The sequence below is a fragment of the Nicotiana tabacum genome, chromosome 6 (assembly GCF_000715075.1).
Source record: "Nicotiana tabacum cultivar K326 chromosome 6, ASM71507v2, whole genome shotgun sequence".
In the NCBI taxonomy this organism is placed as follows: Eukaryota; Viridiplantae; Streptophyta; class Magnoliopsida; order Solanales; family Solanaceae; genus Nicotiana; species Nicotiana tabacum.
The window spans coordinates 38,882,224-38,954,312 of NC_134085.1; the positions used below are offsets into that span (position 1 = coordinate 38,882,224).

General features: G+C 40.0%; 2 protein-coding genes across 2 annotated transcripts; both read right to left on the minus strand.

Moving 5' to 3' along the window:
- Window positions 1-38,024: 38,024 nt before the first annotated feature.
- Window positions 38,025-38,530, minus strand: LOC142181774 (uncharacterized). The gene is made up of 2 exons (XM_075255292.1): window positions 38,473-38,530; window positions 38,025-38,371 (listed from the first exon to the last, which is right to left on the minus strand). The coding sequence occupies exons 1-2, from the start codon at window positions 38,528-38,530 to the stop codon at window positions 38,025-38,027; spliced, it is 405 nt and encodes a 134-aa protein (XP_075111393.1).
- Window positions 38,531-38,555: 25 nt separating this feature from the next.
- LOC142181775 (uncharacterized) lies at window positions 38,556-39,347 on the minus strand. Its single transcript, XM_075255293.1, has 2 exons — window positions 38,823-39,347; window positions 38,556-38,732 (listed from the first exon to the last, which is right to left on the minus strand). The coding sequence occupies exons 1-2, from the start codon at window positions 39,345-39,347 to the stop codon at window positions 38,556-38,558; spliced, it is 702 nt and encodes a 233-aa protein (XP_075111394.1).
- Between the last annotated feature and the right edge of the window lie 32,742 nt (window positions 39,348-72,089).

Genomic DNA, 72,089 nt, shown 5'->3' on the forward strand with positions numbered 1-72,089 from the left:
ATGAGGTTCATTTTTAAGAGTCATAAAACTTTAAGTTATAGATTTTCTTATACATGGGTGTGGCCCCACTTTCATAATGACTAAGCTCCAAAATTCTCTTAGTATGCCACCTTGAAATGTGACATATGTGTCACTTAATTGATCTTCATATGGCTGCCACGTTAGGGGGCAAATCTTGTCCAATAATTATCCACTCATTCTTTAATTAATTTGTTAATCCTCATTAACCAATAATTACTCAATTACTCACATAATTAAGAATTATCTTAAATTACTTATAATACCACTCAATTTTAACACACCTTATACACCTTACTATCATTGCCATGTGGTACCTTGTATGGTATTGATCCATAAATACCGGATATTTTAGCTCGGGCCGTATTTTATCTAAAAATATCAATGTTCGACGAAATTCACTTTTTTCGATTTGCTTACCCTCTTACCTTCACGGATTTACTCATTACCTGTTTGAAATTGCATAAAATGCTTATAATCTTAAAGTAATCTCATTCTCCAACTTACGTCGATTAACTTACGATGAAACTTAAACGTACGAAAAAATGCGGGATATAATATCTCATTCCATCAATTTACTTATGGCGTACTTTAACGTACGAAAACATGGGGTATAAATAAAATCCCAACCGCATGATAGAAATCTCGTGCATCACAATAACAACCACACTGCAGAAACCTCGTGCACCACAACACTGAGTTCCACAACCACAATGACAATAACACAAGAGTACGACAAGTAAATCAATTCAAAAGCTTTCGATCACAAAGAAACGTTAAAACTAGTTCACAAGGAATAACCATAATAAAGAATACTAGTCATAACAAGAATAGCTCAACAAGGGAGAAAATAATATGTACCAATGATCCCACAAAGTACAGTTAAACAACATGGGAGATAACACGAGCCAATAATTCCTAATAAGGATAAGTCAACTAAGATATAGGATATCTAAACTTCTTTTAAGGTTGAGTAATTACGAAAGAGATAAAACAATTCAAATAAGGGTAAATAGCGAAAGATAATAAAAACCTTAATTAAGGATGAACGACTTCAGGAGGGGTAATTATACTTTCAATTAAGGAGAAGCGACTAGGGAGGGATATCATGGCAATAAAAGAGGCAATAACTTCAGTTAAGTTACATAGCAGTTAAATAGGCAATAAGAGTGGATCATGAAGCAACTAATTCCAATTAAAACACGTAGAGGTGAAAACTAGTAAATAAGAACTCAATCATAGCAAAAAAAACTTCATATCTAGTGTACATAAAGACCTAAGAGCCCTAAAAGGTCAACTTTCCACAAATAAGCCCGAGCACGTACTCGTCACCTCCCGTACACAGACTTTACAACATACAATTAGTATAGAAAACTCAAATCCTAACGAGTAGTTCCCCCACACGAAGTTAGGCAAGATACTTACCTCAAACAGACAGACTGATACTCTAAAATAAACTTCTCGGGTAAAATAACCTTTGGACGGCTCAAATCTAGCCAAAATAACTTCAAAGCATAAATAAAACTCATAAGAAATTATTTAGGATCATAAAGACTCATTTTTTATCAAAAACTAAAAATCAACCCAAAAGTCGCCTTCCAGGCCCGCACCTCGGAACCTGACAAATTTCACAAAATACGAACAACCATTCCGATACGAGTTCAACCATACTAAAACTATCAAATTCCGACACCATTTGGTTCATCAAATCATCATTTTAAATTTGAAAGTTTTCATCAAAATTCCCATTTTTCTTCAACCCAAAACACTAATTAAATGATAAAAATAAAGATAAAATCATGGAATATAACAAAATCTAGGTGAAGAACACTCTAAAAATGTTGAAAATGGCTAACCCTCGGAATAGAGTACTATATATTCCACCCAGGAATTAATGCGTCGCGATCACGGAACAACACATATGATCACGAAGAAGAAAATGAAAGCTGCCCAGACAACCCTACGCGAACGCGAGCAAAGGGCCATGAATGCGAAGAATAAGAACATGAACCTACACGAATACACAAGGGGACACGTGAACGCTTAGGGTAAATGATCACCAGTGCCTAGTTTCTACTACGTGAACACGATAAGACAGCTGCGAACGCGAAGAAGGGAAATGCAGAAGTACGCGATCACGGAAAGAAGTATGCGAACACGAAGAGGAAATATTTCATCCTCCGCAATTATACTACGCGAATGTGGATACACTGTAACGACTCGACCGGTCATTTTGAGCTCTAGCACATCGTTCGGCAGTTTGAGGCCATGCGCAGCTTCCTTCAGGTATTATGACTTGTACGCGTGGTCGGAATTGAATTTCGGAAAGTTTGGAATTGATTTGGAAAGAAAATTCTCATTTCGGAAGCTTTAAGTTGAAAATTGAGTAAGGTTTGATTTCTGAGTAAAGGACCTCAGAATCAGGATTTGAAGGTTCCAATAGGTTTGTATGATGATATAGGACTTAGATGTATGTCCAGATCGGGTTTTGGATGACCCGGAGCGTTTCGACGCCTATTGTGGAATTTAGCATTTTTGGAAGAAATCCAGATCAGGATTCTCATTTCTATAAATCTGGGTTGAAGTGTATTTCAATGTTATCGATGTCCGTCTGGGATTCTGAGTCTAGAAATAACTCTGTATGGTGATTCTGGTATTGGGAGCGCGATCGGAAGTGGATTCGGAGGCCCATAGGTCATTTTGGAGTCGTTTGGCTAAAGTTAGAAATTTGAATGTTTTTTGAGAAGTTTGACCGGAAGTGGACCTTTTGATATTGGGGTCGGATTCTGATTCCGAAAGTTGGAGTAGGTCTGTAATATTGAATATGACTTTTCTGCAAAATTTGAGGTCAATTGGATGTGATTTGATAAGTTTCGACATCGAATGAAGAAGTTTGAAGTTCTAAAGTTCATCAAGTTTGAAATGGAGTGTGATTCATGATTTTAGTGTTGTTTGATGTGATTTGAGGCCTTGAGCAGGTCCGCGTTATGTTATGGGACTGGTTGGTGTGATTGGACGGGTCCCGGGTGCCTCCGGTGGATTCCAAGTGGTTAACGGAATGAATTGGAGTTGGGAGGAAGAGCTGAAGCATGTTGTCATCTGGTGTAACCGCACCTGCAAGGTCTTGGCCGCAGGTGTGAAGCCGCAAAAACGGCCAAAGGAGCGCAAATGCGGTTGAGAAAGGAGGCAAAATTTAGAGGGAAAGCAGTATTTGAGGCTTGAGTTTGGGCGTGGAATCCGAGGTAAGTGTTTGGTCTAACCTTGACTTGAGGGAATAGGCATCTCCAACTTATTTGCTATGTAAAATTCCATGTGTATGGCGTATAGGTGTGGTGACGAGTACCTATGTGCCACCAAAATTACCATGTTTAAATGTTTCCCTTCCCTGTTTCCTATTGGAATACCCGTTGTCTTAATTGCTACCTACTTATAGGTGTTTCCATGCCTAAATTGTTGCTTGCTCATAAATGCTTCCATGCCTTAATTGCTACTTGCTCATAAATGCTTCCATGTCTAATTGCTTCATATTAATCGTTGCTCTCCTTATTGAAGTATTCAATTGTTTCCTGGTTTCGTTTTATTATTCTGTTGGTCTTTATTGGTTTATGGGTGCCTCGTAGTGCACCTTGGTTGATCTCACTGAGAGGTTTACACTGGTGAAATTGTTTAATCGTAGTGATATTCTATTGCGTGAATTGAGGTATAAGTACATTGGAGGATTTGGCTTAATCTGTAAATACTTGTCTTTATTTTTGTGATTAGTGTTGATTTTTATATTGGGATCGGGTTGAACGCAGCAACAAGGAGTAATAAGGGTGGACAGGTGGGATCGAGTTGCGTGCCGCAACAGGAGGAATAAGGGTGATATGTGTTGAGGAGTAATAAGGGTGGACAGGTGGGATCGAGTTGCACGCCGCAACAAGAAGGAATAAAGGTGAATATTGATTCTGTTGTTGTGTATATGATGGGATCGGGATGCATGCCGCATCAGTTGTTGTTATGTGTTCATTATCTATTGAGGTCTGTTATTGTGATACTGGAACACCCTTAAGGATTGGTTATAACTAAAATTTAGTGGAACAGTTGGGTTCCGGATATACTTAATGCTAGTTATTGCTTTAATACACATCGTATTTCCTTTTGTTTAGTATAAACTGTTGCAGGTTGTATATGTTGTATGCCCCGCCGTTGCTTCGTCACTACTTCATAGAGGTTAGGCTCGGCACTTACCAGTACATGGGATCAGTTGTACTAATACTGTACTCTGCACTTTTTGTGTAGATTTTGGAGCTAGTGGCTGATCGTGAGGCTGGTTGCTATCACTGCGCACCGGAGACCCAAGGTAGTCCTGCAGGCGTCCGCAGGCCCTGGCGTCCCCTTATATCTCATTTTATTTTCTGTTCTATCTACTTCAGACAGATGTAAACTTTTCGTTCAGACCGTTACTTGTAGTAATCTTAGACAGTTCGTGAGTTGTGACACTAGTTCTGGGTGGATGTTACTTTGGTTTTCGTTATTGTATAAAGTTAAATCTTTAAATTGCTTTCATCCGCAATTATATCTACTGTTTTTTTATATTTTTAAGTAATAAATATTTGAAAGATAAAAGAAAAAGGTAGAATATCCTGAAACATTGGTTTGCCTAGCGGGTACAATGTTAGGAGCCATCACAGTCCCGACGGTGGGAAATTCGGGTCGTGACATCTTGCCACAGAAATGGGATCGCACCTGCAGGAGGAGAAACACCGAAGTGGAGTGAGGGAGTCTGGCGAAGAACCGCAGGTGTGATAGTGGGGCCTCACCTGCGGAACCGCATAAGCGGTCAAGTGACCGCAGGTGCGAAAAGGCTGGAGGCAGTGTGTTCTTTTAAAAATGGGATTTGGCCCATTTTCCTTCATTTTCTCTTGGTTTGAGCGATTCTTGGAGGGTTTTAAGAGGGGATTTTCATCATCAATGGAAAAGTAAGTCATCCCCACGTATTATGAGTTAAATATATTGATTATGTATATGTTTTAACATGGAAATTAGTAGAAACTTGGGGTTCGAGGAAAAAACCTAGAAAATTGGTATTCTTGGATTTTGACCACGATTTTGGATATGCAATTGAGAGTAAATTATATATTTAAGTTCGTAAGGTTGTGGGCAAACTTTATCTAAGAAAAATTTCGGAATTCGGGCATGTGGGCTCAATGGCGATTTTGTCAACCTTTTGATTCGGGTTTGAAATTGTTATAAATTGGATTATTAAGAGTAATCAAACATATATTAATGGGTTTACATAATTATTGGCTAGTTTTGGAGCCTCGTGCATCGATTTGAGTCTTCGGAAGGGCGTGGAATGTCGGTTATGGAACTTCAGAGCGAGGTAAGTCTCCTTTCTAACCTTATAAGAGGGAATTGTCCCTATATGTGAATTAACTGGATATGCGCTTCTATTTGTGAGGTCTACATACGCACGAGGTGACGAGAGTCCGTGCGTAGCTACTATTATGCTTAAGTCCGGGTAGTCTAGGACCCAAAAATATGTTTTACTTGCAATTTTTGAAATCTTGTTGTCAATTTAAAATGCTTAAAACATATCGAGCGTGTAAATGAATTTCTAAAAGACTATACATCGTTTCTTAAATTTTTAAAGAGAAATTTTCTTTTCTTGAATAATTGCTCCTTGATGAGTTCTTGATTGACTGTTTGAATGTGTATATCTATTGTGGAAAGGTCCGAACTCCTCGGTAGATTTAAATAGATGCATCTATGGTTCGCTTCATTCGACCCTCTAGCAGTGGACAATTTAAATATTATTAGACCGGGTCGTACGAACTCGGCATGATTTGCGTATGCTTGTATTGTTTGCCTTGAGATTCATAGATGTTGATATTTATTCTCTCTGGTCTAAGATAAGTGTATAAATGATGAAAATGAATTTAAAAATTTCCTATAAACGAAAGAATTGTTTACTTGCCTCATGCTATTGAGTTACAACCATTTTTATGAAAATTCTCGATTTACTATATTATTGGTATATTATTATTGGACCACTAGCAAGTGTCGAAGTCGACCTCTCGTATCTACTTCTTCGAGATTAGACGGGTTACTTACTAGGTACATGTTATTTTTGTATTCATATTACACTTGCTGTGTATTTTTGTTGTACATGCTCATGTATGTCTCGTGACCTAGTTTGGCGCAGCAGCATGGTTGACACGGGGACTTAGGTGAGCTACACTTCTCGAGACGACACGCAACCAGCAGAGTCTCCTTCAGAGTATTGTATTGTATTTTCTCTACTGTCCCACTTGTATTCCGTACGGTTATCGTATTATATTGTTTCCTAGAAATTGCTCATGCACTTGTGACACCGGGTTCTAGGATGATTATGAGATCATTCAACATTAAGTTTGTTAAGACATCATTATTTATTCAGTGAATTTCATTACTTATTGTTTAATGTATAAAAAATGATTTCAATAAATACTAAAATGGGAATCTAATTAACTTCTTGGTGTTTTATTGCCTGACAATGGTATCCGGCGCCATCACGACCCTTAGTGGATTTTGGGTCGTGACATACACGGACGCGAACGCGACGAAGGAAACCAGATGACAGAAAACAACAATCCAAAAATTTGAAGGAAATAGCCTGTAGCCCATCCGAAACACACCCGAAGCCCCCCGGACCCCGTCCAAACACACCAACAAGTTCCATAACCTAACATGGACTCGCTCGAGGTCTCAAATCACATCAAACAACGACGAATCTATGAATCGCACCATGAATCGAACTTATGAACTTTCAATCTTCCAACTTTCTAAAACTCGCACCGAAACCTATCAAACTAACCCGGAATGATGCTAAATTTTGCAGGGAAGTCCAAATGACACAACGGGCACATTCTGACCCCGATATTACCAAAGTCGAGTAATGGTCAAACCTCTCCACCTTCCAAACTTCAACTTTTTCAACTTCCATCGAAATGCTTCAAATTACCCTATGGACCTCCAAATCCAAATCCGGACGCATGCCTAAGTCCAAAATTACCATACGAAGCTGCTGAACATCCAAAGCTCATTTTGGAACCGTTTACATAAAAGTCAAATTCTGGTCAACTCTTATCGCTTAAGCTTCCAAAACTAGAATTCTTTTTCTAGTTTGACTCTGAATCATTCGGTAACTGAACTCGATCACACAAGCAAGTCATAACACATAATTCGAAGCTTCTAAAGACCTTATGCCACCGAACGGGACGTAAATTTTCAAAACGACCGAATGGATCGTTACAGTTGTATTTTACTGGTATCATAAGTGAAGGTAGATTGAGGAATATTGTCATATTCATAACTTGAGAGTGTTCGTGGTTCGATTTGGATTGATTTTTTCTTAAAAAGAAACAAACCAAATAAGTTGATTTTTTTAAATATTGCAGCCAAACAAAATTAATTAAGTCGATTTTATAGATTTAGTTTATGTCGTTTTTTATTTTTTCAACAATAGTCATATAGTATTTCTTATTGATTAATGAAATGGAATAATTTTCACTTTGCTCGCGAGAACAAAAAACTCGATCTTTTGTTAGTAAACTAACCTTATTTGTGTCTTTTGAGAATGTCCTTGAACATAGTTAAAATGTCTTAAATCTTCAAACGCTATGTATCCTTGCTAAAATTAACAAGAAAATATGATAACTTGTGAAAATTAAGTGATAAAACTATAGGATTGGAACTAAGTTTAAGTTAAATATGTTGATGATAATTGATTATTTTTAAGAGGCAGAGCTTTTTTCTTTTTTGAGATAGTTATATAGGACCAAAGTTCATTAATTTAAAAGCTTAAACTTTTTCAAACACAATTTTTTATATAATATTTATGTGATTTAAAAAAAATTAAATACACACGCATATACTGAGACTAGTTTAGGAAATATTGTTGTCTCATTATATTATCTTAGTCAATCTGTACTTCATAAATTCAATCTATTTTTCTTACAAAAATAATTAAGCTAGTTACGAAAAAGAGGAAAAAGCACATGGAATTGGGGATGAATGTCCGGTAGCAGGAATCTTCTTCAAGATATAAGGGGGATTACAGAAGACAAAAACTTCAGATGAAAGCAACAATTTCACTTTTTTGTAATATATTATGTTTCGGGTTAGCTAAAGGACGTCCATTCAAGGAAATTACTAATGTACTTTAGTAGTTGGAAGCTATACAATTCTCACATGCTAAACCATCATTGACAATGACAGAGGAAGCAAAGACTTTCTCACTGGAAAAGAACAAAGAATAGAAAGGTCATCAATATTTGTAGCACTTTCAGATTGATAATATATGCTTTTGAAAGAAACGTATATGAAAAAAGGGTTTCAGAGTTTCCAAACTCAGTTTTTAAGCTTTTAGAAAAGAAAATACTACTACTTATAGTGTCACGATCCCACTTCGCCCTCCATGAACTGTCATGACGGTACCTAGTCTTTACGACTAGGTAAGCCTAACCAATTGTGTAAAAGAAAACGAATGATAAAATTAGCCAAAAACTGCGGATAAAACATAATAAAACGTTTAAGATGCCGCTCGGCATATACAAATATAAACTCTCAAACTGAAACAACTCCCAAAATCTGGAATCTCATGAAATCACAAACTATAGATATTACATAGCGTTCTAACTCCAGAGTGCCTAAATCAAAAGAAATACAAAAAGGCTATAACTACAAGAGAGAATGGAAAGGGACTCCTCGGTCTGCGGACACGGAAGATATACCTAGAAGTCTCTGAAGAATCGCCTCGCCTCAAGGATAGTAGGGCTGAGTCGAAGAACCTGTATCTGCACACGAAAAACATGTGCAGGAAAGGGCATGAGTACACCACAGCGGTACCCAGTAAGTGCCAAGACTAACCTCGGTCGAGTAGTGACGAGGAAGGTTAGGACCTTACCGGTCATATACATATATATATAAAGAAATAAAACAATATGAAGTAACACAGGATAATGAGAATAATAACAAATACAACGGAGAGAAAATCACAGAAAGAACGTAACTCCACAAAGAGATAGCAACCGTGGATCTACCACGATACAGTCCTGTAGTCCCTAAATATAAATATCTAGTGGATCTCCTAGGTGTCGTCCTGTAGTCCAACTCGTAGTGCGTAGAGGATCTATCGGAATACCAATTCGTAGTCCCAAATATAAATACCCAGTACTGGGGGAATATACCGGGTGCAGTCCCGTATTTTCTATATAAATGTGCAGGGGGATCTGTCACACCTCCTTTTTACACACCCCGAGGGTATATAGGGGAGTTTTTTCAATTAAAGTGACATTACTCGAAATGGGATTATTTAATTTAATTTTTTCAGAGTCGCCACTTGGAATAGTTTATTTGGTGTCCCAAGTCACCGGTTTATTTTAAAATCCCAAATCGAGGAAATCGACTTTATTTAAAAGTCTGCGAAACCAGAAATTCTAGATAAGGAATTCTGTTAACCTGAGAGAAGGTGTTAGGCATTCCCGGGTTCCGTGGTTTTAGCATGGTCGCTTTAACTATTAATAATTGGCCTAATTATCTGATTAGTACATGTTTTAATCCTATTGTGTATTTTTAACTTTATGAACGTTTTAAATTATTTTAAATTGCTTTTAGGCTTTATGGAATTATTTTTTGAACAAGTTACTATTGTCGTACACTTGCCGTTTTGGAACACACCGCGAACCACGCTACATGAAATGCACCCGCGATTCGTGATATGTTTATTTTATTATTGTTCGAAGTTGTTATGATCAGGTCACATGAAATGCACACCCGAATTTGGGAATTAGATATCACAACTATACCACGGGAACCGTACCCATAGCCGTGATGATTTATTAATCGCGCCTAAAGCAAGCTACGATGTTCATGATTGGATTGTTTCTTCCTAAAACTACTTTGAGATTATTGTAAGATCATGATTTAAAAATAAGGAATTATTATTGAATAAATATATGATTTGAGTTATTATGGACCTATTCAGCCATGTCGGTATCAAATTTGCTATTGACTTAACTTCCTTTAATTTGGATCCAAGCTACTACATCGTTCTCTCTCCATTTTGAATACATCTTCCTATCTTTCCCTATGAATTACAATCTCATTGAAGAAACTCATTCTGTCTCTCACGAATTCTATTTTTTGACGCTCTTCCTTCATTTTTTTGTTCATATCTTTCAAGTTGGTAGATAACCAAAATATAATATACAAATCAAAAAGAAATATGGTGAAAGAAAAATAATGGAAACAATGGTTAAGAAAAGAATGAACCTTTTATAGATGAAGATCTTATTCAATACATATGGAGCAAAAAACCTTCAAATTTAATGTGCAAACGAACCACAATTAGAGGCAACAAGCGGAAACCTTTCAAACCGAATTCGACTTCGACCTCCTCGGGCTAGTATTTTGGGCTATCTTTTAAATTGAGTTTGAAGCTTTTGGATTTGATTTTTGGTGTGATTTAGCTCCTGTTTTGAGGTATTTTTTTTTGCCTTAAACAAGGTAATGAATGGCTATATTTTATTTTTTTTGAAAGAAATAGGAAGAAAGAATGAAACTAGTAGAAATTCTCTTAAGCATAGAAGAAGAAAATTTATTTTCTCTCAATTTCCTCCCCTCTTCGCTCTCCTTTTTTCCCAAATATTTTTCTTCTATTTATAGGACAATTTTCGAAAATTTTCATATTTGTTTTTTAATTATTTTATTATTTTTGGTTTTTTTTATTTAAAAGAAATCCCACTTACATTTTGCTTTTCTTTTTTTTTATAAAAGGAATTCCCACCTTTCTTTACTTTTATTTTTTCAATTCCAACTTTAATTACTTTTATCTTATTTAAAATCCCACTTTGTTATATTTCTTTTTTTTTATTTTTCCAATTATTTTACTTTTCTTTAAAATAAATCCACTTTCTTTTACTTTTCATTTTAAAAAAATTCTACTTTCTTTTACTTTTTTTTTTCTAATTTTGAGACATCTTTACTTTTCCTTAATTCCCACTTTCTTTTACTTTTAATTTTTAAATTTCCATAAACTTTACTTTTATTTTTTAAATTTTCCAATTTTTTTACTTTTTAAAAAAGAATTCCACCTACTTTTACTTTTAATTTTTTTAATTCCCTACCTCCCTTTTTTCTTATTTATTTAATCTCTCCCGAAATAAAAAAACAATATTTTTGGATTTTTTTAATTATTTGAAAATAAAAATAAAAATAAAATAATAGTAATAGTAATAATTCACCTTTTAAATTTTGTATTTTTACCCTATAATAAAAAGTGCAACAAAGCTAAAAAATTGTAGGTTAAAACCCCTAAACTATTTACATAGAAAAAGTGACAAAAATTAAATATTGTAAAAAATTAGGTGCTCACAGCTGCCCCTCTTTTCTTGGAAACATGAAGAGTTTTCAAGCAAAGATAAGGTGAGCCATGTGACTAATTTTTGAAAATATTTTTATTCAAAAGAGAAGAAATAAGGATAAAAGAAAAGAGAAAGGGTGCAACCGAGTCTTGGTTTTGGACAACCTACATATCCCGGGTTATAGGGGAATCAGGTCACGTGTAGTTCAAGAAAAATGATGGAATGATGAGTTGAGAAGTCGAGTGAGGTTCCGTCGAGGCTCCAGTCCGCGATCCTGTTATTATATCAAAAATCAAAAAGAAACTAAACAAGCCTATCAGCTTTGAATTACAAGATTCCTATCTATGAGTCTTCTGAAACTTGTCCTTGAGTCTTGACTGGTTCTTCCTGCAGACTCTGATCTGAATCGTGATGCTCGTTAGCTGCAACCGCTGGTTCATTCTTCTTCAGCTTTTCGGATCAAGGCGGGACATGAGAAGCTTGTGACTTCAATCATATCTTGAACAACCCTCATCTTTCTCCACTTCAACACTTTGAGTTCATTTTTTTTGCTCTTTTTCTTCTTTTCTTTATTTTGGATTGAGACTCATTCTTTTGGTTGTCTCGGACCTTGTGCCTCGAGGCCAAACCTACTCAGATACCAAAACAAACAAATAAACGATATTTTTCTGCCCCAATTTTCACTAGAAAAAATTTCGTGAGTTATTTTTAACTAAAATCTAAACTATTTTTTTTTAAAGCGTTAAAATAAGGATTGTGTCTTTAGGAGGAAGAGATTAGGAATGGAGCCTTATATCTAAAATAACCTCGACTAGGGAGTAGATACCCTATGTTGGCAAAAGGCGACTAGGGAATGGAGGCCCTATGTCTAAAAATCTCAACTAGGATTTGAGCCCTATGTTGGCAAAAGGCGACTAAGAGACGGAGACCCTATGTCTAAAAATCTCAAACTAGAGATTGGACCCCTAATGTTGGCAAAAAAAGTCGACTAGGAAATGGAGGTCCTATGTCTAAAAATCTCAACTCAGAGATTGGAACCCTAATGTTGGCAAAAGGGTGACTAGGGAATAAAAGCTCTATGTCTCAAATCTCAACTAAGGGATTGGAGCCCTAATGCTGGCAAAAAGGCGACTAGGGAACGACTAGGGAATGGAGGCCCTATGTCTAAAAATCTCAACTTAGGGATTGGAGCCCTAATGTTGGCAAAAAGGCGACTAGGGAATGGAGGCCCTATGTCTAAAAATCTCAACTCAGGGATTGGAGCCCTACTGTTGGCAAAAAAAGGCAACTAGGGAATGGAGGCCCTATGTCTAAAAATCTTAACTTAGGGATTGGAGCCCTAATGTTGGCAAAAAAGCAACTAGGGAATGAAGGCCCTATGTCTAAAAATCTCAACTAGGATTTGAGCCCTATGTTGGCAAAAGGCGACAAGAGACGGAGACCCTATGTCTAAAAATCTCAAACTAGAGATTGGACCCCTAATGTTGACAAAAAAAGTCGACTAGGAAATGGAGGTCCTATGTCTACAAATCTCAACTCAGAGATTGGAACCCTAATGTTGGCAAAAGGGTGACTAGGGAATAGAAGCCCTATGTCTCAAATCTCAACTAAGGGATTGGAGCCCTAATGCTGGCAAAAAGGCGACTAGGGAGCGACTAGGGAATGGAGGCCCTATGTCTAAAAATCTCAACTTAGGGATTGGAGCCCTAATGTTGGCAAAAAGGCGACTAGGGAATGGAGGCCCTATGTCTAAAAATCTCAACTCAGGGATTGGAGCCCTACTGTTGGCAAAAAAAGGCAACTAGGGAATGGAGGCCCTATGTCTAAAAATCTTAACTTAGGGATTGGAGCCCTAATGTTGGCAAAAAAGCAACTAGGGAATGGAGGCCCTATGTCTAAAAATCTCAACTCAGGGATTGGAGCCCTAATGTTGGCAAAAAGACGACTAGGGAATGGAGGCCCTATGTCTAAAAATCTCAACTTAGGGATTGGAGCCCTAATGTTGGCAAAAAGATGATTAGGGAATGGAGGCCCTATGTCTAAAAATCTCAACTCAGGGATTGGAGCCCTAATGTTGGCCAAATGTGTAAGGCCCCGGAAAATTTTTCCAAGTAATTTGAGATTTCGTCGTACCAAGGTAGGCTAATTATTTCATTTTGTATGCAAATGAGGATTCATGATATAATGGGTATCAATTGGATATGTTAATAAACATATAATTCATATTAGAGGTGGATTGGGGTCTAAGGAGAGGCCTAAGTCTAAGCCAAGTTAGAAAAGTATCATATTAGACGAAATCTGCAAATGAGTGCGCACAAGACCCCACTTTGAACGATTATATCTCCAGTTCTATAGGGAGTTGTCTGTGATGCATAACATATAAAATTAAAGATCTTTGAGTCTAGTTTCCAATGCAACAAACCGTTTGTCATTTGGAGGTGTATACAGAAAGTTATGACCATTTTTGTGTTCCTTCCGTCGCCAGTGCCCTGGGTAGCGCTGGGCGCTAGCCGTGGCGCCCGGAATTTTGAGCTACTGGAATCAGCGCCCCAGGTAGCGCCCATCGCCACCTGTGGCGCCCGAAACAGCCTATAATACACAATTTCGGGGTTCCTTTTCTCTCATTTCTTTTGGACGAGTTTGAGGGTTTTCCTCCATTCTCTCAAGACCTCCAACTCCTCTCATCTTCAAGGTAAGTTTTTGGAGTATTTTGAGTTGATCACTACTCCTAAACACTTATATTAACATGGATTGATCTTGAAAATCCATAGATTTCCATTAAAATCCTTGAATATATCAAGAACACCACAAGTGGGGATTCTCAAGATTCTTGCTACAAGAGGTATGTCTATCACCTCTAACTACTCTATGGTGATTAATTATGTATGATATATACATTAGAACTCATGGGATGGGGTTTGGAAGTCATAGGTGCCTAACCTAGGTTGTGTTGGTATTGTAGAGATTGTGAGGTGGGTTATTGGGGTATGATTCTTGGGGTAATAGTATTACGTATACATGCATGTACAAATTAGGTTTGTGGGAAGGTTGATAAATATAAATAAGTAAAGATTGGGTTGGGGAAAGAAGAAAATCTTGTAAAAGGAATTTAAAATCAAGATGCTCAACTAGTGTTTGATAAAATGCTCAAATGAGCTGAGACCATAAATACCTTCCTAATTTGTGTTAATTTTGTTATGTTTCAAGTAGATTGGGATTGCTAGAATTTTTGAAACGTCGTAATAACTTAAGGAAAGCTAAAACGAGGTACGTATGGATAACTTTGACCTTTGTAAAGTCACTTTGTTTGGTGTACGAATATCTGGTATGTGATATCTACATGGAATTATTGTGATTGGTATGATTTGATTGTTCGTGGTTAAGTCTCCTGATATAATGGTGTACATAATTGGCAATAAATCAAATGTGTGATTGTGAATATGTTATGTGGTAAGAATTGAGGAACAAATGATAGAAGGGAATCGTAATTGATGAAATTTAAATAACAGTAGCAATATCATCTGTGACCCATTGTGGGCAGTTATCGTTGTGATTTGAATTATATACAGTTGTTGAATATGATGGTTGTGGAAATTCTTTGAGAAATTGTTGTTGTTGTTCTTTGTGAATTGTTGTTATTGTTGTGTTGTTTGTGAATTGTGATTGTACGGTGGGATCGGGTTGCGCGCCGCAACACGAAGTAATAAGGTGTGGGTTGTGGTGATAAGGGTGGCTGAGGTAATAAGGGTGGACGAGGTAATAAGGATGGAAAGTGATCGAAATCACTACTGAAATGAAAATATGAGAAAGTTGTGAAATCATTGATGTGAAAATGTTGAAGGAGAAATGGAGAGATTGTAACTTGTTTGGCTTGATTGCTTCCTTCATGTGTATTTGATTGTTGATTCCATTACTACTTGTTACTTGTGTATGGTTGAGTTTACGCAGGGCAAGTTTGTTCATACATACCAGTACAATTCAAATGTACTGACTTCCCTTTTGTCGTGGGCGCTACATTCGTGTTATGATTGTAGTTGGATCCTTAGCAGGTACTCCAGTCCACCGACCGTAGCTCCCCTTCACTTTCCGCCAGAAGCATTGGTGAGCCCTTTTCCTCCCGGGGCCTTGCGTGGCTCATGCCGCTTTTTATTTCGGAGTCTTGTTTTGGTTTTTGGTGTGAGGTATAGCCGGAGCCTTGTTACCGGCAAGTATTGTATCATCCTTTTGTATCCTTAGAGGCTCTGTAGACAGTAAATGTGGGTTGCGAATTTATGAAAATATGTATTTTGTATATTGGGCGATGTAAGTTGTAAACCTCATTAAGTGACTATGTATGTTTTGTAAAAAGGGTGTTTTAATTATAAAATGACTATTTCCTTTGATTAATGGAAAATAAAAATGCGGGGTAACACGTGGAATAGAAAAGGCACCCAGGTCCGCTTAGCTGGGGCTACCCGGTCGAGCGCCGGTCGCGCCCCTCAGTTTTTGGGGAGTGACAAAAAGGCGACTAGGAAATGGAGGCCCTATATCTAAAAATCTCAACTAAGGGATTGGAACCCTAATGTTGGTAAAAGGAGACTACGGAATAGTGTCTAAAAATCTCAACTCAGGGATTGGAGCCCTAATGTTGGCAAAAAGGCGATTAGGGAATGGAGGCCCTATGTCTGAAAATATCAAATCAGGGATTGGAGCCCTAATGTTGGCAAAAAGGCGACTAGGGAATGGAGGCCCTATGTCTAAAAATCTCAACTCAGGGATTGGAGCCCTACTGTTGGCAAAAAACGCAACTAGGGAATGGAGGCCATATGTCTAAAAATCTCAACTAAGGGATTGGAGCCCTACCGTTGGCAAAAGGAAACTAGGGAATGGAGGCCCTATGTTTAAAAATCACAGCTCAGGGATTGGAGCTCTTATGTTGACAAAAAGACGACTAGGGAATGGAGGCCCTATGTCAAAAAATCTCAACTAAGGGATTGGAGCCCTACTGTTGGCAAAAGGAAACTAGGGAATGGAGGCCCTATGTTTAAAAATCACTGCTTAGGGATTGGAACCCTTATGTTGGCAAAAAGACGACTAAGGAATGGAGGCCCTATGTCAAAAAATCTCAACTCAGGGATTGGAGCCCTATGTCTAAAAATCTCAACTCAGAGATTGGAGCCCTAATGTTGGCAAAAAGGCGACTAGGGAATGGAGGCCCTATGTCTAAAAATCTCAACTCAGGGATTGGAGCCCTACTGTTGACAAAAAAAAGGCGACTAGGGAATGGAGGCCCTATGTCTAAAAATCTCAATTTAGGGATTGGAGCCCTAATGTTGGCAAAAGGCGACTAAGGAATGGAGGCCATATGTGAAAAAATCTCAACTTAGGGATTGGAGCCCTAATGTTGGCAAAAGGCGACTGGGGAATGGAGGCCCTATGTCAAAAAATCTCAACTTAGGGATTGGAGCCCTAATGTTGGCAAAAGGAGACTATGAAATGGAGGCCCTATGTCAAAAATTCTCAACTAGAGATTGGAGCCCTATGTTGGAAAAAGGCGACTAGGGAATGGAGGCCCTATGTCTAAAAATCTCAACTAGGGATTGGAGCCCTATGTTGGAAAAAAGCGTCTAGGGAATGGAGGCCCTATGTCTAAAAATCTCAACTAGGGATTTGAGCCTTATGTTGGCAATAGGCGACTAAGGAATGGAGGGCCTATGTCTAAAAATCTCAACTTAGGGATTGGAGCCCTATGTTGGCAAAAAGGGGACTAGGGGATGGAGGCCCTATGTCTATAAATCTCAACTTAGGGATTGGAGCCCTAGTGTTGGCAAAAGGTGACTAGGGAATGGAGGCCATATGTTTAAAAAATCTGAACTCATGGATTGGAGATCTGATATTGGCAAAAAGGCGACCATATCTCTAAAGATCTCAACTTAGGGATTTGTGCCCTAATGTTGTCAAAAGGCGACTATGGAATGGAGGCCCTATGTCTAAAAATCTCAACTAGGGATTGGAGCTCTATGTTGGAAAAAGGTGACTAGGGAATGGAGGCCCTATGTCTAAAAATCTCAACTAGGGATTGGAGCCCTATGTTAGAAAAAGGCGACTAGGGAATGGAGGCCCTATGTCTAAAAATCTCAACTTGGGATTGGAGCCATATGTTGGCAAAAGGAGACTAGGGAATGTAGGGCCTATGTCTTAAAATCTCAACTTATTTCTTTTTCGTTTTTGGTTGCACCTGCTTCTTGCAGAGTTGCTTTCGATTGCCCCTGTTTTAATTTTTCAAACAAAGAACAATTGTTAGTTTGAATCGGTGGTTGGTTTTTTGACCTTGACTGTTTTGATCACTTGGTCGCGGCCCAACTCTTCTGGTGAGAACCTCTGCTACTTGCTGGCTTTTCTGAAGATTGATCTCTCTCCTAAAATCGAGGAACTCAACTTTCCAAACTTTCCAAGTGATGATTCAACTGTGTGGGGCTTTTGGCCCTTTCACCTTATTTTGCCTCTAAGGGCTTTTGACCTTGTATTTCTTTTTATTTTTAATAACTCTGATTTCAGAGCATCAGTCATCATGGCCAGTACGGATTGACTTGATGCACCCGCTGAGGCTGGGTACTTTCTTTTGGACTTGGCTTTTATTAAGCAGAACTCTGTAAAACCAATCTTGCCACATTTTCTTTGTATTAGTTTCGGAACAGAGTTAGACCGAAAGGGATTCAAAGTAAACAAAGGACAAGAAAGTGAATTTAAGGATAAGTGTCCCTTTCGGGGAGGAAATAAGGTCTTATCTAGGGTGTATGCAGACTTCAATAGACATGGCATGCTTCTTGGACTGGATACCCGATTTGCACAACTATCCAACTTCTCATAAACCCATTGCGACCCATGTTTTTAAAATTGAGAAACCTTGCCAGGACTCTTTCAAATACCAATGGCGGTGAGGGGTTTCTTCTTTTCGATCAACGGCGCCATTTGCGGGTTTTCGCCAATCGACCTCTCTCATTTCTCTTCTCACCGTCGCCTTATAGTGCTCTTTACGAGTTTTCACTGACAAGACTCTCTCATTTTTAATTTCTCTGCTCACCATTGACTTATGGTGCCCGTAGGTTTTTACCAATAATACTCTCTCATTTTATTTCTCTCATCTTGATTGTATCGGATCCAAACAGTTGCGTTCTCCAATTTTGAAAACCTTTCGCCGATTGATCGGAAGGACTTGAACATGGTTTGGGTAAAAAGAGTTGTATCGAATTACAACTTTGGAATCGTTCAGATAGGATCATCGCCGAACCATTATAACATCTGCCCCAGTTTCACTTTTGGGGGAAAATTGATTTTTGGTTTGGTATGACTGAACCCCAGGAGAGAGGCTGCCTACGTATCCTTTCGGAATCAAGTCGAACATAGTTCAGGGAACTTTGTTTTTGATTATCTTTTGTTTTTCTTCTATTTTGTTTTCTCTTTCTTTGCCTTTCCTTTTTTTTTCTTTTTCGTCTTTTTTATCGTTTCTTACCCCTTTTTGTATCTTTCTTTTCCTTTCTTTTTCATTTCTTTTTCTTTTGCCCTTTTCTTCCCCTTTTTTCTGTATTTTTCTTTTCCTTCTCTTTTATTTTTTTTTATTTTTCATTTCATTTTTCAATAACACTTTCAGGTTCCAAAGAGGGTAATCAAGGAAGAGTGACCGGCTCAAAAGGTTTACAAAGGGTTGAGTATTTGGATAGTGAGAAAGAAAAACTTCTTCTTCCCAACCGGAGAACATTAATTCTATATAGAGGATCCAACATAGTACCTTTTTACTGCATTTGTATTGACAGTTGTTTCAGAGACATTTCCTTCGATGTGTCGCAAGTACAACGCACTCTTTCGGCAGTACTCTTGTTACCATGTATGAACCTTTCCAATCTGGAACCAATTTTCCTTCAGCTGTTCCAACTCTTTGTTTTATTTCCTTAAGCTAATCTTCAGTGCGATCTAATTCTTGATTCATTATTTCGAGGTCTAACAGTGTTTTAGAATCCGGGTATGAAGTCCGCAAGCATGTCATGTTATTGAAATCTGCATTTAACATAACTAAAAAGAGAATGAGAAAAATGACAAGATTAAGAAAAAAGACATTCCTGGACAATGAAATATTAATTTCATTTGATTTGTTCAATTTTTTTTTATTTTTTTCAATTTTAGAAGATAGAAAGGTTTATATCAGAAAGTAAGACAATAAAGTAAAATATCTGAATCACACCCTGAGATAATTCGGACGGAGAAAGGATAGCAAGACTGACTACCGAGACTCCCGTATGATGGGGAACTTTCAGGCTTGGCTACCGTTTTTTTTGCTTTTCTTCTGTCTTGGCAATGGCTGAAATGGCCTTTAGTGGTGGATCAAATTCCTCAGCTTCACAAATCATTCCGACTATTGGCCCGATATTGTGGGTAGGCAACATATTGTTCGTCACATCAGAAGCTTCTTCATCCCGAAAAATGATTCTTTCAGTTTCAATCAGATCTTCAACTGCCCTTTTGAGGGTCCAACAGTCCTCTATACTATGTCTCACTGCTCCAGAGTGGTATTCACATATAGCATCAACTCGGTACGAGGGGGACTCGGGGTTCGGCCGGTTTGGGGCCACTGGCTACAATAGATTTAGCCTGATTAGCTTTTGGAACAAGCTTGAATACGATTCACCAATAGGGGTGAACTGATTCTTTCTGAAAGGCTCTCTTGGGCGAGGACTGCATTAGGGAACATTTGGTTGAGGATTATATGAAGCTTGGTAAGGATGAGCATTTCTGGGAGGTAGAGCTCGGTTTTGTGTATAATGTTGTGGTTGGGTGTAAGATTGCGTGCTTATCACTGCATAGGGAGGTGGTGCCACGGCATAAGCATCAATTTGAAGGGGATAATGGTGTGTTGGGACAATAGGAGGCACATATGATTGGCTAAATGACCTGCTGGCCCCCTCGAGCTTGAAACCATCATGGCTATCTCTTCACTCTCTTTTCTGTTCATCAAACCCTCCGAAATATTCTGAGCAGACTGTGATGTGGCTTTAAAAGCAGCATGACTCAAGATTCGACCTGTTTTTAAACGTTTTCAACCATTTCCCCAATTTTGATAGCCTCCGCGAACGGCTTTCCCATAGTGGACATCATGTTCTGGAAGTAGTCCGCATCTTGGGCCTGTAGAAAGACCGTGACCATTTCAATTTCATCCATTGGAGGTTTTACCCTGGCAGCTTGCTCATTCCATTTGACAGCATATTCGCGAAAGGTTTTTCGGTTTTCTTTTTCAAATTAGACAAGGAGTTTCTGTCGGGAGCGATGTCCACATTATATTGGAACTGGCGGACAAAATCTTGAGCCATATCGTCCCACACATGCCAATGAGTAATTTCTTGATCTGTATACCACTCAAAAGCGATTCTAGTGAGGCTTTCCCCAAAATAGTCCATTAGCAGCTCCTCTTTTCTACCAGCACCCCTCAACTAGTTACAGTATCATTTCAGATAAGCGACCGGGTCTCCGTGTCCGTTGTACTTTTCAAATTTTAGCATCTTGAAGCCAGCTGACAAGTGGAGATGGGGAAACATACAGAGGTCAGAGTATGAGACACTCTTTTAGCCGCTTAGACCTTGCATGTTTTTCAGGATTTGTTCTAGGCTCTTCATCTTCCGAGCCATTTCTTCTTGCTCGGGATTTTTAACAACCTTTTCTTGCTCCCCCGAGAGATCATATTGCTGAGGTTGAGTGAAAGAGTATGAGGTCACATATGTTATTTCTGATTGAAGCTGTGGACCTTGAAAGATGAACATCGAAGGCTCAACATACGGCCATGGTAAAGTTGGTTGTGTTTTGGTGCAGACTGGCGCTGTAGAGAACTATATTGGAGGTGCCCTTGAAGCCGGTGCCTGGGGGCGAACCACATAAGGCATGCCAGGATCATTGGAGGGCATTGGAGGGTGCCCGCATGGGATGAGCGGGTTGGGCACAAGGGCGTTGGTAACCTCACTTGACCTGGGGATCAACTCAGGGAACCTAGGGATTACACTTGGCGGTTCACTACCATCAGTCCAGGCATCCCACATTTCCAATATGCGGAGATGCAACATCTTATTCTCTTCAGCAGCTGCTGATTCTAGCTGCAGAATAGCCGATGTCGAGCTATCTTTAGGACCGATCATTTGGAGATTGCTTGTAGAGGCCATCTATGCATTTGGATCTTGTGAAGGAGGGGAGGCTAGACTACCAACAAAACCAACCACCAAAACCTGGCTAATTTGCACACCCAACAACCTTGTTAGTTTTGAAACATTTAACATATAGGAAATCGCACGTTGGGATGCAATGCACCTAACAGTTAAACGCTTCTACCATGTGTTTGAACGATTGCATGTTTCATCCCGGCTTAACTAACTCTTTCAGTATGTACCTCTTTTATTTCTGCCTCTCTTTAATCACTCTTAATTTTTTCATTTTGTTTCTGTTGCTCTTTTATTTTTTGCACTCTCTTTTTCTCTTTTGTTTGTCACTCTTTTATTTTTTTTATTTTTTTTGTCGCTCTCTCGTTTTTTTTCTTCTTTTTTTCGCTCTCTTTTTTTCAATTTATTTTTTACTCAACTGATTTTATGGCTATGATCTAATCTGATAGAGATTGTCTACGTACCATGGCGCCGCATGAATCAGATCTTGCGTAGTTCGGGAAGATCGGGAATGGAATAAGTAAACTAACCTTTTTTTACTTTTTATAAACTAAGACCATGAAAGCTTTAAGGCAAAGGAAAAATATTTTTGATTTTTTGAAATTTTTTTCCTGATGAGTTTTTCTTTCTTTTGGAATTTCTAAAAAATGCTTATAAAAGAAGAAAGGAAATACTTATTTCTTTTTTTTTTGGGATTTTTTATTTTGATTTTTCTTTTAATTTTGAAAGAAAGACTTCTAAAAATTCATTTTCTTTTGATTGGAACTTTGGGAATTTCAAAAGTAAAAGGAAAATATTTTTGTTTGAATTTTCATTTGTTTTCTCTTTTTCTACAGAAGAAAGAAAATATTTTTGGATTTTGGATGTTGCCTCTTAATTTTCGAAAGAGGAATTTTTTAAGAAAAATGTTTTTAATTTCTGAGCTTGTTATTTATTTACAAATGTACTTCTACAGAAAAGCAAAAATATTTTTGGACTTCAATTTTTCAACAATTCTTTTTGACATTTATGAAAGAAAAACTTTTAAACAAGGAAAGATTTTTTTAAAATTCTTTTTTTTCTGAATTTTTTTGATTTTTTTTTTGAAAAAATAAATATTTCAAAATAAAGGAAACTCGTATTTTGGATTTTGATTTTATTGATTTTTCTTTTTATTTCTTTTTTTTGTGAGTTTTAAAAACTTTTTTTTTTTTGAATTTTTTAAATAAAGCTTTCTAAAAAGGAACTAAAGGAAAATATTTTTGGATTTTTGAAAATTGGGGTCGGAACTGATGAGGTTTGCCTACGTATCTCACATTCGGTGAGAATCAGACCCGCGTAGTTCGGTTAGTTTTGACGGAACAGGGGAAACATGGCACTTGAAAATTTTGGCTCATTTTGAAATGACTTTTTTTTTCCAGAGTTTCAGAATTTTCTAAATACCTACCTCTCACTCTTATTTTTGATTTTTGATTTTTGATTTTTTTCTTTTTTTTTCTTTTTTGATTTTCTTTCCCTATTCTAAAACCCGGTCAACACGCAAGCCGAAACAAACAGATGTGCAAGTAGCACGTAAGATGCATCAGGATGATCTTTTTAATTTAGGTACACATGCCCGAGACGTACCCAATCCCTGTGTTGAGTCCCCAAAGTCAAATGCACGTGATGTAAACAAACGTTCCTACTAGGGATCCGGCATGAGGCTGTGTTATTCTAGGTTTAAAAACCTAGGTATATTGTTCTAGACCTGGCTTACCCGAGCGGACAGCTCGAGCCGGGAGGGGGGGACAACATACCGGGAATACAGAAGTTTCACCGACTTTGCAACTTGTCCGAACCTCGTTCTAAAATTGGGATATGACTAACAGAAAAGAAGTCACACGAAGTGCACACATCCCAGATGATTTAGAAGACTTAGGGAGAAGAGGGTTTCGTAACAATTTTATGTACAATTCAAGCAATATCAAAGAGGTAAAAAGCAACATTTAGCACATTAGATTCAAATACGTAAAAATCAGATAATAAATAAAAGCCAACTATAATAATTATTCCAAGCTCGAATTCTGAACCCTGAACCAGAGATTCTGGGTTCTTTTCCCCAGCAGAGTCGCCAGAGCTGTCACACCTCCTTTTTACACACCCCGAGGGTATATAAGAGAGTTTTTCAAATTAAAGTGACATTATTCGAAATGGGATTATTTAATTTAATTTTTGCAGAGTCGCCACTTGGAATAGTTTATTTGGTGTCCCAAGTCACCGATTTATTTTAAAATCTCAAATCGAGGAAATCGACTTTATTTAAAAGTCTGCGAAACCAGAAATTCTAGATAAGGTATTCTGTTAACCCGAGAGAAGGTGGTAGGCATTCCCGGGTTCCGTGGTTTTAGCATGGTCGCTTTAACTATTAATAATTGGCCTAATTATCTGATTAGTACATGTTTTAATCCTATTGTGTATTTTTAACTTTATGAACGTTTTTAATTATTTTAAATTGCTTTTAGGCTTTATGGAATTATTGTTTGAACAAGTTACGATTGTCGTACACTTGCCGTTTTGGAACACACCTCGAACCACGCTACATGAAATGCACCCGCGATTCGTGATATGTTTATTTTATTATTGTTCGAAGTTGTTATGATCAGGTCACATGAAATGCACATCCGAATTTGGGAATTATATATCACAACTATGTCACGGGAACCGTACCCATAGCCATGATGATTTATTAATCGCGCCTAAAGCAAGCTACGATGTTCATGATTGGATTGTTTCTTCCTAAAACTACTTTGAGATTATTGTAAGGTCATGATTTATGAATATGGAATTATTATTGAAGAAATATATGATTTGAGTTATTATCGACCTATTCACCTATGTCGGTATCAAATTTGTTATTGACTTAACATCCTTTAATTTGGATCCAAGCTATTACATCGTTCTCTCTCCATTTTGAATACATCTTCATATCTTTCCCTATAAACTACAATCTATTTGAAGAAACTCATTCTGTCTCTCACGAATTCTATTTTTTGATGCTCTTCCTTCATTTTTTGATCATATCTTTCAAGTTGGTAGATAATCAAAATATAATATACAAATCAAAAGGAAATATGGTGAAAGAAAAATAATGGAAACATTGGTTAAGAAAAGAATGAACCTTTTATAGATGAAGACCTTATTCAATACATATGGAGTAAAAAACCTTCAAATTTAATGTGCAAACGAACCACAATCAGAGGCAACGAGCGGAAACCTTTCGAACCGAACTCGACTTCGATCTCTTCGGGCTAGTATTTTGGGCTATCTTTTAAATTGAGTTTGAAGCTTTTGGATTTGATTTTTGGTGTGATTTAGCTCCTATTTTTGAGGTATTTGTTTTGTCTTAAACAAGGTAATGAATGGCTATATTTTTTTTTTAAAGAAATAGGAAGAAAGAATGAAACTAGTAGAAATTCTCTTTAGCATAGAAGAAGAAAATTTGTTTTCTCTCAATTTCCTCCCCTCTTCGCTCTCCTTTTTTCCCAAATATTTTTCTTCTATTTATAGGAAGATTTTCGAAAATTTTCAGATTTGTTTTCTAATTATTTTTCATTTTTTTATTTAAAAGAAATCCCACTTACATTTTGCTTTTCTTTTTTTATAAAAGGAATTCTCACCTTTCTTTACTTTTATTTTTTAAATTCCAACTTTAATTACTTTTATCTTATTTAAAATCTAACTTTTTTTACTTTTCTTTTTTTATTTTTCCACTTGTTTTACTTTTCTTTAAAATAAATCCACTTTCTTTTACTTTTCTTTTAAAAAAAAGTTCTACTTTCTTTTACTTTTTTTTTTAATTTTCAGCCATCTTTACTTTTATTTTTAATTCCCACTTTCTTTTACTTTTTATTTTTTAAATTTCCACAAACTTTACTTTTATTTTTTTAATTTTCCACTTTTTTTACTTTTTAAAAAAGAATTCTACCTACTTTTACTTTTATTTTTTTTAATGCCCTACCTCCCTTTTTTCTTATTTATTTAATCTCTTCGGAAATAAAAAAAATAATATTTTCAGTTTTTTTATTATTAAAAATAAAAATAAAAATAAAATAATATTAATAGTAATAATTCACCTTTTAAAATTTATATTTTTACCCTATAATAAAAAGTGTAACAAAGCTAAAAATTATAGGTTAAAACCCCTAAACTATTTACATAGAAAAAGTGACAAAAATTAAATATTGTCAAAAATTAGGTGCTCACATGATCTACCGAAATTCCAAATCTTAGTCCCAAATAAACAGGCAAAGGGGATCTACCGGGATATCGCTCATAGTCCCAAAGTAAACACACAGCAGCAACACGAAGAATATTCAATTCAATCCAATTTCATACCAAGGTAAAACGGGAATTCTAACCTAGCATTCTGCACAAAATTCAAATAAGGCAGTTTGAATAAGTAAATCAATTAAGTCACTTAAACATGCTTTCCTAAGCTAACAGTAGGCTTAAATTGCAAGTAGTATAAATAGGGAAGAAAACACAGTTATAGTTACTTAATGAAAATAGGATTTCCAACAATTAGCACATGTACGCACTCATCACCTTACGTACAAGGCATTTCATATATCAACAATATCAAATACTAAGGGGAGTTTCCCCTACACAAGGTTAGGCAAGCCACTTACCTCGAACCAACTCAATCAACTCGAAATCACGTTCTTGCCACGAGTACCCGACTCCAAATGGCCCAAATCTATTCAATGTAATTACATAATGTATATATAACTTCAAGTAACTAATTCTACTAATTAATTCGAACCTAACACACAAAATTAAGAAAATTTCCCAAAAAGTCCCTCGGGCCCACGTCTTGGAATTGGATAGAATTCACAAAACTAGAATCCTCACACTCTCACGATTTCATGCATACCAATTACATCAAAATCAGACCACAAACAACCCCTCAAATCCCCAAATCCAAGTCTCCAATTTCAAACCCTAAACCCCCAAATTTAACCCTTATTTTCCATAAATTTCTTGCCAAATCAGTAGAAAAATACCATAATAACGAGTTTAGGTTCCAATAATCTTACCTTCTTGAAGCTCCATTGAATCCTCTATTAAAAACCTCCCAATAGCACAAATTCTCGGATAAAATGGTGATAGAATAGGCTAAAATCGTGACAGAAACCTTATATAGGTACTGGCCCAGGGTTTCTGCACCTGCGGCCATTTACTCGCACCTGCGGTCCCAGGTGCGCATCTGCGAGAAATTCACTTAAAACACCAAGCTGCACCTGCGCTTCTTCTACCGCACCTATGGTCTCGCAGGTGCGCTCCAGCTCTCGCACCTGCGACTTAAGAACTCCAAACGCCCAGCCGTATCTGCGGCTTCATCGCTTCTGCGGGCCCGCACCTGCGGTCCCATGCACGCATGTGCGGTTATGACAGATCCAGCCAACTTCAGATTTTTTCTAAGTCCAATTCAACTTCTGTTAACCACCAGAAACTCACTCGAGGCTCCTGGGACCTCAACCAAATATGCTAACCAATCCAAAAACATCATACGAACTTATTCCCACCCTCGAATCACATCAAACAACGTTAAAACCACAAATCACTCTCCAATCCAAGCCTAAGGATTCCCAAAACTTCAAAATTTCACTTTCTATCAAAAAGTCTGTCAAACCTCGTCCTAATGACCGAAAATTTTCCACACACGTCTCAAATTACACAACAGACCTACTCCAACTTCCGGAATTCCATCCCGACCCCGATATAAAAATCTCTCTATCAAACCGAAAACTTCAAAAATTTGACTTTCGGCATTTCAAGCCTAATTAAATTACGGACCTTCAAAACACAATCCGAACACGCCCCTAAGCCTGAAATCTCCCAACGGAGCTAATGAAACCAACGGAATTCCATTCCGAGACCGTCTTCACACGGCTCCGACTACGGTCCGACTTCTAAAGCTTAACTCTCATTTAGGGACTAAGTGTCCCAAAATACTCCGAAAACCAAAACGAATCTTCCCGATAACTCACAATAGCAAAAGTAAATATGGGGAATGCAGTTAATAGGGGATCGAGGCGTAAATTCTTAAAATGACCGGCCGGGTTGTTACATCCTCCCCCTTTTAAAACATTCGTTCGTCCTCGAACGAGCATAGAGACATACTTGAAGTAGTGAAAAGATGAGGGTAACGGCTGCGCATATCCTACTCGGTCTCCCAAGTTACCTACTCGACCGACTGACCCCGCCACTGAACCTTCACTGATGCAATGTTCTTTGACCTCAACTTTCTAATCTGTCTGTCTAATATTGCCATCGGTTCCTCAACATAAGATAGATCCTTGTCCAACAGGGCTTAGCTGAAATCCAACACATGCGACGGATCATCATGATACCTCCGGAGCATCGAAACATGAAATACCGGATGAACTCCTGCCAATCTGGGAGGTAAGGCAAGCTCATAAGCAACCTCCCCAACACGCCTCAATATCTCAAAAGGACCAATAAACCTCGGACTCAATTTTCCTTTCTTCCCAAATCTCATAACGCCCTTCATAGGCGAAACCCAAAGCAAGACCCACTCACCAACCATGTAGAAAACATCACAAACCTTCCGGTCCACATAATTCTTCTGTCTGGATTGGGATGTGCGAAGTCTATCTTGAATCACCTTAACCTTCTCCAAGGCGTCCTGAACCAAGTCTGTGCCCAATAATCTAGTCTCACCCAGCTCAAACCAACCCACTGGGGATCTACACCGCTACCATACAAAGCCTCATATGGTGCCATCTGAATGCTGGATTGATAACTGTAGTTGTAGGCAAACTCTGCCAATGGCAAGAACTGATCCCAAGAACCTTCAAACTCCATCACACACGCACAGAGCATATCCTTAATAATCTGAATAGTGCGTTCGGACTGTCCGTCCGCCTGGGGTGAAATGCTATACTCAACTCCACCCGAGTACCCAACTCATGTTGTGCGGCCTTTCAGAACTATGATGTGAACTGAGTACCTCTATCTGAAATGATGGAAACTGGAATACCATGCAGACGAACAATCTCCCGGATATAAATCTCCTCCAACCGTTCCGAAGAATAGGTAGTACACACAGGAATAAAATGCGCAGACTTGGTCAGTCGATCCACAATCACCCAAATGGCATCGAACTTCCTCAAAGTCCGTGGGAGTCCAACTACGAAGTCCATGGTGATCCTCTCCCACGTCCACTCCGGAATCTCTATCTGCTGAAGCAACCCACCCGGTCTTTGGTGCTCGTACTTCACCTGCTGACAATAGAGGCACCAGGCTACAAACCCAACTATGTCTTTATTCATCCGCCTCCACCAATAATGATGTCTCAAATCCTAGTACATCTTCGTGGCACCTGGGTGGATGGAGTACCGCGAACTATGGGCCTTCTCTAAAATCAACTCCTGAAGCATATCAACATTGGGTACACATACCCGACCCTCCATCCTCAATACCCCGTCATCACTAATAGTCACATCTCTGGCATCACCGTGTAGAACCATGTCCTTGAGGACAAGCAAATGTGGGGCATCACACTGACGCTCTCTGATACGATCAAATAAGGAAGACCAAGAAATCACGCAAACTAGAACCCGACTGGGCTCCTAAAGATCCAATCTGAAAAACTGGCTGGCTAAGGCTTGAACATCTATCGCCATGGGCCTCTCCACTGCTGGTAAATAAGACAAACTCCCCAAACTCTTCGCCCGATGACTCAAAGCATCGGCCACCACATTGGCCTTGCTCGGGTGATACAAAATAGTGATATCATAGTCCTTCAGCAGCTCTAACCACCTCCTCTGGCGTAAATTAAGGTCCTTCTGCTTGAACAGGTGTTGCAAACTCCGATGTTCAGTATAAATCTCACAAGGCACACCGTACAAATAATGACCCTAGATCTTCAAGGCGTGAACAATAGCAGCTAACTCGAAATTATGGACAAGATAATTCTTCTCATGTACCTTTAACTGTTTGGATGCGTAGGCAATCACCCTACCATCCTACATCAATACTGCTCCAAGGCCAATCCTCGAGGCATCACAATAAACAGTATAAGATCCCGAACCTGTAGGCAATATCAAAACTGGGGCTGTAGTCAAAGCTATCTTAAGCCTCTAAAAGCTCTCCTCACACTCTTCCGCCCACTGGAACAGAGCACCCTTCTGGGTTAGTCTGGTCATAGGTGCTGCAATGGATGAAAATCCCTCAACAAATCGACGGTAATAACCCGCCAAGCCAAGAAAACTACGGATCTCTATAGTTGAGCATGGTCTGGGCCAACTCTGCGCTGCTTCCACTTTCTTCGGATCCACCTTTATACCCTCACTCGACACCACGTGACCCAAAAATGCCACGGAATCCAACCAAAACTTACATTTCGAGAACTTTGCATATAACTTCTTTTATCTCAAAGTCTAAAGCACTATCCTCAGGTGCTGCTCATGATCTTCCCGACATCAAGAGTATACCAGAATATCATCAATAAAGACAATGACGAACGATTTAAGATATGGTCGGAACACACTGTGTATCAAATGCATGAAGGCTGTTAGGGCATTGGTCGGCCCAAATGACATAACAAGGAACTCGTAATGACCATACCCAGTCCTGAAAGTAGTCTTCGGGATATCTGGCTCCCGAATCTTCAACTCATGGTAACCTGAATGCAAGTCAATCTTAGAAAACACCCGTGCACCCTGTAGATGGTCAAATAAATCATCGATACGAGGCAAAGGATAATGGTTCTTCACTGTAACTTTGTTCAACTGGCGATAATCAATGCACATACGCATAGAACCATCCTTTTTCTTCACAAACAAGATAGGAGCACCCCATGGTGATACACTGGGCCGAATAAAACCTTTATCAAGCAATTCATGTAATTGATCCTTCAACTCCTTCAACTCAGGAGGGGACATACGATACGGAGGAATAGAAATGGGTTGGGTGCCCGGCAACAGATCATTGCCAAAATCAATATCTCTATCGGGCGGCATGCCCGAAAGATCAGCTGGAAACATATCAGAGAAATCCCGTACTATTGGGACTGAATCAACTGTAGGGGTATCAACACTGACATCTCTCACATAAGCCAAATAGGCATCACACCCCTTCTCAACCATTCGCTTAGCCTTAAGGAAAGAAATAATTCTTCTGGGAGTGTGATCTAAAGTACCCCTCCACTCAACTCGCGGTACACCTGGCATAGCCAACATCACGATTTTGGCGTGACAATCAAGAATAGCATAATGGGGAGACAACCAATCCATACCCAAGATAACATCATAATCAACCATGTTGAGCAACAATAAATCGGCTCTAGTCTCAAACCCACTAAGAGCAATCAAACACGACCGATAAACGCAGTCCACCACAAGAGAATCTCCCACAGGAGTAGAAACATAAATAGGGGAGCTCAAAGAATCCCGAGATATGCCAAAATGCAAGGCAAAATAAGAGGACACATAAGAATAAGTGGAGCCTGGATCGAATAAAACCGATGAATCTCTATGATAAACTTGGACAATACTAGTGATGACAGAATCGGAGGCAACAGCCCCGGTACGGGTAGGAAGAGCATAGTATCTGTCCTGGCCTCCCCTTCTAGGGCGATCTCTACCTCCCCGACCTACACCTCTAGTTGGCTGAGCAGGTGGGGTAGAACCTGGTGCTGTGATCATAGCCTGGGAACTCTTCGGGGCACGCTGTGGCTGAGAAGTCTGTGAAGGTGCACCCCTCCTAAGTATGGGGCAATCCCTCACCATATGGTATGTGTCACCACACTCAAAACAAGCTCTGGGAGCACGTGGCGGCTGTGACTAGCTCGGGACAGGTCTGCTGGACTGACCACTAAAAGCACCCCACGCAGGAGGCGCACTAGATACTAGAGGTGCATAATAAGGCTCCTGAGGTCTAGGAGGAGCTGAAATACCACTGACTGCTGGAAGAGCTGAATGAATGGGGCGAATCATATAATCCCTACCATGATGAACTGCAGCTGAGGCACGAGCACCTGAATAATGGCTTGACTCTCGACACCTCTTGTCCTCTCTCTCCTCTCTGTCCTGAGCATGCATACCCTCTACTCTCCTAGAAATTCTCACCACCTACTGATAAGAAATATCCATATCCAACTCCCGAGCCATGCTAGACCTGATGCTGGGAATGAGTCCCTCAATAAACCACCGAACTCTCTCACGAACTGTAGAAACCAAGGCTAATGCATGCCTAGCCAAGTCAGTGCAACAGACAGCATACTCCAAAACAGTCATAGCACTCTAGCGCAAATGCTCAAACTCTGCGCGCCATGCGTCCCTGAGGCTCTGAGGTACAAACTCTCTCAAGAACATATATAAAAATTGTGTCCAAGTAAGGGAAGCTGCCTCAGTTGGACTGTCCAACTCAATAGTACCCCACCACTGATAGGCTGCTCCTCGAAGCTGGAAAGCAGTGAAAGAAACCCCGCTCGATCCTGATATACCCATAGTACGAAGGATACGGTGGTACTCCTCCAGAAATCCCAAGGCATCATCTGATGCTAGTCCACTGAATACGGAGGATCATACTTCTTGAACCTCTCAAGTCTCTGCTGCTCATCCTTTGAAGCAGCTGCCCCGTCCTTTGGCTGAACTGGCACTGCAGGCTGTACAACAATAATCTCTGGGACCTGATCAACATGCACTCGATGCTTAGGAGTGTGGGCGGCGGGAGTCTGTGCTCCTCCCCCGACCTGAGATGTGGCTGCAGCAAGGGGAAGCAACCCTGCTTGAGCTAGAGTGGTGTACATGCTCATGAACTACGCAAGAGTCTCCTGTAGCGCTGGAGTAGTAGTAGGTGTATTAGGTGTCTGGGCTTCGGCGGGAGCTGTTGATGGCTCTTCGATGGCAGCTCGCGCGGGTGCTCTGGCTGTACTGCGTGTGCTTCCTCGGCCGCTAGCCCGGCCCGACCTTTGACGGCTCCAGTAGGGGGTGCGGGTGCCTGATCATCTCTGGTAGCACGTATCCTCATCATCTGTGAGAGAATAGAAGACAGAAGTTTAGAATTGTGATATCAAAAATCCCGCACGACAAGGAAATCAAATGAAGTGGAATTTTTCCTAACAGTTACATAACCTCTCGTAGATAAGTACAGACGTCTCTATATGAATCCACGAGACTCTAATAAACTGGCTTGTGATTCATGACTCCTACAAACCTAGAGCTCTGACAATAACTTGTTACGACCCCAGTTCGCCCTCCATGAAGTGTCGTGACGACACCTAGTCTCTACGATTAGGTAAGCATAACCAATTGCTGAAAAGAAAATGAATGATAAAACTAACCAAAACAGCGAATAAAACATAATAAAATGTTTAAGATGTCGTTTGACATATACAAATATAAACTCTCAAACTGAAATAACTCCCAAAACCTGGAATCTCAAGAAATCACAAGCTATAGATACTACATAGTGTTCTAACTCCAGAGTGTCTAAATCAAAAGAAATATAGAAGGGCTATAACTTCAAGAGAGAATGGATAGAGACTCCGAGGTCTGCGGACGCGGCAAAGATACCTTGAAGTCTTCGTACAACATCAAGCACTTCTTAGCTAATTGCAGGGCTGATAAGAAGTACCTCGATTTGCACACAAAACATGTGCAGAACAGTAGCATGAGTACACCACAACGGTACCCAGTAAGTGCCAAGCCTAACCTCGCTCGAGTCCGACTGAGGCAACTTCAGGCCCACTGGTAATTAATAAATAAGGCAGGAAAATATACAGTATAATAATAGACTAGAGTTTAACAAAAGGAAACACAGAGAGAAAATCACAGAAAGAACGTAACTCCACACAGATATAGCAACCTTGGATCTACTAGGATACCGTCCTATAGTTCCCAAATATAAATATCCAGTGGATCTCCCGGGTGTCGTCCCGTAGTCCAGTTCGTAGTGCACAGGGGATCTATCGGAATATCAATCAGTAGTCACAAATGTAAATACCCAGTACTGGAGGAATCTACCAAGTGCAGTCTCGTAGTTCCAATATAAATGTGCAGGGGGATCTACCGGAATACCAAACCTTATTCCCAAATAAACAGGCAAGGGGGATCTACCCTAGATCACCCGTAGTCCTAAAGTAAACACACATCACCAACACGAAGAATATTCAATTCAATCCAATTTCATACCAAGGTAAAACAGGAATTCTAACCTAGCATGCTGCACAGAATTCAAATAAGGCAGTTTGAATAAGTAAAGTAATTAATTCACTTAGACATGCTTCCCTAAGCTAACAGTACGCTTAAATTGCAAGTAGTATAAATAGAGAAGAAAACACAGTTATAGTTACTTAATGAAAATAGGATTTCCAACAATTAGCACATGTACGCACTTGTCACCTCACGTACAAGGCATTTTGTATATCAACAATACCAAATCCTAAGTGGAGTTTCCCCCACACAAGGTTAGGAAAGCCACTTATCTCGAACCAGCTCAAATAACTCAAAATCACGTTCTTGCCACAAGTACCCGACTCCAAATAACCCAAATCTATTCAAAGTAATTGTGTAATGTAAATGTAACTTCAAGTAACTAATGGCACTAATTAATTCAAAGCTAACACGCGAAATTAAGAAAAATGCCCAAAAAGTCCCTCGGGCCCACGTCTCGGAACCGGATAGAATTTACAAAACTAGAATCCTAACATTCTCACGAGTTCATGCATACCAAATATTTCAAAATCGGACCACAAATAACCCCTCAAATCCCCAAATCCAAGTCTCCAATTTCAAATCCTAAACCCCTAAATTTACCCCTTATTTTCCATAAATTTCTTGCCAAATCAGTAAAAAAAATACCATAATAACGAGTTTAGGTTCCAAAAATCTTACCTCCTTGAAGCTCCCTTGAATCCTCTCTCAAAAACCTCCCAAAAACTCAAATTCTCGGATAAAATGGTGAAAGAATAGGCTAAAATCGCGACAAAAACCTTATATAGGTTCTGGCCCAGGGTTTCCGCACCTGCGGCCATTTCCTCGCACCTGCGATCCCAGGTGCGCATCTGCGAGAATTCACTTAAAGCACCAATCCGCACCAACGCTTCTTCTACCGCACCTGCGGTCTCACCTGCTCTCGCACCTGCGACTTCAGAACTCCAAATGCCCGGCCACATTTGCGGCTTCTCCATCGCTTCCGCGGGCCCGCACCTGCGGTCCCATGCACGCGGTCCAATTCAGCTTGTGTTAAGCAACCGAAACTCACCCGAGGCCCCCGGGACCTCAACCAAAAATGCCAACCAATCCTAAAATATTATACGAACTTATTCCCACACTCGAATCACATCAAACAACGTTAAAACCACAAATCACTCTCCAATCCAAGCCTAAGGATTCCCAAAACTTCCTAATTCCGCTTTCGATCAAAAAGTTTATCAAACCTCGTCCGAATGACTAGAAATTTTGCACACACATCCTAAATTACACAACGGACCTACTCCAACTTTCAGAATTCTATCTCGACCCCGATATCAAAATTTCACTATCGAACCGGAAATTTCAAAAATTCAACTTTTGGCATTTCAAGCCTAATTAAGTTACGGACCTCAAAAACACAATCCGAACACGCCCCTAAGCCCGAAATCACCCAACGGAGCTAACAAAACCAACGGAATTCCATTTCGAGACCGTCTTCACACGGCTCCGACTAAGTGTCTCAAAATACTCCGAAACCCAAAACGAATCCTCCTGGCAACTCACAATAGTAGAAACAAACACGGGGAATGCAGTTAATAGGGGATCGGGGCGTAAATTCTTAAAACGACCGGCCGGATCCTTACATATAATTATTTGAGCTATTTTCTCAGGAAATTAACTTTTCTCATAACTCAATATTTTTCAAAATTTTCAGTTTATGAGTTTTTGAAAAATTAAGTTTGAGACTCCTTAAGAAAAGTTAACTTTTTCTATAAAAACAATTGTTCTTTTTTCAAAAATTGAGTTTTGCCAACTCTCAAACAAATGCATAAAGTGCAATATACGAACAGTGAAGCTTCCTATGAAAGAGATATGTTCATCTATTATGTCTTTTTTGATAATTAGTTAGTTAATTAATCATCCGTTATGTCAGCTGTGTTTATTTTTTTTGAGCCGTTCCATGAAACAAAAAAATTGCAAGCCGAGATTTTGCGATTTCAAAAATCAAGTACTACAAAAGAATATGCTAACACGATTAATTTGTGATCGAATTGTATATTACTAGTAGTTTTTAGTGCAATTTTAAACTGTTTGAAATGTGGATTTTTCCTTTTTCAAGAATTAAACTAAGTGGTTTTTATTACAAATTTTAAATATGTTTTTTAATTAATATAATGCCAAACTTATAACCTGTAACAGTTGTAAATATACTTTTCACACAATATTTCTATATTTTATTATTAAAAAGGTAAATTAAATCTATTAGCTAATATATGTTTGCATTGAATTTCATGAAGCCAAATCACTTCTAATAAATTTTTTTTTTTATCTTCTTCCCCGAACCATCGCATAACTCTTTTTAATTTTTTTTTGGTAACTAACTATATAGTAATCACTAGGAATCAACATTACAATACCATAGCCAGTTTAACCAAAGTAGCTATTTAAAAGAAAACCATTAAAAGCCTAAGCTGAATTAGCAAACAACAATCAAATCTAGTTAATCAATCTAGAACAACATGCTATGTAACAAGTTTGGACACCATGAGATGCTCTAACATTGGACAAATAGGCAATCTCTCTAGCTATAATCTCCCAGTTCCTTAATTTCTTTTCGAATATCCTCTGGTTTCTCTCCATCCAAATGGTATAGACACATTCTGCATAGACACTTTTAAAGATGTGAGCTTGTTGAGTCCTCCCTTTTGCATTCTGGATTATCCAAGCTATATGTTGACCCCATCCAGTAGTTGGCCCTTCCTGCTTCTGTAGCCACAGGAGAATCTTGTTCCATATTGCTCTGGTGAAATCATAGTCCATAAACAGATGATTCCTACTTTCAGGTTGAGTATGGCACATGACACATTCTAAGTCAACAACTATGCTCCATTTTGCTAGTCTATCAGTAGTGAGGAGCTTGTCTTGTAGTTGCAACCACATGATGAATTTGGCCTTAGGTCATCATTCTTGTACATCACACATTTCTAGGGTACTTTAGGGTAACTAGGTAGCAGCTGCTCATAAATTTATTTGATTAGGGTGCCTGACCCCTTCCTTATCTGCACTTGCAACAAAGTCTGCCAAGCTTCCAAGATTTTCCTCATGATCCAACAAGCTTGTTGAGAAATTCTGACTGTGGTGAGAGGCTGGCCTTTGAGGTAGAACTCATGGATCCATTTGATCCAGAATTTTTCATCCTTATGAGCAAGGTCCTAATGTGTCTTAGCTAGGGCAGCTCTATTCCAGATTCTTATGTTAACGAGGTTTAGTCCTCCAAAAATTCTGGCAAACACATTTTTTCCCAAGAGACAAGGGCCTTTTTGTAATAGTTTCACTATCCGACCACACAAAACTTCTACAATAGGCATCAACCAGTTTAAGGACCTTAACTGTCATTTGAAATAGTTGATACCAATAGGACTCCAAAAAGAACAGATTGAACCAGTTGAACTCTCCCAGCATAAGGAGTTTCTTAGCTGCCTATGATGTAATTCTGGCCACTATTTTCTCTATTAGAGGTTGTCATTGAATAAAAGAGATCTTCTTAGTGGATAGGGGAACTCCCAGATACCTAATAGGTAACTCACCAGCAGGAATGCCAAGCTTCTATATAATTCTATCTCTTTCCACTTGATCAACACCTTCAATATAGATAGGGCTTTTCTGTAGATTGGCTTGTAATCCTGAAGCTTATGAGAATTGTTTAAAGGCTTGGTGAAGCGCATTAACTGATTTCAGATCACCTCTAGAAAATAACACTAAGTCATCTATAAAGCTCAGATGGGTGATCTTCATTTTGGTACATCTGGGGTGGAAGTTAAAGGCTTTTTCATCCTTAAGTTCATGTAGTTTCCTGCTCAAATATTCCATAACCATTGCAAATAGATAGGGAGAGATGGGGTCTCCATGTCTCAATCCTTTAGCAGCATCAAATGGCTTTGTAGTTTCCCCATTTACCATCACAGTATAATTAACAGTTTGTACACATTCCATTATCCAAGAGACAAATCAATCAGGGAACCCCAATTCACTCATAACCTGCTTCAAATAGGGCAATTCTACTGAATCATAGGCTTTCTGCAAATCAATATTCACCATATATTCGGGAGATGCATTTTTCCTTCCATAATCTTTGACTAATTCATGGGCCAAGATAATATTATCTGAGATCTTCCTTCCTGTAATAAAGGTTGCCTGAGCATCATAGATGATACTAGGTATAACTTCCTGAATCCTAACAGCCATAATTTTTCCTATGATCTTCATAATATGATGCAACAAGCAATTGGTCTATATTCCTTTATTGTCATAGGACTAGGATTCTTTGGAACTAAAGTGATCGTAGTACAGTTAATAGCTTTAAATATTTTCCCTATGTAAAGAATTGTAACTGCCACAGTCACCTCATCCTTCAGTATTGGCCAATCATGTTTAAAGAAATGAGAGTTGCACCCATCAATACCTAAAGCTTTGTCATCCTCCATGGCCTGTAATCCAGACCATACATCTTGGTTAGTAATATCATCACATAACTCCCTTCTTTGTTGCTGAGAGAGAGTTGGATCTTTCATCATTGTGAGTCTATTAACTATTAGGATTGAAGGGGAAGCTGTACCCACATGGGACTTATAGAAAGAAATAATTTCCTCTTGTATGGCTAGAGGATCAGTCAGTTGTGCTCCAGTAAGGGATGTAAGATGTAGTATCTACTTCTTTTGTATTCTGTCTTTAACAAAAGCTGAGAAATATTTGGTATTGGCATCCCCATATTTTATCCATTTTTCACGAGCTTTCTACCTAAGAGCACTTTCTTCCACAAGTGACCATTTCTCCAAATCAAGCAAGATCTGTTTCTCTTTTCCCAAGAGCTGGTCAGTACATTGAGCATTTGTCATCTCCTGAGTTAGCTGCAGTTCCTCTCGAGCTAGGACAATTTTTTGAGAAATACTCTTGAATTCTATGTTGTTCAGCTACTTCAACAAAGGTTTAAGTGACTTAAGCTTCAAACATATATCTTTTATAGGCCACATATCTAGTTTCTGCTCCCAACTTTGTTGCACCATAGTCAGGATATCTTGATGACTAGTCCAGACATTGAAGAATCCGAATGGGACATTGATGTTTCTAGCCTTAGTCTTGAGGGACAGGATCATAGGAGAATGATCAAAGATGAAAGGAAGTTCATACTCAATTACTACATTTCCCCATTGCAGCATCCATTCATGGTTACCAAATGCTCTATCTAGTCTGCTACAGACCCTATCAGCACCACCCTGCTTATTTGACCATATATAATACTCATCTTTCCATTGTAATTCAGACAGTAGAAGATCAGTAACATACTCGGAATAGGCTTTGATCTCTGCATAGGTAACTGGGTTCCCAAATATCCTATATTGAGGGAGGAGCATAGCATTGAAGTCGCCTATAATCAGCCAGGGAACATGAACTCCAAGTGCAACCTGTTTCAATCCTTGCCACATAGCCTCTCTATGTTCAATTGCATTAAAGCCATATATTACTGTAACTATACAATCTAAAGGCCCTTGTCTCTCCTTGACATGACAGTGTAAAAAATTGAGCATCTACCTTCAATACAGATATCTCATACAGATTTTTGTCCCATAGTAACTATATTCTCCCATTCACAGCCTTCTTGTAATTGCTTTTCAAACCCCAGCAAGGGGCATTATTATTCCAAACTTATTTAGCCTTATGTGACTTAACTTTTGTTTCAACTAGTCCAGCAAGCTTGGTGTTCTTTATTTTTAAGTAATTTCTCAACTTTGTTTTGTTTATACCTCTTATTCATACCTCTAATATTCTAGAAAAGCCAATTCATAACAAAGGTTTGGAGCTACCTCCTTTATCAGGAGGTTGTGTAAGACTCACACGGCCCCTTTTCTTTGCTAACATAGTACCAGAATATGGTACAGGACCCAGGGCAAGGAAATTTGCTAGTCCAATCTCAAGGCTGCTGTAACGATCCGGCCGTTCATTTTAAGAATTAACGCTCGATCCCCTATTAACTGTTTTTCCCATGTTTGTTTCTGCTATTTAGATTCGCCGGGATGTTTGGTTTTGAGTTTCGGAGTGTGTTGGGACACTTAATCCCAAAATGAGAGCTTAAGCTTTAGAATTTGGACCGTAGTCGGAGCAGTGTGAAGACGGCCTCGGAATAGAATTCTGTTGGTTCCGTTAGCTCCGCTAGGTGATTTCAGGCTTAGGGGCGCGTTTGGACTGTGTTTTGGAGGTCCGTAGCTTATTTAGGCTTGAAATGCCGAAAGTTGAATTTTTGAAGTTTCCGGTTCGATAGTGAGATTTGATATTGGGGTCAGAATGGGATTCTGGAAGTTGGAGTAGCTCTGTAGTGTTAAATGTGACATGCTTGCTAGATTTTAGATTATTCGGACGAGGTTTGATAGACTTTTTGATCGAAAGCGTAATTTGAGAGTTTTTAGAGTTCTTAGGCTTGAATCCGTTGTTTAATTGATGTTCTGATCTTGTTTTGAGCGTTTTGAAGATTGGAACAAGTTTCAATGATGTTTTAGAATTGGTTGGCATGTTTGGTTGAGGTTCCGGGGGCCTCGGGTGTGTTTTGGATGCTCAACGGGTCATTTTTTGAACTTAGAAATTGCAAAAAAATGTTGCAGCAGTCAGTTCTAGTTTCCTTCTTCGAGTTCGCGAGTGTGGTCTCGCTTTCGAGAAGAGGATCTGGGGCTGGTGAGAAATTAATGCTTCGTGTTCGCGAAGCTGGGAGGTCTTATACCTATGCGTTCGCGATGGTGTTCCCGCGTTCGCGTAGGAAGAGGAGATTGTGCACCGCGTTTGCGACTAGGGCATCGTGTTCGCGATGAAGGAAAGCTGGACCAAGCGAAGTTGTGCTTTGTGAATGTTAGGTTCCATCCGCGTTAGCGAAGAAGGTTATACCTGGGCAGAATGTTTAAGTTCAAAAGGTTTAGCCATTTTTGTGAATCTAGAGCTTGGGAGCTCGGATTTGAGCGAGGTTTAGTGGAATTTTTAGAAATATCGATTGGGTAACTATTCTTAACTCCTTTTTGCTTGTAACCCATTAATCTAAACATGAATTCATTATTTAATTTTGGAATTTGTATGAAAATTGGGGGAAAGTTCTTAGACCAAAAATTTGAGTTTTAATAGGGGATTTGACATTGGATTTGGATAATTTTTGTATGGTTAGACTCGTGAGAGTATGAGAATTCTTAAAATGTAAATTTTACCCAATTCCGAGACATGAGCCTGAGGGGCATTTTGGTCATTTTACCTAATTTCGCATATTAGCTTAGAATTTGTTTGTAGAATCAGTTACTTGAAGTGTTATTTACATTATGCAATTGAATTGAATAGATTTGGGCCATTTGGAGTCGAGTACTCTTGGCAAAAACGTGATTTTGGGTTGATTTTGAACCGGTTCGAGGTAAGTGGCTTGCCTAACCTTGTGTGGGGGAAACTCCCATTAGGATTTGGTATTATTGATATTTGAAATGTCTTGTACGTGAGATGACGAGTGCGTACTTGTGCTAATTGTTGAAAAATCCGGTTTTTCTTTAAGTAATTTTAATTGTGTTTTTTTCCCTGTTTATACTTCTTGCAATTTAAGCATGTCGTTAGCTTAGGGAAGCATGTCCAATTGACTTGATTACTTTACTTGCTCAAACTGCCTTATTTGGATTAAGTGCAGCATGCTAGGCTAGAAATACCTGTTTTACCTTGGTATGGAATTTGAATTGAACTGTGTATTCTTCTTGTTGTTGCTGTGTGTTTACTTTGGGACTAAGGGAAGGTATCCCGGGAGATCCCCCTGTATGTTAACTTTGGGATTACAGAACAGTATTCCGGGAGATCCCCCTGTGCATTTACATCAGAACTACGAGATTGTGCGCGGTAGATTCCCCCGGTATTGAGTATTTACATTTGGGACTACGAATCGGTATTCCGGGAGATCACCTCGCATTATGAGTTGGACTATGGGACGATTCCCAGGAGATCCACTCGATATTTATATTTGGGACTACAGGACAGTATCCTGGGAGATCCTCGGTTGTTATTTCTATGTTGAGCTGTATTTCTCTCTGTATCTACTTTACCTCTGTAGTAGTTGTTGTTGTTCTTTCTATTCTGTGTTACTCCTTACTGTTGCACTTATTATACTATCTTATTTTTACACTATTACACCTTGTATTTCATTTAACCTTAGTAGGGACCTGACTTTCCTCGTCACTACCCGACTGAGGTTAGGCTTGGCACTTACTCAGTACCGTTGTGTTTTATTCATGCCCTTTCTACGGATGTTTTTCATGTGCAGATCCAGGTACTTCCACTCAGTCTTATCATCCTTGAGTTGAGGCGCTTTTGTAGAGACTTCGAGGTATATCTGCCGCATCCGCAAACCGATGAGTCCCTTTCTATCTTTCTGTAATAGTATAGCCCTTCAGTATTTTCCTTTTTGTTAGACATTTCTGGAGTTAGACATTTTTATGTATCTCTTAGCTTGTGATTCATGGGGTTCCGAATTTTGGGAAGTGTTAGGTTGAGATTCTTGTACTGTTAGGTGCTAGGCGGCATCTTAAACACTATTTCAAGTTTTTATTTCAGTTTTATATTATTTTCTTTCCGCAACTTGTTTCTTTTCCGTATTTGTTAGACTTACCTAGTCGTAGAGACTAGGTGCCGTCAGGATAGTTCATGGAGGGAGAATTGGCATCGTGACAGGTTGGTATCAAAGCTCTAGGTTCATAGGAGTCATGAATCACACGCCGATTTATTAGAGTCTCTTGTATTGGTATGGAATGACTGTACTTATCTGCGAGAGGCTATGTAACTGTTAGGAAAATTCCACTTCATTTGATTTCTTTGTTGTGCGAGATTTTGATGTCACAACTCTAAACTTCTGTCTTCTATTATCTCATAGATGGTGAAGACACGTGCTACCCGAGATGATCAGGCACCCACGCCCCTTACTGCAGCCGTCAGAGGCCGGGGCCGGGGTAGAGGCCGAGGACGCGCACGTGGTGCAGCCAGAGCACCCGCACGAGCTACCGCTGAGGTACCACCAGTAGTTCCAGCCCGAGTCCAGGCACCTAATACGACTAGTGCTACTACTACTCCAGCACTTTAGGAGACTCTTGCACAGTTCATGAGCATGTACACCACTTTGGCTCAGGCAGGGTTGCTTCCTCTTACTGTAGCCACATCTCAAGCCGGGGGAGGAGCACAGACTCCCGCCGCCCGCACTCCTGAGCAGCGAGTGCATCTTGATCAAGTCCCAGAGATTATTCCTGTACAGCCTGTAGTCCTAGGTCAGCTCGAGGATAAGGCAGCAACTTTAGAGGATGAGCAGTGGAGACTTGAGAGGTTCAAGAAGTATGATCCTCCTGTATTCAGTGGGTTAGCATCAGATGATACCTTGGGATTTCTGGACTATAGGTATATCATGATTAAGTGGGGTTTCTTTCACTGTCTTCCAGCTTCGAGGAGCCGCCTATGCGTGGTGGCGCACCTATGAGTTAGACAGTCCGGATAAGGCAACTTCATTGACTTGGACTTGGTTTTTAGATATGTTCCTGAGGGAGTTTGTTCCTCAGAGCCTCAGGGACGCATGGCGCGTAGAGTATGAGCATTTGCGCCAGGGCACTATGACTGTCTCGGAGTACGCTATCTGTTACACCAGCTTTGCTAGACATGCCCCAACCTTGGTTTCTACTATTCGCGAGAGGGTTCGCCGGTTTATTGAGAGGATTATTCCCAGCATCAGGTCTAGCATGGCTCGTGAGTTGGAGATGGATATTTCTTATCAACAGGTGGTGAGCATTACTAGGAGGATAGAGGGTATGCATGCTTGGGAGAGAGAGGAGAGGGAGGCCAAGATATCTCGAGAGTCGGGCCATTATTCTGGTGCCCTTGCCCTAGCTGTCGGTCGTCATGGTAAGGGTTATATGAGTCTCCCCATTCATTCAGCTCTTCCAGCAGCCAGTGGTATTTCAGCTCCTCCTAGGCCCCAAGAGCCTTATTATACACCTCTAGTATCTAGTGCGCCTCCTGCGCGGGGTGCTTTCAGTGGTCAGTCCAGTAGACCTGGACCGAGCCAGTGACAACCACCACGTCCTCCCAAAGCTTGTTTTGAGTGTGGTGACACATCCCATGTGGTGAGGGATTGCCCCAGACTTAGGAGGGGTGCACCTCCACAGACTTCTCAGCCACAACGTTCCCCGTAGAGTTCTCAGACTATGGTTACAGCTCCAGTTGCTACCCTACCTGCTCAGCCAGCTATAGTTGGAGGTCGGGGAGGTAGAGGTCGCCCTAAAGGGGGAGGCCAAGCCCGATACTATGCCTTTCCTGCCCGTACCGAGGTTGTTACCTCCGATTTTGTCATCATAGGTATTATACTAGTTTGTCACAAAGATGCATCGGTTCTATTTGATCCAGGCTCCACATATTCTTATGTGTCTTCTTATTTTACTCCACATTTGGGTGTACCTCGGGATTCTTTGAGTTCCCCTATTTACGTTTCTACTCTTGTGGGAGATTCTCTTGTTGTAGACCGCGTTTATCCGTCGTGTTTGAATGCTCTTAGTTGTTTTGAGACCAGAGCCGATTTATTATTGCTCGGTATGTTAGATTTTCATATTATCTTGGGCATGGACTAGTTGTCGCCCCATTATGCTATTCTTGATTGTCACGCCAAAATCGTAACACTGGCTATGCCAGGTGTACCGTGTGTTGAGTGGAGGGGTGCTTTAGATGACACTACTAGTAGAGTTATTTCTTTCCTTAAGGCTCATCGAATGTATGAGAAGGGTTGTGACGTGTATCTAGCTTATGTGAGAAATGTCAGTATTGATACCCCTACAGTTGATTTAGTCCCAGTAGTACGGGATTTTCCTGATGTGTTTCCAGTTGATCTTCCAGACATGCTGCCCGATAGAGATATTGATTTTGACATTGAACTGTTACCGGGCACTCAACCCATTTTTATTCCTCCGTAATGTATGGCCTTTCCTGAGTTGAAGGATCAGTTACAGGAATTGCTTGATAAGGGTTTTATTCGGCCCAGTGTATCACCTTGGGGTGCTCCTGTCTTGTTTGTAAAGAAAAGGATGGTTCTATGTGTATGTGCATTGATTATCACCAGTTGAATAAAGTTACAGTGAAGAAATAATATCCTTTGCCTCGTATTGATGATTTGTTTGACCAGCTTTAGGGTGCATGGGTGTTTTCTAAGATTTACTTATGCTCAGGTTACCATCAGTTGATGATTCGGGAGCCAGATATCCCGAAGACTGCTTTCAGGACTCAGTATGGTCATTACGAATTCCTTGTAATTTGGGTTAACCAATGCCTCAGCAACCTTTATGCATTTGATGCACAGTGTGTTCTGGCCTTATCCTGACTCGTTCGTCATTGTCTTTATTGATGATATTCTGGTGTATTCCCAAAGTCGGGAAGATCATGAGCAGCACTTGAGGACAGTGCTCCAGACTCTACGGGAAAAGAAGTTATATGCAAAGTTCTCAAAATGTGAGCTTTGGTTGGATTCCGTGGCATTCTTAGGCCACGTGGTATCGAGTAAGGGTATTCAGGTGGATCCGAAGAAAATATAGGCCGTACAGAGTTGGCCTAGACCATCCTCAGCTATAGAGATCCACAGTTTCCTTGGCTTGGCGGGTTACTACCGTCATTTTGTGGAGGGGTTTTCATCGATTGCAGTCCCTATGACGAAGTTGACCCAGAAGGGTGCTCCATTCCAGTGGATGAAAGAGTGTGAGGCGAGATTTCAGAAGCTCAAGACAGCTTTCACTACAGCCCCAATTTTGATATTGCCTACAGGTTCGGGGTCTTATACTGTCTATTGTGATGCCTCGAGGATTGGTCTTGGAGTGGTATTGATGTAGGACAGTAGGGTGATTGCCTACGCATCCAGACAATTGAAGGTACATAAGAAGAACTACCCTGTCCATGATCTCGAGTTAGCTACTATTGTTCACGCCCTAAAGATCTGGCGTCATTATTTGTACGGTGTTCCTTGTGAGATTTATACTGATCATCAGAGCTTGTAGCACCTGTTCAAGCAAAAGAATCTTAATTTGCGCCAGAGGAGGTGGTTAGAGTTGCTGAAGGACTATGATATCACTATTTTGTATCACCCGGGCAAGGCCAATATGTTGGCCGATGATTTGAGTCGTCGGGCAGAGAGTTTGGGGAGTTTGACTTATTTACCAGCAGCGGAGAGGCCCATGGTGATGGATGTTCAGGCCTTAGCCAGCCAGTTTGTGAGTTTGGATCTTTTAGAGCCCAGTTGGGTTCTAGCATGCGTGGTTTCTGGGTCTTCCTTATTTGATCGTATCAGGGAGCGTCAGTATGATGACCCTCATTTGCTTGTCCTCAAGGACAAAGTTCAGCATGGTGATGCCCGAGATGTGACTATTGGTGATGATTGGGTATTGAGAATGCAGGGTCAGATTTGTGTACCCAATGTTGATGGGCTTCGGGAGTTGATTCTAGAGCAGGCCCATAGTCCACGGTATTCCATTCACCCGGGCACCGCGAAGATGTACCAGGATTTGAGGTAGCACTATTGGTGGAGGCGGATGAAGAAAGATATAGCTGGGTTTGTAGCTCGGTGCCTCAACTGTCAGCAGGTGAAGTATGAGTACCAGAGACCGGTTGGGTTGCTTCAGCAGATAGAGTTTCCGGAGTGGAAGTGGTAGCGGATCACCATGGACTTTGTAGTTGGGCTCCCACAGACTTTGAGGAAGTTCGATGTCATTTGGGTGATTGTGGATCGGCTGATCAAGTCCGTGCACTTCATTCTTGTATGTACTACCTATTTTTCGGAGCATCTAGCGGAGATTTATATCCGGGAAATTGTTCGTCTGCATGGTATTCCAGTTTCCATTATTTCAGATAGAGGTACTCAGTTCACATCACGGTTATGGAGGGTCATACAGCATGAGTTGGGTACTCAAGTAGAGTTGAGTACAGCATTTCACCCTCAGATGGACGGACAGTCCGAGCGCACTATTCAGATTTTTGAGGATATGCTCCGTGCATATGTGATTGAGTTTGGAGGATCTTGGGATCAGTTCTTGCCATTGGCGGAGTTTGGCTACAACAACAGCTATCAGTCTAGTATTCAGATGGCACCATATGAGGCTTTATATTGTAGGCGGTATAGATCCCCGATGGGTTGGTTTGAGCTGGGTGAGGCTAGATTATTGGGCACATACTTGGTTCAAGATGCTTTGGAGAAGGTTAAGGTGATTAGGATAGATTCCACACAGCCCAGTCCAGAAAGAAGAGTTACGAGGACCAGAAGGTTCGTGATGTTTTCTATATGGTTGGAGAGCGGGTTCTGCTTCGGGTTTCGCCTATGAAGGGCGTTATGAGATTTGGGAAGAAAGGGAATTTGAGTCCGAGGTTTATTGGCCCTTTTGAGATATTGAGGTGTGTTGGGGAGGTTGCTTATAAGCTCGCCTTACCTCCCAACTTGGCAGGGGTTCATCCGGTATTTCATGTTCGATGCTTTGGAGGTATCATGGTGATTTGTCGTATGTGTTGGATTTCAGTTCACTTCAGTTGGAGAAGGATCTATCTTATGTCGAGGAACCAGTGGCAATATTGGACAAACAGGTTCAAAAGCTGAGATCAAAGAACATTGCATCAGTGAAGGTTCAGTGGCGGGGTCAGCCGGTCGAGGAGGCGACCTGGGAGACCGAGCAGGATATGCACATCCGTTACCCTCATCTTTTCACTACTTCAGGTATGTCTCTATGCTCATTCGAGGATGAACGAATGTTTAAGTGTGGAAGGATGTAACGACTCAGCCGGTCGTTTTAAGAATTACGCCATGATCCCCTATTAACTGCTTTCCCCGTGTTTGTTTCTGCTATTTTGATTCGCCGGGATGTTTGGTTTTGAGTTTCAGAGTGTGTTGGGACACTTAGTCCCTAAATGAGAGCTTAAGCTTTAGAATTTGGACCGTAGTCGGAGCACTGTGAAGACGGCCACAGAATGGAATTCCGTCAGTTCTATTAGCTCTGTTGGGTGATTTCGGGCTTAGGGGCGTGTTCGGGTTATGTTTTGGAGGTCCGTAGTTTATTTAGGCTTGAAATGCCGAAAGTCAAATTTTGAAATTTCCGGTTCAATAGTGAGATTTTGATATCGGGGTCGGAATGGGATTCTGGAAGTTGGAGTAGTTTCGTAGTGTTGAATGGATCAAAAGCATAATTTGAGAGTTTTTAGAGTTCTTAGGCTTGAATCCGTTGTTTAATTGGTGTTTTGATGTTGTTTTGAGTGTTTCGAATATTGGAACAAGTTTGAATGATGTTTTAGGATTGGTTGGGGTCCCGGGGGCCTTGGGTGTGTTTCGGATGCTCAACGAGTCATTTTTGGAACTAAGAAATTGCAGAAAAATGTTGTAGTAGTCAGTTCTAGTTTCCTTCTTCGCGTTCGCAAAGAGGAGCTGGGGCTGGTGAGGAATTAATGTTTCGCGTTCACGAAGTGTCTCTCGCATTCTTGAAGCTGGGAGGTCTTATACCTACGCGTTCGCGATGGTGTTCCCGCGTTCGCGTAGGAGGAGGAGATTGTGCACCGCGTTTGCAACCAGGGTATCGCGTTCGTGATAAAGGAAAGATGGACCAAGCGAAGTTGTGCTTCATGAACGCGAGTGTCCTTCCGCGTTCGCAAAGAAGGTTATACCTGGGCAGAATGTTTAAGTTCAAAATCGAGTGTTTAGCTATTTTTGTGAAAACTAGAGCTTGGGAGCTCGGATTTGAGCGAGGTTTTGAGGGATATTTAGAGATATCGATTGGTTAATGATTCTTAAGTCCTTTTTGCTTGTAACCAATTACTCTAAACATGAATTCATAATTTAATTTCAGAATTTGTATGAAAATTGGGGGAAAGTTCTTAGACCAAAAATTTGAGTTTTGATTGGGGATTTGACATTGGATTTGGATACGTTTGGTATGGTTAGACTCATGAGAGTATGAGGATTCTGAAAATGTAAATTTTACCCGATTTCGAGATGTGGGCCTGAGGGGCGTTTTGGTCATTTTACCTATTTTGCGTATCAGCTTAGAATTTATTTGTTGAATCAGTTACTTGAAGTGTTATTTACTTTATGCAATTGAATTGAATAGATTTGGGCCATTTGGAGTTGAGTACTCGTGGCAAGAACGTGGTTTCGGGTTGATTTTGAGTCGGTTCGAGGTAAGTAGCTTGCCTAACCTTGTGTGGGGGAAACTCCCATTTGGATTTGGTATTATTGATATTTGAAATGCCTTGTACGTGAGGTGACGAGTGCGTACTTATGCTAATTGTTGAAAAATCCAGTTTTTCTTTAAGTAATTTTAATTGTCTTTCTTTTTCTTGTTTATACTACTTGCAATTTAAGCATGTCATTAGCTTAGGGAAGCATGTCTAATTGACTTAATTGCTTTACTTGCTCAAACTGCCTTATTTGGATTACGTGCAGCATGCTAGGCTAGAAATACATGTTTTAACTTGGTATGGAATTTGAATTGAACTGTGTATTCTTCTTGTTGTTGCTGTGTGTTTACTTTGGGACTACGGGACGGTATCCCGGGACATCTGCCTGTATGTTTACTTTGAGACTACGGAACGATATTCCGAGAGATCCCCCTGCACATTTACATTGGAACTACGGGATTGCTCCCAGTAGATTCCCCGGTAATAAGTATTTACATTTGGGACTACAGATCGGTATTTCGGAGATCCCCTCGCATTATGAGTTGGATTATGGGACCGTATCCCGGGAGATCCACTGGATATTTATATTTGGGACTACAGGACGGTATCCTGGGAGATCCCCGATTGTTATTTTTGTGTTGAGCTATATTTCTCTCCGTGTTTACCTTACCTCTGTAGTTGTTGTTGTTGTTGTTGTTTATATTCTATGTTACTCCTTATTGTTGCACTTATTATACTGTCTTATTTTTACACTATTACTTACACCTTGTATTTCATTTACTCTCAATAGGGTCTTGACTTTCCTCGTCACTACCCGACCGAGGTTAGGCTTGGCACTTACTGAATATCGTTGTGGTGTACTCATGCCCTTTCTGCACATGTTTTTCATGTGTAGATCCAAGTACTTCTACTCAATCTTATCATCCTTGAGGCGATGCACTTCTATAGAGATTTCGATGTATATTTTCCGCGTCCGCAGATCGAGGAGTCCCTTTCTATATTTCTGTAATAGTAGTATTTTCCTTTTTGTTAGACATTTCTGGAGTTAGAGCTTCTTATGTATCTCTTAACTTGTGATTCATGGGGTTCCGGATTTTGAAAAGTGTTAGGTTGAGATTCTTATATTGTTAGGTGCCAGGAGGCATCTTAAATACCATTTCATGTTGTCATTTTGGTTTTATATTATTTTCTTTCCGTAAATTATTTCTTTTCCGTATTTGTTAGTCTTACTTAGTCATAGAGACTAGGTGCCATCACGATAGTTCACGGAGGGCGAACTAGGGTCGTGACAGCTGCTCATCAAGTCTTTCTCCTTCTGTGCTTGAGGATGAGGATCCACAGTTTTACCTTGCTCAACACACTGAACTACTACATGAGTAGCAGGTGGAGCTTCTTTAGGAACATTGGTGATCATCTCCCTACTAGTGGCACCTACTTGAATGTTAGGTGCAGTATTATTTTAAGGAGTTGGTCCCTTAGTTTTCCATTCCATAGTAACCTTCCTTGTTTCTCTTCTTCTTTCTTGTGGTTCTTGATTCTGAGTGCCAGGCTTAGAATGAGGTGGACACTTAAGCCCCATTACTTGGCACAGTTGGCAGAACACAGGTTTCCAATCAAATATAACTTCTTGGGAGAATTGTCGACCATTTGGATATAGCACTGTAATTGTTTCAGGCAATTCTCTGGTGACATTTACTTCAACAAGCATTCAAGCTTAGGAAATTCGTATCTGCTTGGAAGTACATTCATCTGCAAAGATGGGAGTTCCAATAACAATTGCTATCCTACGAAGGGAGTTGTTACTCCAACAATTCATAGAGAGATTGGGGAATTTCACCCATAGAGGAATCTCAATAGGAAGTTCAGTGTTGAAATCAAATTCAGGTGTCCAGGGTTTAAGAATAATAGGTCTATTGTTGATTGAATAGGGTCCAGAATAGTAGACTACATTCAAATCTTCAATAGTTTGGAATTTAATCACATAGTAACCCTCGTCATGGAGATATAGATCAGGATTTGCAGTTTGTGACTAGTTTTGGCTAACAAATCTACGCATGACATTATAACCTGGCATATCTCCTATGAAATAGGCTATTATCGCACATCACCATTTCAATATCTCCTGTTCAACGTTAGCTTTCTCTAACTTAACAATTGGATGCCCATCCACAATTTGAGCGGGGATATAGGATAAAGACATAACATTCTCCACTGACCTGTTATTCTTAAACAAGTTGGTCCATAATGGTAGTTTCCCTTTGTCATTAGGCACACCATCTGTTCGATCTAATTCCTCAATCACCTTGGGTGTAGAGTATTGGAGCTCCCCTTACCGCCATTCCCTTTTTCCACAGAAGGAGGTGGAGTAATAAGAATCGACCCAGAGATTGAATTGTTTCAGGCGAAACTTGATCAGAAGGTACCACTGATTTATCACTCTGCAAAGGATTCCATGTTGCAGTTGAAGAAGAAGCTGATGTCACAGGTACTGGTAATCGAGCACCTAAAGAGCTACCAAATGCTACTAATGGTTGTTTCTGACCTCATCCTCTTCCTCTTCCCCATCGCCTAGCCATGGTCGAAGACCAGAGGTGCACGTTAGCTATCGCACACCGAGCACCTTGAGAGAGAGGTTAGAGAGTTTGCACAGAGTACTCTTTTTAATTTTTCATTAATCATTCTTTAAATCTATATAATATGATGTAAAATAGTATACATGTACATTTTTATACATTATCATACAATACATATACACGTGATATATATATACTAGTCTTGGGTACGCGCTTTGCACGTGTGTCTATATCATTGAATATATAATTTAAAAAATTGATATAAATATTATTAACTAATAGTTTGACTTATTAGATTAAGATTAAAGAAAAATGCAAGTTCTTGAAAATGATGACCGGTGATCCCATTTTGTTAGCTCAATAAAGGAAGGAATCTTTCCAATAAAAATCCTCATATACCTTATTGTAAAAATTAATATGGGAATATGTTACGAAAATTATTCATTTCTATAGCCAAATACTGAAAACAAACAAATAACATAAAATACTTTTATTAACGAAGATAACTAAAATAATTTAAAAAATTGAATCTTTTGGTCTTTAGAAATGATGAGGTTGGTTTTATAGCTCATAGAAAAAACTAATAAGTGACAATATAAAATCTAAAAATAACTGATGTTGAGTCAATATTTTACAACTTTTAACTTAATATATAGAAACTGTAAAAGTTGCCATTTTTGGAATAATAATAATAATAATAATAATAATAATAATAATAATAATAATAATAATAATAATAATAATAATAATAATAATTTATGACAATTTTTTAGAATATATTTTATCTTTCATTATTTAATCCATATTATTTTAAGTTTGTATTTTTACTAATTTTATTCTTAATTCTAATTTTAACTAATTTTGTTTATTTTTTTCACCGCTAATACTCTTTTTATGGAAATAAATTTATGTGTCTTAAGATTTTTATTAACTTAAAAACTAATTTACTTATATAATGAATTAAAAATAATTAAATTGAATTCTTTTGATAATTAGTAATTCAAAGACTTAATTATTTGTTTTTAACACTGTTTTTTATTCATTCAAGTTCTTCATAGATTAGCTCATTCAGTGTGATAACCCAAAAGGTCATCACTTGATTTACAAGTAAATTCTGTGTTCCGGAGCCTTAAAAGACTCCTTTTATCTTACCTCAATTTGCGTGCATGATCCGGGCGTATATCTGGAATGCTTTTATGTGAAAATTTGATGAAAATGCTAATTTGGCCTTTAAAATTGAATTTAAGTTAACTTTAGTCCCGGAGGGTCCGTAGAAAATATGGGACTTGGGCGTATGCCCGAAATTGAATTCTGAGGTCCCAAGCCCGATAAATGAATTTTTGAAGAAAATATTTTAACTGAAATTATAAGAGTTTTTGGAAATTTAAATGTGATTGAATTTGATCGTATCGGGCCCGTATCTTGGTTCCGGAGCCCGGTACAGGTCTTATATGGTATTTAAGTCGAGCCTGTAAAATTTGGTAAGAAACGGACTTGATATGACGTGAATCGGACCCTCGATTGTTAAAATTTGAACTTAAGAGTTCTTCAGATTTTTCTTTGATTTTGATGCTAAATTCGTTGTTAAAGATGTTAATTTTTCGATTTGATCACACGAGTAAGTCCATATGATGTTTTTGAGTTAGCAGGCATGTTTGGTTTGGAGCCCGAGGGCTCACGTGAGTTTCAGATAGGTTTCGGGATGTTTTTACACTTAGGAAAGTTGCAGATTTGCTGCTTCTGGTGCACAAACCTTTTGTGCATCGCGATCGCGTAGTAACTCTCGCGCTCGCGAAAGGGAAATTGGGATTGGGTGGATTTGTTCTTCGCTAACGCTAAGCCACAGTCGCGAACATGGAGCACTGGGGGGTTGCTCATCACGAACGCGACCGGTGTCACGTGAATGCGACCGGTGTCACGCAAACGTGTAGTGTAAAATGGAGGTGGGTTGGGAATTTGTCATTTCTTCTACGCGAACGCGTACTGTTTTCCACGAATGCGAAGGCCGGGGGCTTACCCTTCGCGAAAGCGTAGGAGATCTCGCGATCGCGTAAGCCTGAGGAAGGCTGCTCTTTGCGAACGCGGCAGGCCCTTCGCGAATGCGAAAAAAGGCTTGCCCAATCTTTTAAAACAGAACCAAAAACGGGCAACCAAGGCCTAGAGGTGATTTTCTTCACAAAATTTCATCCCCAAAGTGTTGGTAATCAATTCTAAACTTTACTCTTTCAATTACCCAATATTTTTCATCACTTTTAAATCAAAAATCAGGAATTTTCATGGTAGAAATTGAGAATTTGGGTAGAGTTAGGGCTTTTTAAATAATTGGAATTTAAACCTCGTTTTGGGGTCAGATTTCAAAACTAATTGCATATTTGGGTTTGTGAGTGAATGGGTGATCCGGTTTTGGTTTTCAACTCGAGCTTTGACCAAGGGGCCCGGGGCATGTTTGAATTTTTGGGGAAAATAATAGAAAATCTATAATTAAATATTGGGTATGAATTCTTTAGCATTTATTGATGTTGTTAAATTAATTTGGGCTAGATACAAGTAACTTGGTGGCGAATTCTAAAGGAAAAGCGGTGTTTGAGGCTTGAGTTGGGCGTGGAAGTTCAAGGTAAGTGTTTGGTCTAACCTTAGCTTGAGGGAATATGTGTTGTGTCTTATTTGCTATATGTTGGTGTCGAGTACAACGTATATGTGAGGTGACGAGTATCTATACATTGGTGTCAAGCATTCCCGTGAGTCTTATATTCGGATTTGTTGTGATTTTACTATAAATTGATCATACATAACTTGATGGTTATAAACTGTGGTGCAAGAAGTTTGATTATCTTCGGTATTTGTTTATTGTTGAGCATTAGCTCCAGTTAAGGTTTCATTTGTGAAGTTAATTGTTGGTATAAGTTTGGTTATAGCTGATTCCCTTGCCAGGACGTATTTAATTCTTATTGTTGGTTCCCTTGTCTAGATATTGTTATTTTTCTTATTGTTCCCTTGCCGGAATCCTTTTTTTGTGATTGACGTTGATTTGTATATTGGGATCGGGTTGCACACCGCAACAATATTATATGGGGTCGGGTTGCACGCCGCAACAAAGAGTAATAAGGGAGGACAGGAGGGGTCGGGTTACATGCCGCAATAGTGATATATGAGTTGGATCGGGTTGCACACCGCAACAATATTCTATCATTTGGATCAGGTTGCACGCCGCAACAGTGTTATATGAATCGGATCGGTTTGCGCGCCGCAACAATAAAGAATAAAAGTGGACATTGATTCGTTACAGTTTCTTTATTCTTGCATGTGGAATTTAAGGTGTTCTTTATGCTTTTCTCCTGAGATTGTGTTGGTATGTGATATTCCCCACAACATATTTTGTTGACGTCCAAATCCACTACTAAAAAGTAAATGGATATGGTCGCATGCAATATAATTTACCCAACTATGAGTCGAGGTCGAATCCCATAGAGAACAATATGTAGGCGATTAGGAATGTAATGGAATTATCACTTATAGTGCAATGCCAAACACTTAGATTTTGGTTTAGAAAATGTTTATATCTAAATGTGGAAATTTAAACTAACCTAGAAAGCAAGTAAAATGATCAATGGCCACAAGTATGAATGCATCGGGAATTACACTGAAGTAATGATCCAATGTATTTCACGATTTACAAATATGAGCGAGTTTATGTTAATTAGCCACGGATAATAATTCTTAATTAGCTTCTTCCGAAGACTAACAAGACTTCCTAATTGAATTATTCCTAACCCAATTAAGAGATTAAGCACACTTGGAATGGCTACAAGTAGTTCAATCCTATCTCTAGGTAGAATCTATAAAATAAGGGTTAAAACCTCGAGTTCTTATTAATTAATCTTTTTCAACCCCAAATTATCTTTTCCAAAATTAATTCAGAGTTAATGGGCGAGTCCTAGGGTTAGCTAATCCCTTTGAAAACATTAAAGAACAAGAATAATTAAAGAAACAATAACTCACTTCATAAAAAGATAAAAATCATTCAATACATAAGCACAACAAGATATTTAATCCTATGTAATCCACACTTTAACTATGAACATTTCCATAAACAAGATTCAAGTGTTAGAAATAAATACTATACACTTAAATATTCAATAAAAAGCAAGGAAATGAAGAAATAAACATAAATGGGTAAGAAATCCTTAACCACAAGCTTGAAATTTTCAAAACCCAAGTGTTTGTGCAAACCCTAGCTTCCAAAACTTGTTCTCTCTAGTCTCTTGGAACTGAAAATAAGCCAAAGATCTGTTCAAGATTTTGCTAGGTCAAGTATTTGTGGGTTTGGAAATGAGAACATGTGAAATACCTAATTTTCCTAGGTCTGATACCCGTTGACCGCACCTGCTGAAGAATCCTCACAGGTGTGGTTCCACAGATGCGGAGATTTCATCGCAGAAGCAAAATGCCAATTAAAACTCTGTAGCTGCAGATGCGGTTCATCAGGTGCAGATGCTCCACCGCAGAAGCGGTAATCTAACCGCAGATACGGTTTCTTGCAAGCTCAGACAATTTCGCAGAAGTGGGTCTATTCTCGCAGAAGCGGGGTCGCTTCTATGACCATCCTTCCGCAGATGCAGAATCACTGGTGGGGTTTTTGCATGGTTTCACCCTTTTTTGCTCAATTCCACTCCAATTGAATTCAACTCACTTCATGGCATCATTTACCTGAAAATCTAACTATACACACCATAAACGACCTCATATTATAGTTAAAATAATTTAAAGCTAAAGAAAAGAGACTAGAATGAGTGGTAAAATCACCACTCATCAACACCCCCAACTTAAAGCTTTTGCTTGTCCTCAAAGCAAATCAAAACCAACACTTCAATGAGGATTTACCATTTAAAACACAAATGGTATTGCAATTATTTACAAATCACATTCTCCAATTAAGCACTATACTTATGAATTTGGTTGGTACTAATAATTAGGCTCAAGTATGTGCATCTTTCCCGAATGACTCCCTCATTTAAACAAAAACTTCAAGAATGTGCATGGGAGTTTCAAAATAATCAAGTGACAAGAATAAGCCTCAAGAAGTGACTCAAAAGCACTAGTCCACTACATATGCTCAACTTACTCAATTTTACCAATCCTTCCTAATTCATGTGCCCTCACACGAAGGAAAGTCCCAAAATCACTATATTTACAATACAACATAAGGGAAAAATTTACAAAGACACTCACTATCACAAAGAATTTCAAGTGTTACAACATCTCATACCATAAGCTTGCCCTTTATTTTAATTCATCGCCTAATCAAGAACATTTGTATGGAGGTCCCATAAGGACTTTTTAAGCTTGTAATATAGGTTTAGGAAAGGGTCGGATAAGCATTTGGGTACAAGTGACTTCACCCTCCTAGAACACCACTCATATTTGTCTTTCTTTTCGCAATCTGTTTCTTTTCAAACCACATAGCCTCATTGTCATCTAGTTACCAACATAGAACCACCTTACATACCTCTCTAATTTTCTTCAAGGCTCCATATTTATATACATACATATATTTCTCTTTTTTTATATACATATTTTTCTTTTGGAGCTTGAATAATTTAATATGAACACTTTGAGGTATATGTTCCTACACTCAATGTACAAACTTACCAATTTCCACTTTGACACCACGCCCCCAACTTAGGTGTTTTGCCTCATTCTCAATGTTCAAGGAGGGACGAGTTCAAAAGAGGAAATTATTTTACAAAAGGGGAAAGGTTTGTAATGAGGTGGCCAAAGAAAAGGTTAAAGGCTCAAATAGGGTACTAGTGATATTATTTATGCAATGGTAGGCTTGAAAGGCTAAAGAGGTTTTGCAAATAATATAAAGAATGCCTAAGATCATCCCTCCAACCAAACATACTATCATTGGCGTTGAAAGACCAACCGGGCAAGTTCTAGATGATAGAAGTAAACACAAGATTTATTTGTACAAACACTAACACACATGGCACATGAATTAATCAAGATGGATCAATTTCATTTTCTAATAAGAGCATCTAGAGCAATATTATTTAAACTAGTGGGCAAAGAGTCACTAAAAGAGTCAAAAATTTATCACAAAAATTATTCTTCACCATGCAACTTACTTGTTTTAGTTCAAAACCAAAATTCGGAGGGGTATTCTTAATTCACATTTCACATACAAGAAACTAATTTTATTAGTACCAAATAATCCAAAAGTCTCCTCCTAGCAAAACAAGAGTAACTCCATTAAGAAAGTTGTCACACCATCTATCATAGGGAAAAGTCAACCGGTTCACTTCAAAAATGTTCCTTGGGAAAGAACCGTAGCATGAAAAAAACCCAAGGAAATAATAACAAAAAACTCAAAGAACAAAACTACTAAAAAGGATGCTAAAATAAAAGCGACTAATACAAATAACAACAAACTACTAAAAAAATAACAAAAGAAAGCTAAAAATAGATTAATCACAACAAGCTCAGCAAGAGCACTGCTACCCAAAATAGCCCGGCAAGGGCACACAATATCCATAACAACACAATAAGCCCGGCAAGGGCACACCATATCCATAGCAATAAAATAAGCCCGGCAAGGGCACACAATATCATAACATGAATACAGTATACTCTTAAAGCCAACCTCAACTAAAAATATTGTAGTGTCCTCACTGCACAATATCAAATATAAAGCACAAATAGTTTGAGGGTCTCCCTGAGGTCTGCATCAGACTAGTAGACTGTGGGAGGACGGCTGATCAATGTTGTGGTGAACTCGTGGCCTCATCATCATCAGTCTCATCATCGTCATCACCATCACCATCACCAGCAGCTTCTGACATGAAGGAATACTCCTCGCTATCATCTTTGTCCCTCGTTGGTATCTTCTTGGCTGGATGTCCCTATTTTAAGATGGCATTTATGCCTCTCCACATTCTTATCATGAACTTGCTCTTCTTCTTGTTCCTCTCCTTCTCCTTCTTGAAGTCTGACTGGAGATCTGCATGCGCCTTGGCCAAGTTGTCGTAGGCTGTCTCAAGTCGGGTCACTTATGCTGCCTTCTTCTCATGAGACTCTTTGACTCTTCTGCGCATCTAAGTAACTCTTTATTTTTTCCCTGGAGAAGTACGAGGGCCCAGGCTGGGAGGATGAAGGCCCACTCGGAAGCTGTGACACTAGATCCCGGATGGATGCCAGCTCGGAGTTTAGCACCCCAAATGGTCCCTCAGGTGCAACTGCCTATGAAGATGACTCTAAACCAGCAGTTGTGGTGGTGACCTTCCTTTTCTTGCTTTTGACTGTGCTACCCTCCCCTGTCACTCTCAGTGGATGAAAAGGTTTATCAGCTGGTAGCCATCGATCGGTTCTATGCAACTCAACCTCTGCTCTCGTGCATAGCTGTGTGATCAATGAAGGGAACATCATCCCTGCTTCCTTGTCCTGCAAATACTCCCTCATCTCCCGCAGGATATAGTAACTGACATTCACAGGAATGCCGTCCAGGAGGCATGCAATGATCAATGCCCTGGTGTAGGAGACATCTGAGACGTTTCCACAAGGAGACACCCTGTTGCATAGGATGTACAACCACATTTTTACTTCAACTATGAAGTCAATTGACCTCAAACCTTTTCTCCTGTTTCCCCACTTGGCTCTCATGCTTGGAGGGTAGAGTTTGGTGACCAGCCATTCCCGTTGTCACACTGATCTTTCTCTCGCACCGGCTCCATTGGATAGTTGTGAATCCCAAGAGTGTCATTTATCTGTTCTATCCCAAACCTTACCAATTTTCCTCAAATTATGAGTTGTGGGTTGGCAAAGTCTGTGTGCTTAAGGTTGGCATAGAATTTGCATACCCACTCCTTATTAGCTTTGCATGGAGTGGGAATGAAGCATGACTATCCGGAGGTATGAAGACGGGCATAGAAATCTGGGAGCTTCTCGGCCAACTTTTCCTCATTGATCCCCTTTTCAATCACTATCTTTTTGTTGACGAGGTTGTCATAATATCTGCGCTGACAGTCAGTCGACATGAAGCAAGATTCATCAAACGGTTCCTCAAACTCCTCCTCAATTTCATGTTGTTGTGGGGCATTTTCGCTCAAGTTCGGGTCCATTTTAGCTCAAAGTACCTTTATAAAATTAAAACAAAAGTAATCGGGCAATAGAATCAGGTTAAGCAATTCAAAGCACTGTAATTAGGCCAAAGAATCAAGTTGAACGGGCCCGAAAAGGCCCTGTTGCAAAGCCACTGGAATTGGTAGTTCTGTCCCATTTTCACATCTGCGAAACAGTAACTGTAGTAGCGGTTCTGCTTCTGCGGAATTTTAGCCGCATCTGCGGTTTTTCTCAGATTGGCCAAAATCGCACCTGCAGAAAAGTCATCGTAGGTGCGATACCGCATCTGCGGTAAATGTTCTGCTTCTACGACCCTAGAACAAGGGTTCAAACGCCTAGATTTTTCAACACTTGTCAATTCTTAAACCCGATTTTAGCACCTAATTTATACTCAATACTTCTAAATTAGTGCACTACATGAAACTCTGATTCTATTGAGACCTATTTTGTGGTACTTAGCAAGAAATTTTCTTTCAAATATTTCGTCAAACACCTTGCAAGCAGTCTAAAAAGGCCTCTTCTTCACACAATTTGGGTACTCAGATTTCCCACAAATTTGATTCAACAATAGAAACATACACACATGAATCTCTCAACCAATTTCCCTCACTTCCTAAAACTAATAGCAATTAACTCGAAAATAGAAATATCAAATAAAAAAAATTTGGGGCCGTTGCAATGAAGAAGAAGAGAGAGAGAGAAAGAAAGAAAAGAAAAGAAAAGAAAAGAGAAATAGAAGATAGGAGTAGAGGGGAGATACCTGTGGTGTCTTGTGCAAGAGCAGTAGAGTGAGATCAGTGCAGTAGTGTGAGATATGGGGGAGTTTGGGGTTTTGGGAGAAGAGCAGTATGCAGAGAATATGAGACTTCCCATTTTTTTAAAACCTGCTCGATTTACGCATCTGCAGTAATTTTCCGCATCTGCGGTGACGCATAAGCGACCTATGACACGCTTCTGCGGAAACTATCGCTTCTGCGGTATTAAAACCGCTTCTACGTGACCGCATCTGCGATCAAAAATCCGCAGATGCGATTACACTAGAATATTGATGCATAGATTTTCAGCCATTATTTTTGTGTACTCCAACATCCCAAACTCCTTAATTTAACTCTGAAAAATTTGAAACTTGGCAGATTAGTCAAAAATAATATACTAAGTTATTCTAAAAGGGAAAATTTCAAAACGACCAAAAATTTTGAAAACGATGGGTTGCCTCTCACCAAGCACCGCATTTAACATCGTGGCACGATGCAAGCCAATTTTACCACTTTTCTCGCCACTGGGACGATATGAACTGGGAACCTAGCTTGGAATCAATCTTGTGACCACGAGCGGTGGGGGTGGTAAGTCGATGATCAAGCTAAGCTTTAAATTCTTCATTTTGCACTTCTTGGCTCTCATGTGAGGAATGTCATTTTGCTTTCTTGTTCCTTAAAATTGTAGGATGTATGGTATGAGTTTTTCCTCCTCAAAGTCCTTCATTGATTCGTGCAGTTCAACTTCCATATCACCACACAATTCCAATGTTGAAAAATGCTTGGAATGTGACTTCAAACCTCCAACTTGCAATTTTTCTCGAATTTTGACATCCTCTTTTTCCCCTGAACTAGAGTCAATTTCAATCAATTTTTCATTTACACTAAATGATTCTAATTCCATATTTTTCTCGGCATCATTAACACTCATGGAGTCGGTTGGCGGATGTTCAATTCTTGAATCCTCAAAGTAAATCTCACTTTCTTCCTCAGAATTGGACTCTTCTTGGCTTCCTTCCACACTTTCAAGTTGGTGGGCATAGAAAGCCTCAACCAATATTTTCATTTGCTCTTCCAAAGTTCGGATATGTTCATCATTGTAAGTCAAGCCTTGTTTCAAGTCCTCAAGTGCAAAGTTGTGCTTCTCCTCATTTTCAAGAATGGTCGCCAACATGAGCATCATCTTCTCATCTTGAGCATTTGAGAATTCTTCTTGGTTTTGATCAAGTGCCAAGGAAGGATTTTCGGCTTCCACATCTAAGGAAAATTCTTGGCTATCATTAACTTCTGAGGCTTTTTGGACCTCTAAAGCTTCAAGCATTTCCTCCATTTGCAAGTTCAACCTTTCAAGTGCCAAGTCATTTTGGAGACTATTTTCCAAAAGCTCCTCCAAGGCACGCTGTTCTTCATTTTCTCCTTCAAGTAAGCACTCCAACATGAGCTTGAACTCTCCATTTCGGCCATGCTCAACTTCTTCTATTTCCATTGCCCTATCATTTTCATCAAAAAAAAAAATAGAATCATCATAGCGGGGGCTTGGGGACGGAAAGGACAAATAAGCACAATCATCCCAATGGCCATTTTGAAAATCACACTTATCACAAATACTCCACTCACGGGTTTGAGATTGTGCGCACAATCCACCCCCGGGAGAATTTAAATAATTTTGCCACGAGTGTGTTCCTCCACAATAAGGACAAGGGCCATCAAAGTATGAACAACTACCATCTGACCAATTTTCATTAAATGATGCCATTTTTCAAAAATAAGAAAATAAACAAGAAACAAACAAGAAAAATAGACCAAGGTAAGAAAAATAATTACACAAATATTTATAAGTTTGTACCAAAACACTTACGCTTATTTCTCAAACAACCTAAATTACGCCAAATTGTTCCCCAGCAATGGCGCCAATTTTGATGACGTCCAAATCAACTACTAAGAAGTGAATGGACACGGTCGCATGCAATATAATTTACCCAACTATGAGTCGGGGTCGAATCCCACAGAGAACAATATGTAGGCGATTAGGAATTTAAGAGAATTATCACTTATCGCGCAATGCCAAACACTTAGATTTTGGTTTAGAAAATATTTATATCTAAATGCGGAAATGTAAACTAACCTAGAAAGTAAGTAAAATGATCAATGGCTACAAGCATGCATGCATCGGGAATTACACTCAAGTAACGATCCAATGTATTTCACGATTTTAGAAATATGAGCGAGTTTATGTTAATTAGCCATGGATAATAATTCTTAATTAGCTTCTTCCGATGACTAACAAGACTTCCTAATTGAATTATTCCTAACCCAATTGAGAGATTAAGCATACCTGGAATGGCTACAAGTAGTTTAATCCTATCCCTAGGTAGAATCTATAAAATGAGGGTTAAAACCTCAAGTTCTTGTTAATTAATCTTTTCCAACCCCAAATTATCTTTTCCAAAATTAATTCGGAGTTAATGGGTGAGTCTTAAGGTTAGCTAATCCCTTTGGAAACATTAAAGAACAAGAATAATTAAAGAAACAATAACTCACTTCATAAAAAGATAAAAATCATTTAATACATAAGCACAACAAAGTATTTAATCCACACTTTAACTATGAATATTTCCATAAATAAGATTCAAGTGTTAGAAATAAATACTACACACTTAAATATTCAACACAAAGCAAGGAAATGAAGAAATAAACATAAATAGGTAAGAAATCCTTAACCACAAGCTTGAAATCTTCAAAACCCAAGTGTGTGTGCAAACCCTAGCTTCCAAAACTTGTTCTCTCTAGTCTCTTGGAACTGAAAATAAGCCAAAGATCTGTTCAAGATTCTGCTAGGTTGAGTAATTTTGGGTTTGGAAATGAGAACATGTGAAATGCCTAATTTGCCCAGGTATGATGCCCGTTGACCGTACCTACGGAAGAATCCTCGCAGGTGCGGCTCCGCAGATGCGGAGATTCCATCGCAGAAGCGAAATGCCAACTAAAACTCTGTAATTGCAGATGCGGTTCATTAGGCGCAGATGCTCCACCGCAGAAGCGGTAATCTAACCGCAGATGCAGTTTTTTGCAAGCTCAGACAATTTCGCAGAAGCGGGTCTATTCTCGCAGATGCAGGGTCGCTTTTGCGACCATCCTTCTACAGATGCGAAATCATAGGGGGGTTTTGCATGGTTTCACCTTTTTTGCTCAATTACACTCCAATTGAATTCAACTTATTTCATGGCATCATTTACCTGAAAATCAAACAATACACACCATAAATGACCTCATATTATAGTTAAAAGACATTAAAGATAAAGAAAAGAGACTAGAATGAGTGGTAAAATCACGACTCATCATGTTCCCCTTCCCATCTTTAACTGCTAGTTTTCGTCATTATTACTTGTCGTATATGCTTTAACTGCACAGGTTTATTTGGCAGTCTTGTCCTAGCCTCGTCACTATTTTGCCGAGGTTAGGCTCGACACTTACCAGCACATGGGTCGGTTGTGCTGATACTACACTCTGAAATGTGTGCAGATCTCGGTACCGGAGCTTTTGGACCTTAGAGTGGTTGCTGCCTTCAGTCCAACAGAGACCCAAGGTAGTCCTGCAAGCGTCCACAGGCCTTGGCGTCCCCTTCTATCTTTTATATTCTATTTTCATTTACTTCAGAGACAAATTGTATCTTTCTTTTCAGACAACTATTTGTAGTATTCATAGATGGTCCTTGATATTGTGACACCAGTTCTGGGTAGAGTTGTATTTTGAATTTTCGCACTAGTATATGGTTAAAATGATAGACTTTGTCTTCCTCATTTCTTTTATTATTATCATTATTCTGCTATTGATCGTAGAAATTTTTAAAAGGTTAAGAAAAAGGATAATGAAATCTATAGCGCTCGGCTTGCCTAGCTTTCACGAGTAGGCGCCATCACGACTCCCGAGGGTGGAAAGTCTGGATCGTGACAAGTTGGTATCAGAGCTCTAGGTTTCTTAGGTCTCACAATTCACGGACAAGCTTGGTAGAGTTTGAGGGATCGGTATGGAGACGTCTGTGCTTATCCCCTAGAGGTTACAAAGTTACGAACAGTTTCACTTCTATTCATCTCTGTCGTGCAGTTTGGTTTCTCAATGCTAATTGGATTTCTACTCTATTCTTTTGTAGATGGTGAGAACGCGTGCTTCTTCATCCACTGACCAGTAGCCCGAGCCCCCAGCAGCAATTCCCATAAGGGGCAGAGGACGAGGCCGAGGACGTGCTAGGTGCCGAGGCAGGGGCAGAGCTCAGCCGAGAGCAGTAGCGCATGCGGCGGAGCCTCAGGTAGAGTTTGATGATGAGGTTCCGGCCCAAACAGTTCTGGTGGGCCCATCTCAGGTCCTAGAGGATTTCATTGCTACCCCAGTACTCCAGAATGCTCTGGTCCGTCTAGTGGGCCTTATGGAGAGTGTCACAGGGCAGACTTACTTCCTGTAGTAGTAGCCATCTCTCAAGCAAGGGGAGGAGCACAAACTCCCGCTACCCGCACTCCGGAGTAGATGGCTCCCCAGTTTCATACTCCTACAACTCAGCCAGTTGGAGCAGTTCAACCGGGTGTGGTAGCTCAGACCGATGATGGAGCAGCTTTGTCTGCCGATACTTTGTGGAGGTTGGACAGGTTCACCAAGCTGTTCACTACTACTTATGGTGGTACATCTTCAGAGGATCCCCAGGTTTATTTAGACAACTTTCATGAGGTTATTCGGAACATGGGGATAGTAGAGACCAATGGGGTCGACTTTGCTGCTTTTCGTCTGTCAGGTTCCGCCAAGACTTAGTGGAGGGATTATTGTTTGGATAGGCCTATTGGGTCGCCTGCCTTGACTTGGGATTAGTTATTTCAGCTATTTCTGGAGAAGTTTCTTCCTATCACTCAGAGGGAGGACTATCGAAGGCAATTTGAGCGTCTCCAGCAGGGTTCTATGACCGTCACTCAGTACGAGACAAGATTCATTACTTTGGCCCTTAATGCTCTTATTATACTTCCACCGAGAGAGAAAGGGTGAGGAGGTTCATTGAGGGACTCGCTCAACCAATTCGATTGCAGATGGCTAAGGAGACTGGGAGCGAGATTTCTTTTTAGGATGCGACCAATGTGGCCAGGAGAGTTGAGATGGTTCTATTGTAGGGGAGTGGTCAGTGGTCTGACAAGAGGCCCTGTCATTCAGGCAGGTTTAGTGGTTCCTCATCTAGAGGCAGGGATTCCTTTGGTAGGGGCCATCCTCCCAGGCCGTTTCATTCAGCACTTCAGACTTTTCATGGTGCTCCAGGTGGTCGTGGTTCTCATGTGCAGTATTCTGATCAGCAGTCCTATCGTGCACCATCAGCTCCTATTAGAGCACATCCTCTTCAGAGCTATTCTCATGGTCAGCCGGCACGCTAGAGTCAGTCTCAGTTCCCTCAGTCGTAGTACTCAGGTGGATGCTTTGAGTGTGGTGAGTATGGTCATATCCGGAGGGCTTGTCCGAGATTAGTGGGTGTTCAGTCGCAGTAGCTGGGTTCCCGTGCTATGGTTCAGGCACCAAGTGTTCCACCACCCGCTCAGCCAGCTAGGGGTGGGGGTAGAGGTGCTAGAGGTGGAGGTAGAGGTATTGAGGGTGGAGGTCAGGCCGTTAGAAGGAAGGCCAGCCAGTAGGAGGCCATCCTAGGGATGTAGCTCAGAATGGTGGGGCCTAGCCCCGATGTTATGCTCTTCCAGTCAGGCCCGAGGCTGAAGCCTCCGATGTAGTTATCACAGGTACCGTTTTGGTCTGTAGTAGAGATGTTTTAGTTCTATTTGATCCAGGGTCTACATACTCCTATGTGTCATCTTATTTTGCCCCGTATCTGGTCATGCCTAGTGATTCTTTGAGTGCTCATATATATATGTCTACACCAGTGGGTGATTCTATTATGGTGGATCGTGTCCACGTTCATGTATAGTTGTGATTGGGGGTTTTGAGACCCGAGTAGATCTGTTACTTTTGGATATTGTTGATTTTGATGTCATATTGGGCATGGACTGGTTATCACCCTACCACACTATCTTGGACTGTCATGCCAAGATTGTGACCTTAGCCTTGTCGGTTCTACCTCATTTAGAGTGGAGGGGGACTCCTGGTTATTCCACCCGTAGGGTTATCTTATATATGAAGGCTTGGCGTATGATTGAGAAGGGGTGTTTGGCCTATCTGGCGTATGTTCGTGATTCTAGTGCCGAGGTTCCTTCCATGGATTTTGTGCCTGTTGTTCGTGAGTTTCCAGAGGTCTTTCCTACAGACCTGCCGGGTATGCCGTCCGACAGGGATATTGACTTTTGCATTGATTTGGATCCGGGCACTCATCCCATTTCTATTTCGTCGTATCGTATGGCCCCGCCAGAGTTGAAAGAATAGAAAGAATAGTTGCAAGACTTGCTTGATAAGGGCTTCATTTGACCTAGTGTCTCGCCTTGGGGTACACCGATGTTGTTTGTTAAGAAGAAATACGATTCGATGAGGATGCGTATAGATTATTGGCAGTTGAACAAGGTCACAATCAAGAATAAGTATCCATTGCAAATGATTGATGATTTGTTTGATCGGCTCCAGGATGCCAAGGTGTTTTCGAAGATTGATTTAAGATCTGGCTACCATCAATTGAGGATTAGGGCGTCTGATGTCCCTAGGACAGCTTTTCGCACTCGGTATGAGCATTATGAGTTCTTAGTGATGTCATTTGGGTTGACAAATGCCCCAGCAACTTTCAAGGATTTGATGAACCGAGTGTTCAAGCCTTATCTGGATTCCTTCGTGATTGTCTTCATTGATGATATTTTGATCTATTGTCGCACCCGGGAGGAGCACGAGTAGTATCTTCAAGTCGTTCTTCAGACTCTGAGGGATAGTCAGTTGTATGCCAAGTTTTCAAAGTGTGAGTTTTGGTTGGGTTCGGTTGCCTTCTTGGGTCAAGTTGTATTAGTAGAGGGTATTCAAGTGGATCCGAAGAAGATAGAGGCAGTCAAGGACTGGCCTAGACCCGCATCAGCTACAGAGATTCGGAGTTTCTTGGGTTTGGCCGGTTATTACCATCGGTTTATGGAGGGTTTTTCATCTATTGCGACCCTGATGACCAGGTTGACCCAGAAGGGTGCCCAGTACAGATGGTCAGACGAGGGTGAGGGGAGCTTTCAAAAGCTCAAGACAGTTTTGACTACGACGCCGATGTTGGTTTTACCCACAAGTTCAGGGCCATATACAGTGTATTGTGATGCATCGCGTATTGGACTTGGCGCGGTGTTGATGCAGAATGGCAAGGTTATTGTATATGCCTCGCGATAGTTGAAGATCCACGAGAAGAATTATCCAGTTCATGATCTGGAGTTAGCAGCCATTGTTCATGCACTAAAGATTTGGAGACATTATTTGTATGCATGTCATGTGAGATGTTTATGGATCACAAGAGTTTGCAATACTTGTTCAATCAGAAGGAGCTAAATTTGAGGCAGAGGAGGTGGTTGGAGCTATTGAAGGACTATGATATCACCATCTTGTATCATCCGGGAAAGGCCAATATAGTGGCTGATGCATTGAGTAGGAAGTTAGCCAGTATGGGCAGCCTTGCGTATATTCCAGTCCGTGAGAGATTGCTTGTTTGGGATGTTCAGGCTTTAGCCAATCGGTTTGTGAGGTTGGATGTTTCTGATCCTGGCTGTGTTCTAGCTTGCACATTCACTCGTTCTTCATTATTTGGGCGTATCTGAGATCGACAGTATGATGATCCTCACTTACGTGTCCTCAGAGACACGGTGTGGCAGGGAGGTGCCAAGCATGTTATAGTTGGAGATGATGGAGTTCTGAGGATGCAGGGTTGTATTTGTGTGCCTAATATAGATGGAATTCGTGAGTTTATTGTAGATGAGGCCCATAGTTCTCGGTATTCTATTCATTTGGGCGCCGCTAAGATGTATCAGGATTTGCGACAGCATTATTGGTGGAGAAGGATGAAGAAGGACAGTGTTGCCTATGTAGCTCGGTGTTTGAATTATCAGTAGGTAAAGTAAGAACATCAAAGACCTGGTGGTTTGTTTCATAAGATTAAGATTCCTAAGTGGGAGCGGATCACTATGGACTTCGTTGTTGGACTCCCACCGACTCAAAGGAAGTTCGATGTCGTATGGCTTATTGTTGATAGGCTGACCAAGTCAGCGCATTTTATTCCTGTGGCAGTCTCCTATTCTTCCGAGAGGTTAGCTGAGATCTATATCCGGGAGATTGTTCATCTTCATGGTGTGCCCATGAGTTGGGTACATGGGTCGAGTTAAGCAAAACATTTTATCCCCAGACGGACGGGCATTCCGAGCGTACTATTTAGATTTTCGAGGATATGCTCCGAGCTTGTGTTATGGACTTTGAAGGTCCGTGGGATCAGTTCTTGTCTTTAACAGAGTTTGCCTACAACAACAGCTACCAGTCGAGCATTTAGATGGCTCCCTATGAGGCATTATATAGTAGGCGGTGCCAGTCGCCAGTTGGATGGTTTAAGCCGGTAGAGGCTCGGTTGTTGGATACAGATTTAGTTCAAGATGCCTTGGATAAGGTGAAGATTATTCAGGACAGGCTTTGTACAACTCAGTCCAGGTAGAAGAGTTATGCCGATTGCAATGTTCGTGACGTGGCATTTAAGGTCGGAGAGCGGGTGCTACTCTGGGTGTCGCCAATGAAGGGCGTGATGAGATTTGGGAAAAAGGACAAGCTAATCTCTAGGTTCATTAATCCTTTTGAGATTCTTGATCGAGTGGGAGAGGTGGATTATAGACTTGCATTGCCGCCGAGTTTATCAGTTGTGCACCCAGTGTGTCCATGCTTCGAAAGTATCACGGCGATCCATCCCACTTGTTAGAGTTTAGCACTGTCCAATTGGACAAGGATCTGACCTATGAGGAGGAGCTGGTGGCTATTCTGGACCGGCAGGTTCGTCAGTTGAGATCGAAGAGTTACTCTTATGTGCATGTTCAATGGAGAGGTCAGCCTGCCGAGGCAGCTACCTGGGAGTCTGAGTCCGATATGCGGATCCAATATCCCTATCTTTTCCCCGACTCAGGTACTTCTTTTCTATGTCTGTTTGAGGATGAACAGTTGTTTAAAGGTGGAGGATGTGATGACCCAAAAGGTTATCACTTGATTTACAAGTAAATTCTGCATTCTGAGGCCTAAAAAGCCTCCTTTTATCTCACCTCGATTTGCGTATGTGGTCCGGGCGTATATCCAGAATGCTTTTATGTGAAAATTTGATGAAAATACTAATTTGGCCTTTAAAATTAAATTTATGTTGACTTCGGTCAACATTTTTTTAAACGGACCTGGATCCGTGATTTGACGGTCCCGGAGGGTCCGTAGAAAAATATGGGACTTGGGCGTATGCCCGGAATTGAATTCCGAGGTCCCAAGCCCGAGAAATGAATTTTTGAAGAGAATTATTTAACTGAAATAATAAGAGTTTTTGGAAATTTAAATGTGTTTGAATTTTATGGTATCAGGCCCGTATCTTGGTTTCGGAGCCCGGTACATGTCTTATATGGTATTTAAGTCGAGCCTGTAAAATTTGGTAAGAAACGGACTTGATATGACGTGAATCAGACCCTCACTTGTTAAACTTTGAACTTAAGAGTTTTTGAGATTTTTCTTTGATTTTGATGCTAAATTCATTGTTAAAGACGTTAATTTGGCGATTTGATCGCACGGGTATGTCCATATGATGTTTTTGAGTTAGTAGGCATGTTTGGTTTGGAGCTCCGAGGTCTCGGGTGAGTTTCAGATAGGTTTCGGGATGTTTTTACACTTAGGAAACTTGCAGATTTGTTGCTTTTGGTGCATAGACCTTTTGTGCATCGCGATCAAATAGTAACTCTCACGATCGCGAAAGGGAAATTGGGACTGGGGTGGATTTCTTCGTAAATGCAAAGCCACAGTCGCGAACGCAGAGCACTGGGGGTTGCTCATCGTGAACGCGTAGTGTAAAATGGAGGTGGGTTGGGAATTTGTCATTTCTTCTACACGAACGTGTACTGTTGTCCGCGAACGCAAAGGCCAGGGGGTTTTGCCCTTCGCGAATGCATAGGAGATCTCGCGATCGCATAAGCCTATGGAAGGCTTCTCTTCGCGAATGCGATAGGCCCTTCGCGAACGCGAAGAAGTCCTGCCCAGTCTTATAAAACAGAACCAAAAACAGGCAGAACTCATTTTTATCATATTTTCGAACTACCAAGGCCTAGAGGCGATTTTCTTCGCACAAAATCATCCCCAAAGTGATGGTAATCAATTCTAAACTTTACTCTTTAAATTACCCAATGTTTTTCATCACTTTTTAATCAAAAATCAAGAATTTTCATGGTAGAAATTGGGAATTTGGGTAGAGTTAGGGCTTTTTGAATAATTAGAATTTAGACTTCCCTTTGGAGTCGGATTTTAAAACTAATTGCATATTTGGGCTCGTGGGTGAATGGGTGATCGGGTTTTGGTCCGAACGTCGAGTTTTGACGAAGCGGTCCCAGGGTCGATTTTTTATTTTTTGGGGAAAATGATAGAAAACCTATTATTAAGCATTAGGTATGAATTCTTTAGCATTTATTGATGTTATTAAATTAATTTGTGCTAGATACAAGTAACTTGGTGGCAAATTCTAAAAGAAAAGCAGTGTTTGAGGCTTGAGTTGGCCGTGAAAGTTCGAGGTAAGTGTTTGGCCAAACCTTAGCTTAAGGGAATATGTGTTGGTGTCGAGTACGATGTATAGGTAATGTGACGAGTATCCATACGTTGGTGTCAAGCATGCCCGTGAGTCTTATATTCGAATTTGTTGTGATTTTACTATATATTGATCATGCTTAACTTGACGGTTAGAAACTATGGTACAAGAAATTTGATTATCTTCATGTTAATTGTTTATCGTTGAGAATTGGCTTCAGTTGAGGTTTTATTTGTGAAGTTAATTGTTGGTACAGGTTTGTTTATAGTTGATTCTCTCTCCGGGACGTATTTAATTCTTATTGTTGGTTCCCTTGTCGGGATATTGTTGTTTTCCTTATTGTTCCCTTGCCAGGATCCTTTTTTTTGTGATTGGCTTTGATTTGTATATTGAGATCGGGTTGCATGCCGCAACAATATTATATGGGATCGGGTTGCACGCCGCAATAAGGAGTAATACGAGAGGACGGAAGGGGTCGGGTTGCACGCCACAATAGTGATATATGAGTTGGATCGGGTTGCACACCGCAACAGTATTCTATGATTTGGATCAGGTTGCATGTCGTAACAGTGTTAAATGAATTGGTTCGGGTTGCGCACCGCAACAATAAAGAATAAAAGTGGACATTGATTCGTTACAGTTTCTTTATTCTTGCTGATGTGGAATTTAAGGTGTTCTTTATGCTTTTCTCCTGAGATTCTGTTGTTACTTTGTGATGACCAGGCTAGTTGCCTCATGAGTTACCACTCCATTTCCCCCATTTCTGCTTCTTTATGCTTTGTTTATCCGTGTTATGTGGTATCGGGTTGGTCGGATCGAATTCGGAAAGGATTTGGTAAGGTTTGAGACACTTAGTCTCTTTTAAGGAAGGTTAAGTTGGAAAAGTCAACCGGATGTTGATTTATGTGTTAGAGGGATCGGATGTGA

What these genes read in the sequence shown, in the direction of transcription:
- LOC142181775 (XM_075255293.1), bottom strand. Translation starts at nt 39,347, where the DNA reads ATGCTCAATTTTTTACACTGTCATGTCAAGGAGAGACAAGGGCCTTTA. An exon ending in ATCAAGATATCCTGACTATG is followed by an intron (nt 38,733 to 38,822) that starts GTGCAACAAAGT and finishes TTGTTGAAGTAG; the next exon opens with CTGAACAACATAGAATTCAA.
- LOC142181774 (XM_075255292.1), bottom strand. Translation starts at nt 38,530, where the DNA reads ATGGGGATGCCAATACCAAATATTTCTCAGCTTTTGTTAAAGACAGAA. An exon ending in AAAGACAGAATACAAAAGAA is followed by an intron (nt 38,372 to 38,472) that starts GTAGATACTACA and finishes ATGTGGGTACAG; the next exon opens with CTTCCCCTTCAATCCTAATA.